The sequence below is a fragment of the Chionomys nivalis genome, chromosome 9, assembly GCF_950005125.1.
Source record: "Chionomys nivalis chromosome 9, mChiNiv1.1, whole genome shotgun sequence".
In the NCBI taxonomy this organism is placed as follows: Eukaryota; Metazoa; Chordata; class Mammalia; order Rodentia; family Cricetidae; genus Chionomys; species Chionomys nivalis.
Genome location: NC_080094.1, coordinates 6,321,689 through 6,384,974, shown reverse-complemented (window position 1 = coordinate 6,384,974; position 63,286 = coordinate 6,321,689). Strand labels below are relative to the sequence as shown.

The 63,286-nt window shown below is 49.0% G+C and overlaps 4 protein-coding genes across 4 annotated transcripts; 2 read left to right on the top strand and 2 right to left on the bottom strand.

The window, feature by feature from the left end:
* The first annotated feature begins 3,411 nt into the window (after positions 1 to 3,411).
* On the top strand, positions 3,412 to 35,656 carry Rtf2 (replication termination factor 2). The gene is made up of 9 exons (XM_057781777.1): positions 3,412 to 3,551; positions 7,598 to 7,692; positions 11,442 to 11,535; positions 12,697 to 12,836; positions 13,277 to 13,355; positions 28,866 to 28,979; positions 31,379 to 31,433; positions 31,534 to 31,629; positions 33,717 to 35,656. Exons 1-9 carry the CDS (start codon positions 3,483 to 3,485, stop codon positions 33,881 to 33,883), a joined length of 909 nt encoding a protein of 302 aa, XP_057637760.1. The 5' UTR covers positions 3,412 to 3,482; the 3' UTR covers positions 33,884 to 35,656.
* LOC130881927 (uncharacterized protein KIAA1143 homolog) lies at positions 10,009 to 10,659 on the bottom strand. The gene has a single exon (XM_057781778.1). It carries the CDS (start codon positions 10,637 to 10,639, stop codon positions 10,172 to 10,174), a length of 468 nt encoding a protein of 155 aa, XP_057637761.1. The 5' UTR covers positions 10,640 to 10,659; the 3' UTR covers positions 10,009 to 10,171.
* LOC130881924 (beta-1,3-galactosyl-O-glycosyl-glycoprotein beta-1,6-N-acetylglucosaminyltransferase 7-like) lies at positions 18,034 to 21,948 on the bottom strand. Its single transcript, XM_057781776.1, has 3 exons — positions 20,874 to 21,948; positions 19,955 to 20,050; positions 18,034 to 18,257 (listed from the first exon to the last, which is right to left on the bottom strand). Exons 1-3 carry the CDS (start codon positions 21,841 to 21,843, stop codon positions 18,034 to 18,036), a joined length of 1,290 nt encoding a protein of 429 aa, XP_057637759.1. The 5' UTR covers positions 21,844 to 21,948.
* A 1,899-nt stretch (positions 35,657 to 37,555) lies between the features above and the next one.
* Positions 37,556 to 39,152, top strand: Fam209a (family with sequence similarity 209 member A). The gene is made up of 2 exons (XM_057782074.1): positions 37,556 to 37,804; positions 38,889 to 39,152. Exons 1-2 carry the CDS (start codon positions 37,556 to 37,558, stop codon positions 39,150 to 39,152), a joined length of 513 nt encoding a protein of 170 aa, XP_057638057.1.
* The last annotated feature ends 24,134 nt before the right edge of the window (positions 39,153 to 63,286 follow it).

Below are 63,286 nucleotides of genomic sequence, written 5' to 3'. Positions count from 1 at the left end.
TTTTAAATTTCTGAGTTGTGTTCAAACCAAGAACTGTTGTCGAGGGATGTGGGTCAGTTGGTAGAGTGTGTGCTTAGCATGCAGGAAGGGGGCCCTGAGTGCCAGCCCCAGAACCTCATAGACAGTGCTGACACATTCCTGTTATCCCAACACTCGGGTGGGGAGGGGCAAGGGCAGGGTTTCAAGGTCATCTCCAACTACTATGGACTTTGAGGCCGGTCTGGGCTATGAGATCCTAGCCAGTAGGCAAGCAAAGAAAATCCTTGTCCACAGAGCAAGCACGTTGTGTACAGACTCATGAGAACTACTGCTCACAGCTGTGAGTGCGTCTTTCCCTTTGAGCACAGACAACGGTCATCATGGGAGCGAGCCTCCCCAGGCTGACTTCAGAGGATGGCCCAGGAGCTTTAGAACCAGACGCACTTGGTTGGCTTTTGGCAACGTCTTGACAACCAAGTGTTTCTAATACCCAACGTTCTGCAGCATTTCCTCCACAAAAAAGGAAAGGAAACAGTGGGTGGTGGTGAGAGCAACTTGGCCTCAAGTAAGTTCGGTTCGCCAAGAGGATGGAAGTGGTGAGGGCCCACCTGAGAGATTGTCCAGTGTGACAAGCACTGGGGAGTTGTGTATTCGCTTTGGTGTAAATACGTTCTTTTTCTGAGACAAGGTCTTGTTGCGGAGCCCAGACTAGCTTCAACACCACCATCTTCCCAAATGCTAGGATTGCAGGCATGGACCATTCCCCAAACAGGTAATATGTAGAAAACACAATCTTGGGCCAGTGGCTGAGATGGATCAGTGGATAAGGCGCTTCCTGCCAAGCCTGGGCTCAATTCACAGGATCTGTATGATGGGAGGATAGACCCATCTCCTGTAAATTGTTCTCTGGCCTACACACATGAGCTGTAGCCCACACACATACATGCTGGCAAAACATTCATACACATAAAGTAAAAAGAAATTTTAAAAACTTTTGAAAATTCTAATATATCATTTTTTTTTTTAGGCAGGACAGAAAGGAAAAAAACTTTTTTGTTGTTTTTGTTTGGAGACAGGGTTTCTCTGTGTAGCTTTGGTTGTCCTAGAACTTGCTCTGTAGACCAGGCTAATGTCAAACTCAGAGATCCGCCTGCCTCTGCCTCCTGCAGGGCTGGGATTAAAGGAGTGTGCCACCACAGCCTGGCTAGAAAGGAAAATATAAAGAAACACAGGGTCAATTCGCATTTTCCACAGACTGAGAGAAACACAACATAACTGACTAAATCATGACTGCTTGCAGACAGATCTCTGTGAGTTCAAGACCAACCAGGGCTACACAGCCCCTGTCTCAAGAAGAAAAGGGGGAGAAGGAAGAGAGGAGAGAGGTGGAGAAGGGAAAGGAAGAAAAGGAAGTAGGAGGAGGGAGGGAAGGAAGAAAAAAGGAGATTGCCTACAGAAACTACATTCCTTTTAAAAGAGATATGTTAAATAAATATATTAAGCCAGGCATAGTTGCACGTGTCTTAAATCCCAGGACTTAGGGGGCAGAGGCAGGCATCTCCATGAGTTCCAGGCCAGCCAAGGGCACATAGGGAGACCTTGTCTCAAACAAACAAACAAACAACAAAAATACCAGGAGTGTTAAAAACAATAAAAATACTGAGGACATTCCGAATTGGGTAGAGTGCCCACCTAACATGCACAGCACCTGGGGCACCATGCCAACGCTGCACAAACTGGCTGTGGTGGAGCACACCTATAATCCCAGCACCGAAGAGGTGGAGGCTGGAGGGTCACAAGTTCAAGGTCAACTTGGCACATAGGGAGTTCCACCTCTCTTCCAACCACCAGCACTACTCTGCTTCCTCAAGGTCAGGATGCTTGTGAGTCTTGGGTCTCTCTGTATTAGTACGCTATTCCTATCCTGAACCTGGACAATGCACCCCACGACGGGAAACTGAGTGAACCCGCTCATTATTTTGTACCTAATCTGTAGACTTTGCTTGATCTCAGAACTTTGCTGCAAGCTGCATCCTTTGCGTTATGTAACCTCAGAAGCCACAAAATCAGATGTGTAGCTATGGTTAGACACCTAAGTGTGACTCCCCCACCTTGAAAAGTCCATACCCAAGTCCTGGGTGTTTGGTATTGTCCCTTTCTATTGTATGTGTGTGTGTGTATACATACATATACATATGTATTTATGACATGTTAGAAAAACAGTCTACCACTGAGATATATCCACAGTCCTTAAATTTTTTTTTGAGACAAGGTCTCACTCTGTAGCCTAGTCTGGTCCTAGTACATGCCATGGAGGCTCAGGCTAGCCTTGAATTCAACTCACAAGATTGAAGGCACAGACATAAGGCATCGTTTTGGGCCTATAGCCACCTAGGATGCCAGGAACAGGAGAGCCCCAGCTGACAGACCACTCCCCTAATGAGGGCGAAAGCACAGAAGAAACGGTTCTTCTGAGACTACCTGTTCACCTCAAGCAGTGGGAATTCGGACTGGCCAACAGAAATCAAGGGGACCACACTTGCCCAGGACGGTTTATACGTGCCTTTCGCCCCTGTTGTTCCTCTAGGCCTACAGCTCATGCCAGCACCCCGCATACAGGCTGGGTTGTCGCTGAACCCCTGATTTGTCCTCTTCCCAATATGGCCAACCTGAATTATCCCTTCCTCTGCCTTTACCGTCACTAATCTCTTTCACGGGCACAATGGGATGGGTGGCTAAGCTTAGCTTGTTGGTGACGCTGGAGCCCCAGACTTTGCCCTTAAAAACCTGGATACAGGATGCAGATATGAATCAGTGGCTAAGAGGGCTTGCTCTTCTGTGAGTGGACGCTGGATTGGTTCCCGACACCCCAGCAGCTCACAACCATCCGGAACTCCAGTCCAGAGAGATCCAGCACTTTTTCTGGCCTCCACGGGCACCTGTACTAGCGTGGTTCACAAGCACACATGCAGACCCACATAGGTCTTTGAAAAAAAAAAAAAGTCTGGACTTAAAATACATGAAAGCTAACTGAAGTGACAGATTCCGCCCATCTCCTCCTTAATCTTACAGCAAAGCTCGCTCTGGTCTGCAAAATGCCCAGGGTCCAGGGGCGCAGGCCTCAGAGCCAACACTGAAGGTGTTGTTTGCTGCTCCCGCCTCACCTAGCGCCTCCCAGCTGCCGGGACCCAAAAAAAGCCCCGGGAGCCGCTGGGAAGACGAAAGGCCCGCCCACGGCCGGAAGTGGGCGCATTCCCGAGGACGCGCCGGCGTACGGCCCTGAAGCCACGCCCACCTCCGGGCAACGTTCTCATAGCAACCGCTGCTGCGCAAGGAACTCCTGGATCGTGGAGTGGATGCGTGCAGTGGCCCCGCCCCCGTTGCGGCGCGACGACTTTATACATCATCGAGGAGCGCCGGAAGTGTCTACGCTTTCGGCAGAGACCCCGGAAGCAGCGATCTCTGGTTTTGTTTTTGGCTGAGGCTCTGACTCCGGCCTTAGGATGGGTTGCGATGGAGGAACAATCCCCAAGAGGCACGAGCTGGTGAAGGGGCCGAAGAAGGTCGAGAAGGTAAGCGGGGACCGCGGGCGGCGGGGCTCGGGATAAAGTGTCCACTGGCGCCTAAGGAGGGTTTGCTGTTTGCAGTCACTGGACAGTACGATTAGACGGAGGAATCCTCCCAACAGACTCGGTGTTGATGATAAGTAAACATTAACGTTCAAAAGGACAGAAGCTGGAGGGCGAGTGAGTGGCCCAGCCGGTTAACGGCGATCGCATTGACAGTTGCTCATGTGTTTTTGTTTTGTTTTCGAGTGAGGTTCGCACTAGGTGACCCTGGCTGTCTGGAACTCCTGCCTCTGCCAGTTGAGTGCTGGAATTAAAGGCGTGGGCTACCATGCCTGGCACTTCGTGTATTTTAAAAAAATATCTTTACTTTTAGTTATGTTTGTGTGTGGACACGTGAGTGCGGTACCCAAGGAGGCCAGAAGAAGGAATCAGACCTCTTAGGGCTGGAGTTAACAAGTTTTTGTGAGCCATTATACTGGGCTGTTAGCAACCAAACTCGGGTCCTTTGAAAGAACAGTACAAAGGCTTGACCACTGAGCTTGTCTCCCCAGCCTGAGCATCGTGTGTATTAAAGAAGTCTTCCCAGGCCGGGCGATGGTGGCTCACGCCTTAATCCCAGCAGTTGGGAGGCAGAGGCAGGCGGATATATGTGAGTTCGAGGCCAGACTGGTCTACAAAGTGAGTTCCAGGACAGGCACCAAAGCTACACAGAGAAATCCTGTCTTCAAAAACAAAAGTCTTCCCGGACCATTCCCTTATTTTGTAAGGTCAAACCCTGTAACCCTGTATTAAACTGTTTCAGCACTGAGCTCATCGAATTGGTGATTGACCCCGGTTGATCCCCACCCAAACTCGCAGTTTCCGGCGCAATGAATATTTTTGAATAAATGAATGAACAGTCTTTAAACCTTACAAGACATTGAACAAACTGTATAGTTCTACTCTAATGGCAAGGAAACTGAGTCCAGGAAAGTGAATTAATGCTACCAAAATCATACAGCCTGTAGTTGTGAACCATTATTCTCATCCAGTTAGGTGCGCTTCAAAGCTGGGGCTGGTGGTGACTGTGTAATATAAGGCATGAAAGGCCTTTGATAACAGTTTCCAGCACAGGGAGAGTCATGTTTAGTAATCCAGCATTCAAAGAACTTTGGATTGGAGGTGAATCCCATCCAGTATTGTATTTGAGACACTGCATTTGTGGGTATTGACTATATGTGTGTGTGTGTGTAATGTATATGTATATATCTCCTATGTGAACTGGGGCTTTGCATGTCTTAGCTCTGTTGCCTCTATAATGTTTCCTTACATAATAGACATTCACTGAATGTGTTAAAAGTGAGGCTGGAGTGCCCTCGGACCATGCCACCATGTCACATTCAAGTGTGCATTAGGTGTTCATCCGTCTTTTGTTGTCTCGTGCCCAAGACTGATAAGGAGTAGTGTAATAAAAGTTTGCCAAAAAATAAAAATAATAATAATCTCAGAGGGTAAAGAAAGGAAAGAATGATCAGGAAGGGTGGTTTTTATTAACCCCATTCATACAAGTACTTACTAAATGCTTGTTGTGTATGCTGCTGGTCCTGAGGGCAAAGCTTAGAATAGAGTGATCTGTCCCTTCTAGAACTTCTATTTCAAATGCCGATTATGAAGTAATAATATAGATGGTGGGGATCTGCCCCTGCCTTGACACACAGCTTCTATGTCCCATGGAAATATCACTTGTTTTAAGTGAGATGTGTGATGACTTTTTTTTTTCTTTTAAATTTGAAATAAGATCTTGCTATGTAGTCCTGGCTGGTCTGGAACTCTCTATGTAGATCAGACTGGCCTCACTAATAGAAATCCACCTACCTCTGCCACAAATGCTAGGGTTAAAGGTGTGTATCATCACACCCAGTCCTGATGACTTGAACTCCTAGCTAGGAACTAGTCACCAGAATGACAAAATCCTGCTTAGAAGCTTTATGCTTATTTTTCTCTTTTGATATTTGTTTATTATTTTACCTGTATATACATGAGTTTACATGCACCACGTATGTACAGAGACCCAAGGAGGCCAGAAGAGGGAATTAGAGTCCCCTGAAACTAGAACTCTTAGCTGCCTAACATGGTTATTGGGAACCAAAACTGGGTCTTCTGCAAGAGCAGTAATGCTCTTAAACATTGAGTCATCTCTCCAGCTCTGTAACTTGGCACTTTTATACCCCTCCGTATTTCAGGAGGAAACGTTGTATGCTAACTTACTGTAAGATACATTAGCTGGAGCTAGGTCAGAGGGAGAGCCCCTCTTGGTATGTGCAAAGTGGATCTGTTTTTTATAATGCCTGCGCACACTGTTTAATGATGTGATATAAACCTGCTTTGTGTGTGTCAGGTGTTGGTGGATCTTTATTTAACAGAACATTAATTTAAAACCTTTTTAAAATTTGTGTTACATGCCGCATATGTGGAGGTCAGAGAGCAACTTTTGGAAGCTGGTTCTCTTGTTCCACTGTGGGTTCCAGGGATCACATTGAACTTGGGTTTTTTTGTCATTGTTGTTTGTTTGTTTGTTTTGGGTTTTTTCACCTCTGAGACATCTCACCTGCCCTAATTTTTAAAAACTTTTCAAAGTCCAAACTTCATATATCTTTTTTATTTATTATTTTTATTATTAACTTATGTGTATGTTAGGCAAATGTCTTGCCACCATCTGCATTCTCTACCTGACGGCCATATGCATGTTTTCTTTTTGTAATTTTGTGGGGGTTTGGTTTGGAGGTTTTGTTGTTGTTGTTTTTATTTTCTCGAGACAGGGTCTCTCTGTGTAGCCTTGGATGTTCTGGAACTTGCTCTGTAGACCAGGCCAGCCTCAAATTTAAAGATCTGCCTGCCTTTGCCTTCCCAGTGCTGGGATTAAAGGTGTGCACCATCACTGCCCAGCTCTCTTTTTATGATTTTTAAAAATACATTTACTTGTTTGTTTGGTTGGGGCTATGGGACATAAATAACACATGCGAAGGACAGAGGACAAGTTCTCTCCTTTACCATATGGGTCCCAGGGACAATCTCAATCTCTCTCTCTCTCTCTCTCTCTCTCTCTCTCTGTGTGTGTGTGTGTGTGTGTGTGTGTGTGTGTGTGGCTCTGCTGTTTTCTTTTCGGAGCAGCATCTTGTTGGGTTATCCAGACTGGCCTCACACTTTATCCTTTTGCCTCAGTCTCTCAAGTGCTGGGATTATCGTCTCTACTGCTCCTGGGTGTGTGTCATTGTTCTTGATTTAAAGATTAGAACCATCACTGTATATGTCTTAGTCACTTTCCTTTGCTGTGATAAACACCATGACCAAGGCAGCTTATAAAGTTTATTTTGACTTCTACTTCCTGAGGGAGAGTCCATGGCAGCCAGTGGCAGAGCAGGAAGCTGGTCACATTTTCATCCACACACAGGAAGCAGAAAGAGTGAACAAGGACGGGGGCAAGGTTATAAACCCTGCAAACCCACCCTTCAGGACTGTACTTCCTCCAGCAAGGGTACACCTCCAAGGTTTCATAACTCCTCAAACAGCACCACCCAGTGGGGACCAAGTGTTCATGTATATGAGCCCATGTGATATGGGATTCCACTGTGCATATGTTTTATTGCATTGGTTAATAAAGAAGCTACTTTGTCCTATGGCAGGGCAGAGTAGAACTAGGCAGGAAAACTAAAGTGAATGAATGCAGGGAGAAAAGGTGGAGTCAGGAAGGCACCACATAGCTGCCCAAGGAGAAAGACAATGGAACTTTACTCTGGTAAGCCACAGTCTCTTGGTGATACATAGATTAATAGAAATGGGTTAATTTAAGATGTAAGAGTTAGTTAATAAGAAACCTGAGCTAACAGGCCAAGCAGTGTTGTAATTAATATAGTTTCTGTGTGATTATTCAGGTATAGGTGACCGGGAAACCAACGTGCAGTCTCTGGTTACACCTGTGAGGGACATTTCTCATTCAAACCACCACCGTGTGTCATTAGATACATTTTACATGCGAAAGGACTGGAAAGACTGTGTGCTTTCTTTCCTAGGTTGACAAAGATGCTGAGCTGGTGGCCCAGTGGAACTACTGTACTCTAAGTCAGGAAATCCTGAGGCGCCCAATCGTTGCCTGTGAACTTGGCAGGTATGGATTCTTTACTTAGTCAAGATGAATTGACTCTGTTGATTTTGATGAGAATGTTGAGGCACTTGATTGATGGGCTAGGAACTCTCCTAAGCAGATATGTGGGGAAGATGGCCTGCGTCTGGACATAGCTCTGCACCTTCCTCCTCAACGTGGTTTACACTCAGGAGCCATAGTAACTGCTTAGATATAAACCTGAAGCAGCCATGACAGCCGTAGAGAGAAGCAGGGAGTCGGAGAACTGGAGAGGGCATGACCTGCCTAAAGGGGGTGGGGATGGGGCTGCTACTCACTCTAGCCGTTTCTTATAACTGAAGAATGTGGGCCTGGTGGTCGTAAATCTTCGGATATTTATTTTTGAAGAACAGAGAAAGTAAGGACTTTCACACTGATTCTTCCAAGTCTTGAAGTCCTTGTTTTTTTTTCTTTCTTTTTTTTTATTTATTGATTTATTGATTTCTTAAAGATTTCTGCCTCTTCCCCGCCACCGCCTCCCATTTCCCTCCCCCTCCCCCATCAAGTATCCCTCCCTCGTCAGCCCAAAGAACAATCAGGGTTCCCTGTCCTGTGGGAAGTCCAAGGACCACCCACCTCCATCCAGGTCTAGTAAGGTGAGCATCCAAACTGCCTAGGCTCCCATAAAGCCAGTACGTGCAGTGGGATCAAAAACCCATTGCCATTGTTCTTGAGTTCTCAGTAGTCCTCATTGTCCGCTATGTTCAGCGAGTCCGGTTTTATCCCATGCTCTTTCAGACCTGGGCCAGCTGGCCTTGGTGAGTTCCCGATAGAACATCCCCATTGTCTCAGTGTGTGGGTGCACCCCTCGCGGTCCTGAGTTCCTTACTCGTGCTCTCTCTCCTTCTGCTCCTGATTTGGACCTTGAGATTTTAGTCCGGTGCTCCGATGTGGGTCTCTGTCTCTGTCTCCTTTCATCGCCTGATGAAGGTTAATATTCAGGAGGATGCTTATATGTTTTTCTTTGGGTTCACCTTCTTATTTAGCTTCTCTAGGATCACGAATTATAGGCTCAATGTCCTTTATTTATGGCTAGAAACCAAATATGAATGAGTACATCCCATGTTCCTCTTTTTGGGTCTGGCTTACCTCACTCAGGATAGTGTTTTCTATTTCCATCCATTTGTATGAAAAATTCAAGAAGTCATTGTTTTTTACTGCTGAGTAGTACTCTGATATGTATATATTCCATACTTTCTTCATCCATTCTTCCATTGAAGGGCATCTAAGTTGTTTCCAGGTTCTGGCTATTACAAACAATGCTGCTATGAACATAGTTGAGCATATACTTTTGTTGTATGATAGGGCATCTCTTGGGTATATTCCCAAGAGTGGTATTGCTGGGTCCAGGGGTAGGTTGATCCCGAATTTCCTGAGAAACCGCCATACTGCTTTCCAAAGTGGTTGCACAAGTTTGCATTCCCACCAGCAATGGATGAGTGTACCCCTTTCTCCACAACCTCTCCAGCAGAGGCTATCATTGGTGTTTTTTATTTTAGCCATTTTGACAGGTGTAAGATGGTATCTTAATGTTGTCTTGATTTGCATTTCCCTGATCGCTAAGGAAGTTGAGCATGATCTTAAGTGTCTTTTGGCCATTTGAACCTCTTCTGTTGAGAATTCTCTGTTCAGCTCAGTGCCCCATTTTATAATTGGGTTGATTAGCCTTTTACGGTCTAGTTTCTTGAGTTCTTTATATATTTTGGAGAGCAGACCTTTGTCAGTTGTGGGGTTGGTGAAGATCTTCTCCCAGTCAGTGGGTTGCCTTTTTGTCTTAGTGACAGTGTCCTTTGCTTTACAGAAGCTTCTCAGTCTCAGGAGGTCCCATTTGTTCAATGATGCCCTTAGTGTCTGTGCTGCTGGGGTTATACGTAGGAAGTGGTCTCCTGTGCCCATGTGTTGTAGAGTACTTCCCACTTTCTCTTCTATCAGGTTCAGTGTGTTCGGACTGATATTGAGGTCTTTAATCCATTTGGACTTGAGTTTTGTGCATGGTGATAAATATGGATCTATTTTTATTCTTCTACAGATTGACATCCAGTTTTGCCAGCACAATTTGTTGAAGATACTCTCTTTTTTTCTGTTGTATACTTTTAGCTCCTTTATCGAAAATCAGGTGTTCATAGGTTTGCAGGCTAAAGTCAGGGTCTTCTATTCGATTCCATTGGTCGACTTCCCTGTTTTTTTTTTTTTTTTTTTTTTACGACAACTTCAGTTTTATTTAAAAATATAATTTACATATATACATACCCACAGGTGGGAGATAATAAAATGTTAACAGTAGTGAATGTCTAAAGGGGCATTACTGGATGGGTTTTATTTCAAGTTTGTCTTCTGCGTTTTTGAGGCTTTCTGCAATGAACCTGAAGTACTTGGGGAAGATGTCACTTTAAGATATAGGAAAATTAATGTTTTAAAAAATACCTCATTGCTTTCAAAGGAAACCAAGTCCACATGTTTATACTTACTCATTTTCATCTTCATTGTCAAAAGAAAGGAGACTACTATTTCTTATTTGCTTTTGTGAGTTCTTTCTAACTGGACCCTGCCTATCTACGTCATCTTCATTTGTTTTCTTTTTCTTGGAGCTTGCTGTTAAACCTGAACACTTTTCATCTGAGGAACGCTTAACTGGTTTTCGATACATGATTCTCCCATCAGCTGGAGGTGAATCTTCATCTGCTTTGGCAGCCTTTATTTCTGCTTTAATTTTCATGACTTCTTCAGCTGTTAGGTCTCCCTTCTTTAAAACCACTACTTGAGGCTGCTCATCTTCTTTGTCACTGCGGTCCCCATCATCATCTGGGAGCTGAGGCTGGATTTTCTTGGTCTCGATGGTGGGCCCCTCCTGGTAGCCGACTCGCTCCTTGAAGCGGGACAGGAAGGCGGGCTCGGCGGGCCGCACGTACGACACCAGGTTGCGCTTGCTCATGGCAGCCCTGACGGGAAGCGCCCACCCGACTTCCCTGTTTTTATGCCAATACCAAGCTGTTTTCAATACTGTAGCTCTGTAATAGAGTTTGAAGTCAGGGATGGTAATGCCTCCAGAAGATCCTTTATTGTATAAGATTGTTTTGGCTATCCTGGGTTTTTTGTTTTTCCATATAAAGTTGATTATTGACTTCTCCAGATCTGTGAAGAATTTTGATGGGATTTTGATGGGGATTGCATTGAATCTATAGATTGCTTTTGGTAGAATTGCCATTTTTACTATGTTGATCCTCCGAATCCAAGAGCAAGGAGATCCTTCCATTTTCTGGTGTCCTCTTCAATTTCTTTCTTGAAGTCCTTGTTTAGGTGTAGTTGAGCCTGGCAGTCTGCCTCCTTAACTTAAAGTTCCTGCTTGGTGTGCTCTGCTCTGCGGCAGTTGAAGCGGGGTTACACCTGCTCAGTGTGCTCTGTATCATTTGAAGCGGGGTTGCTCTGTGTGCTCTGCAGCAGTTGAAGCGGGGTTACACCTGCTCTGTGTGCTCTGTAGCAGTTGAAAGCGGGGTTACACCTAATCAGTGTGCTCTACGGCAGTTGAAGCGGGGTTACACCTAATCAGTGTGCTCTGCGGCAGTTGAAGCGGGGTTACACCTGCTCAGTGTGCTCTGCAGCAGTTGAAGCCGGATTACACCTGCCGTTAGCAGCACAGGATGTTGTTAGCAATGTGGGTGACTTTAGTCATGTTGAGTTCTCCGTTTGGTTATCTGAAATCACTGCTGTTGTATAAATGATCCTTACTCTTTTAGACTGTATAACAAAGATGCTGTCATCGAGTTCCTGTTGGACAAATCTGCTGAAAAGGCTCTGGGGAAGGCAGCATCACACATTCGAAGCATCAAGGTAGGACAAGGAACATGGGTGAGCTCCAAGGGCCTCGGTGAGTGAAGTCACTATTATAGGATTTGTGTATGATAGAGATGGCTCAGTGCGGGGAAGCACTTGCCGCCTGCCTGATGGTGCAAACCTAGAACCCGAGTTCTGTCCCTGGGACCCACATGGTGGAAAGAGAGAAACAACCCAATAGGTTAGTCTCTGACCTCCCCGGGTGTGCTGTAATGGGTGTGTGTAAGCACCTGTGTACACACACACACTAAAGTAAATACATGAATAAGCACATAAAATTCTTTTTTAAAAACTGGATTTGGGACCTGGGAAGATTGACTAATTGGCAAAAAGCTTGATAGGCAAGCATGAGGACTTGAGTTCAAATCTCCAGCACTCAGATAAAAAGCGAATTTGGTGACGTGTGCCTGTGATCTTGACGCTAGGAGGTTCTTAGGCTCACTGGAAAGTTGGTCTGGCTGTGTTGTTGAGCTCCAGGCCCACTTAGACTTTCTGAGAAAATGAGCTGGAGAGATAGAGGAAGACGCCTGAGCCGAGTGCAGTGGCTCATGCCAGTAGGATATGCTGAAGAGGTGGAGGCAGGAGGATCACCAGGAAGACAGCTGACAGTGACCAGGCCAGAGACTCACACACACATGCACATGAGCACATGCATGTGTATACACCACACACATAACAAATAAGCATGCTTAATCCCAGCACTCGGGAGGCAGAGGCAGGCGGATCTCTGTGAGTTCGAGACCAGCCTGGTCTACAAGAGCTAGTTCCAGGACAGGCTCCAAAGCCACAGAGAAACCCTGTCTCGAAAAACCAAAAAAAAAAACCAAAAAAAAAAAACAAATAAGCATGGAAAGTTACATACCTAATGCAGCTTACAGTTCTTTTCTTTCTGGTGCTGCCAAAATGATGGGCATTCCTTAGAAGTCACTTCTCCCAGGCCAGGATGGCCATACAGCTGACCCGCAGAGCCCTGTGGGTCAAGTGCACACTCCTCCTCCCGGGCCAGGGTGGCCATGTTGCCGACCTGCAGAGTCCTGTGGGTTAAGTGCACACTCCTCCTCCCGGGTCAGGGTGGCCATACAGCTGACCCACAGAGCCCTGTGGGTCAGGTACAGTGACTGAGTTCATCTCATCAGCGTTATTCATGGTTCTCCACAGAATGTGACAGAACTCAGGCTTTCTGACAACCCTGCCTGGGAAGGGGATAAAGGAAACACCAAGGGTGACAAACATGATGACCTCCAGCGAGCACGGTTCATCTGCCCTGTGGTGGGCTTGGAGATGAATGGCCGGCACAGGTGAGTAGTGACGGGGTGGGTGAAATGACCCTAGTCTTGTTGGGATTTCTCTGTGCTCTCCTAGGGCTGGAGTAGGGCCTTGTGAAAAATAGTGCCCAGTCACGGTGGGCTCCTTCCCCAGCAGCCATCTGTGCACTCTGCCCACCCTGCTCAGTTCATTCAGAACTGTGACCCTGCTCAGCTCCATGGCCCTGTTCTATGCAGTGGTTTTGCTCAGCTCCGTGGCCTTGCTCAGCTCCGTGGCCTTGCTCAGCTCCGTGGCCCTGTTCTATGCTGTGGCCTTGCTCAGCTCCATGGCCCTGCTCTGTGCTGTGGCCTTGCTCGGCTCCATGTTCTGTGTTATTTTCTGTGTTGTGGCCCTGCTCTGTGCCCTGGTCGGATACTGCATGTCCACTGGCCTTAGTGCTGGCTCAAGCTGCTCTTCCTTGGTCTCTTTCCAGGTTTTGCTTCCTTCGATGCTGCGGCTGTGTGTTTTCTGAACGTGCATTGAAAGAGATAAAAGCTGAAGTTTGCCACACGGTGAGTTCCCACCATACTCCATTTGTTCTTCTTAGCGGCTGAGGGAGTGGCTTCAGCGTGTCTCCCGCTGTCATTTCAGTCCTGAGATCTTTGTCAAAGCATCTAACATGTCTGAGTCTCCTCATCTTCATCGGCTCTTCACTGTTGCAGGTCCAGACTCGCATACACTTCACACCCTGGCCACTCTTCTGAGCCCAGTTCTTCTCCAGACTGCCAGCCTGGAGGGCCATGTTCCATCTCTGCCCCATGTGCTCTGCAGATCCTTCTTGCCGGTCCTCATCACTGAGTACTGTGTTACCCCTTGGTCTTATCATCACAGAATTGTGCATATGTGTGTCAGACTCCCAGCTGGACTGTGTGCTTTTGAGGGCAGGAGACAAGATGTGCTGTCCCTTGATCTCCAGGCCGTGTCACCAGTACGTGAGCACATAAGGAGTGTTCCTCCAGATCGTCCTTGCCCGTCCAAAGGAAAGTGTGATGGCATGGCACTTGCAGGTGGTACTACCCCAAGCCTTGCCTTCTTTGGGTTCCTCTGGTGTTTATCTGCGTGACATTTAGTGTAATGTAGATAGAAGCCACACATGACTCTATTCATTGAGTGTAGTGTGCTTAGGCCTGTCACGGATTGCACCCTCTGTTGGTGGCTTTTCGTGAGCAATTGTCATGACAATTCCTGTCCTAGCCCTTTACTGGTGGGTCCTGAGAAAAAGACCCACCAAAGTCCTGCTCCCGGGGATCCCTCTTCTGTCGGGAGACCCTCACGGAAGGCTCCAAGTCAGGGGAGAGTATTGACCTTAGCAGTGGGCAGTGGAGACGTCCTGAAGCTTTGAATTCAGCTAAAGGGCACAACAGCACTAGCAAAGCTTGGGCAGGGCACGCTCCACAAAAGAGCCCAAGTGGTTCCTCTTCTGCAGCATTCCTGAAGTGTGGTTATATTCCAGTGTGGTTATGCTCCAGTGTGGTTATATTCCAGTGTGGTTATGCTCCAGTGTGGTTATGCTCCAGTGTGGTTATGCTCCAGTGTGGTTATGCTCCAGTGTGGTTATATTCCAGTGTGGTTATGCTCCAGTGTGGTTATATTCCAGTGTGGTTATGCTCCAGTGTGGTTATGCTCCAGTGTGGTTATATTCCAGTGTGGTTATGCTCCAGTGTGGTTATATTCCAGTGTGGTTATGCTCCAGTGTGGTTATGCTCCAGTGTGGTTATAGTCCAGTGTGGTTATGCTCCAGTGTGGTTATGCTCCAGTGTGGTTATGCTCCAGTGTGGTTATGTTCCAGTGTGGTTATGCTCCAGTGTGGTTATGCTCCAGTGTGGTTATGCTCCAGTGTGGTTATATTCCAGTGTGGTTATGCTCCAGTGTGGTTATGCTCCAGTGTGGTTATGCTCCAGTGTGGTTATGCTCCAGTGTGGTTATATTCCAGTGTGGTTATGCTCCAGTGTGCTTATATTCCAGTGTGGTTATGCTCCAGTGTGGTTATGCTCCAGTGTGGTTATATTCCAGTGTGGTTGTGCTCCAGTGTGGTTATGCTCCAGTGTGGTTATGCTCCAGTGTGGTTATGCTCCAGTGTGGTTATATTCCAGTGTGGTTATGCTCCAGTGTGGTTATATTCCAGTGTGGTTATGCTCCAGTGTGGTTATGCTCCAGTGTGGTTATATTCCAGTGTGGTTGTGCTCCAGTGTGGTTATGCTCCAGTGTGGTTATATTCCAGTGTGGTTATATTCCAGTGTGGTTATGCTCCAGTGTGGTTATATTCCAGTGTGGTTGTGCTCCAGTGTGGTTATGCTCCAGTGTGGTTATGCTCCAGTGTGGTTATGCTCCAGTGTGGTTATGCTCCAGTGTGGTTATGCTCCAGTGTGGTTATATTCCAGTGTGGTTGTGCTCCAGTGTGGTTATGCTCCAGTGTGGCAAGAAAACTTGTCCTTTATAAGGACATCCTTGTGACATCAGCATTGATTACTTCCTGGAGCTATGTGATCCAGGCACCCACCTACCAGGACTGCCACCCAGGAACTTTGAGGACACATCCCTGTGGTGTGTCAGTGTTGAGAGCCCGGCATGGAGCAGTTTGGCCTGGGAGAACAGCATCTGTCTGGGCCTCAGACTTCAGATTTGAAGTGAAGGGATCATAAGGACTCAGAGTCTTTCCTTTCAAATCCAAACATTCGAAACAAGAACATTTTAAGTAAGGCAATAAATAGAGTCAGGTGTTATCAGGGATCAAACTCCAAGTGTGAGGTTTCTCAAGTTTGGTAAAGAGGACATTGGGAGAAGGTTTGGCTCACTGTGGAAACCATCCTTGGGTGCCTGGTGCCCAGCAGAGAATCCTGGCTAGACAGTTAGTTCCTTCGCATTCCATGACTTGATGGGAAGGAGAGAGAGCCTCTCTTGGGAAGTTTTGTTTTTTGTTGTTGTTGTTTTTGTTTTGGTGTTTTTGAGATGGGGTTTCTCTGTGTAACTTTGGAACCTGTCCTGGAACTCGCTCTGTAGACCAGGCTGACCTCAAACTTGCATAGATCCGCAGGCCTCTGCCTCCTGAGTGCTGGGATTAAAGGCACGACCACCACCAGTGCGGGCCCTTTCTGCAGAAATCTGCCCTGTGCGGAGATGACACAGCATCTGCAGTGACAGGGTCGTGATGAGGGAGAGGAGATGAAGCCACAGGTCAAGACCAAAAGATTGTCAGGTTTTAGGCGCTGTCTGAAATCTCTAAGTCACTAACCTAAGAGCAAAGATAAAGGGCCTCTGTGGCAGGAGGGCAGCTTGATCCTGCTGTTGGCCTGGGATTGCCCTGAGATTTGTCCTTTTTTCTCCACAACTGGCTGTGACTCTCACACACACACACGGTACACACACGGTACACACAGTAATAGTAAAACAATTCAAACAGGCAGAGGCTCCAACTCACTTGGGTCACTCTGTGTACCATGGTGTGCGCTTTGCCATCAGAGAAGAGCACCCAGAGAGGTGAAGGTGCTGTGGTTTGGTTTCTCCAATAATCAGGTGACTGGCCAAAATACCAGGTGAGATCCTCTGTGTCTTGTAATAAGAAACATTTTCAAGAGGTCAAGGGTATCTTAACATTTTCAGTGCACAACAGGGAAAAATGTTCGCTTTAACAGACTGCTTCAGTCTTATTTTGCTCAAGTTGACCTAGGGTCTGCATTAAGATCTCTTCACTCTGCTCGGCTTTCCAGGCCACATGACTGGATGTGACCTCATCTCTGTGTGGGAGAGCCTCAGGTGACAGAGGTCTTTATAGTGTGTGGTAGTTTCCTTTCTAGGACTCCTACTTTAATTTAAAAAAGAAAAGAAAAGAAAAGCATTTCCAGGCTGGAGAGAAGCCTCTGGTTGTTCTTGCAGAGGTCCTGAGTTCAATTCCCTGCACCGCATGGTGTCTGGCAACCGTTTGTAACTCCTGTTCCAGGGGAGCCAACATGGACTGCTAACTGCCATGGGCATGTGGTACACACGCATACCCTCAGGCAGCACATCCATACATGGACAGAAGTTGAATGTTGATGGAATTCGGTTTGAGGGGCAATTGTATGGGGTGGGGTAATGAGGGAGGGAGCTCTGCAATTAAGTCAGGTTTATTAAACAGGTACAAAATACAGAGTACGCTCACAATACAGGAGGCTGCAAACCTGCTGCTGATGCAGCTGCTAATCCTCCCATTCCCAAGGGCAACTGGGGAGGTCTGGGGAAGGCTACCAAGCTGCAACTGCCAGCTCCAGCACGCCCTCCACAGTCTTAAGAGCCCCTCTGACCCTTCCCCCTGGGGTTTTATCGTGTCACTATCTCCAGAGAAGACCACACCCATTGGCCCAAGCCTTTCTGTACAATTGGCTGTCAGACCAAATTCCCACAACAGTTGAACATGTCAGTCTTTATGTCACCGAGGACATTGTTAGGGAAAGAGTACATATAAAAGTGTCCCGTAACAGTGGTAACAGTGGCAGTAGAAGAGCCAGGGACTTAGGAAGGAAGGACCTGCATCTGTGACTCAGGATGGCTAAGGCCATTCGTGCCTTCAGCTGGTATGCCCAGGGTATTGACTTTTGCCACATGAATTAACTGACTTGAAAAACTAATTAAAAGTCAAAAGTGGCTCCTCCATCTCCTTCCACACTTCTGTGCAGCAGCCCCTGTGGTGGTGGCATTGGCCAGTGTCATTGCGGGCCTTCCATCCATCCATCGTGGCAGGTAGATGGCCGGCCAAGACTACACAGACTTCAGGCAGCCCTCTTAAGCTGTGTTTCCCTCTGTAGGATAATTCATTTTACCCAGAGAAGGAGTCCCCTAGATGTTTTTCTGGAATTTTCTAGAATAAAGTTGCACTATTCTTAGCAAACAGGGATAGCTCCAGAGAAGCATGGTTTTCTTCTGGGTGGTGCATTGTTCTGTATTCGTGCCTCTTACACAGCATCTCCAGGCCCTCAGAACAAGACCTCCTGAACTGGACTCATCAGGTGGAGAAATGTGGTCTTTAGCAGCTGCTCACTGGAGCACTCAGCCTTCCGGTGCTGATCTGTCCTCCCAGCCACAGCCTCGGTTATTTTCCTCGTGTGTTCTCTTCCTGGCCACGAGTAGGGAAGTCTGGCCAGGAGCATGTTTCTGCATTTGTTTTTAACGGATTCACATGCAGGAATGGAAACAGCGACACTGACAAAAGTGTCCCTAGTGGTGGGGTTGACTGTTGAAGTGGCTTTCCTGGGGAAACTGCCAGTGTGACTCTGCGGGGACTTCAGCCTGCCGCAGGGCTTTGAGTCTGTGCCACCTCTCTAGGCATGCCACCACCAGTGGGTCTGTGGACACCTCAAACTTGGCAAACAAAGCTGGGGATTGGATGAGCCAAGGCAGGTCTCCCAGGCCGTAGACACAGGTGTCTTGGGCATCATGACCTACGGATAGAAACAGAAATTTAACTGCCCATTCCCCACCAGTTCAATGGGGTACAGGTAAGTGGTGCACATTTCCTCAGGTGTCAGCTGGGAGGGCTCCTGTGCACAGAGTTCAGAATAAGTAGCATCTCCTAACTGTGGTGTCCTTCTCTGAGGTTGGATTTTGAATTTATAATGAAGGGGATTTCACCTTTGGGCTAGTATTTGGAGAACGTTCTAAATGTCAAGAGCCATGATGGTGCTGCTGCACCGGCTGAAGGCTCCTGCCTGTAAACCACACTTGGGAGGCTGAGGCATGAGGATTGCCATGAGTTTGAGACAGACTTAGTACCAGGCCAGTCTGGGCCTGATGAGCCCTGGATCTAATTCCTATTTTACTTACTCTTGGACCAAGCTTCACTCAGAAGAACCAATAGAGAGAGTTGATGACTCTCTCTCCCAGACCTTTCTGATGAACTGCCCACAGCCAAGGAGACGCCTGAAAGATCATGGAATCAGAATCTGACAGCTGTGCAGAATGCAGCCACTTCTATAATCGCAGCACTTGGGGGGCTGAGGCAGGAGGATCATAGATTTAAGGCCAGTATTAGCTACATAGCAAAACCCTGTCTCAAAAGAAAGATTAACAAGGGTCTGGTGGTGTAGCTCAGTAAGGTGTGTGTGTGTGTGTGTGAGAGAGAGAGAGAGAGAGAGAGATGCTGTTGTAACTCCCTGTAGCTCCCTATTGAATTACAATGTCTACCTTTTTAAAAAAGAAAAGCAGCAGCCTTCTAACCAGGCATGTGCCTTTAATCCCAGGAGGTAGAGACAGGCAGATCTCTGAACTCCGGGCTAGCCTGGTCTATATAGTGAATCTTTCTCCCCACCCCCCAGAAAAACAACCCTCTGAGCTAAACCTTGCCCAGCCCCTGACCTGGCACAGTCAAGACAACTGTGTTTACTCACCCTTTAGCTACTTTAGCATCAGAGTTGACATCCACCCACCCCCATAACTTATTTATTTTATGTCAGTCTTTTAGATAGTTGGACTTACACTGCATGTCTGATTTACTGTCCTAATCCAGGGTCCACACTCAAGGGCAGTGTCAAGTGGGACGATGTCCTTGTGTGGTAGCTGGTACTGTGGTTAGGAAGCTGCTTGTGGACAAATGGCAGCCCCCAAAAGGAGTGCTGTGCCATGCTACAGCTCTCTCTGTAGTCAGCCTGTGTGGCCTGCAACTTGTACCCCAACATGAGTGTACCCCCACACTTTTGAACTCTGCAGAGCACTGACCCTCTGTTCCCTCATTAGCATAGTGCAGTGAAATGATGATTCCCCCAAAGCTGTCCGGACTCCTCCAAAGTGAGCTGGGGTGACCGAGGACTGGACCTTATCCTCCTAGAGCGCCACGGCTTCCTATGCGCTGTTTGTCCAGACTGGTTTGCTGTCAGCCAGGGCCCTGCAGACATTTCATAACTGGGCCCACAACTGCCCCTTTCCCTCTGTGACTCAAACCTCTGGGATGCCAGAGAGGTGGAGAATTTGTGGTTCCTGAGAGAGAATCCACCAGAGCAAACCAGAAAGGCATCTCGGCAGCAAGAACTCCCTGAGAGCTGCTTGGGTGCCCTGTGCACTGCATGAACCAGACATGGTGGCTGGCGCACATCTTTAATGCCAGCACTCTGCACACAGAGGCAGGCTGCTGTTGATTCTTTACCTGTACACCCCTTGTGACCGTCTCCTTCCTCCATTCTCCATTTAGTGGCTTGGATGTTTCCTTCCCAGCCAGCATCTGATGTGGCACCTGGAGCATCTGAGGGGTGGGGGGACAAAATCAGGATACACTGTGGTGTACAGTTCCGGCTGCTGGGACGCAAGCTTTGATAGAGTCTCTTGAAAGGGTCCTGAGGACCATGCTGTGGCCCTGGGCTGCATTTCCCTCTAACAGCCTTGGTAGGTGATGTGAGAACAGGACTTGCAGTGGGTATGGGAAACCACAGAACGGTCCAAGACCATTTCTGCAGGGTCCCTGTTTGCAAGAGTATTATCTATCGATGGACATAGGCAGCCATGCTTGAAGCAGCACTCTTCGAAGGAACCAGCCGGCCTTCCTCTAGGATGACTTAATAAACCCACTTAAGGGATGGCACCAGAGTTCCCTCAGAAGTGGTGGGGTTGCCACAGACATTATTTTTTTTACATTTGAGCTTTATGTTTTGTCTTGTCTTTTTCTTTTTCTAATCAAGAACTCATTCTGTAGCCCAGGGTATATTCCCAGAACTGTAACTGACAGATGTGAGCCCTTAGCACAATGCCAGGCTATAGTAACTATCCAGTATCTTTACCAAGTAGATGAAAAAAAAAATGCAGATTTTTTTCCAAACATTATGCCCAGGATTTCCAAAAGGTTCTATTGGAGGAGACACAGAATGAGCCTAAGATGTTCATGTTGGGTGTGAACATAACAAAACTGTCTCTCTACCTCCACACCCCTAGAACCAGAGGCCACCCATGTTCTCCAGGTGGAAGGCCTTGTGAGATGCAGGCCCTGTACAAAGCCACAGCAGGACAGCAGGAAAAAACCCACCCCTGACAGCTACTTCCCAGAGCTGCACCACACTGCAGAGTGATCCTACCTTTCAGTTGGCTCAGAGTCGCCCAGTAGTGCATCTCTGGGCTCTGGACGTCTTTGGACCACTGCAGCATGCGTTTTGCACGGGGGTCGGTCAGGATGAACCCTACAAACTTTCTCGTAAATGCGAAGTAAGCACTTCCAGAGTAAACCGTCAGGTTATGGGGTGGTTTTTGTTTGAGCCTTGTCTTTGGAGATGTGTGGGCATTTTCTTTGGGGTGAGGCTCAGGGGGGCTCTGGACTGGCTTTGGGTTGGTATTTGGAAGTGGGATCACCCTGGGAGTGATGTTTTTACCCTTCCACTTGGTTCTGATGTAGCTTATGATTTCTTTGTTGGTTTTGATTGGGAATTCCTGTCCATAGAGATTCATGACATAGTGCCAGTCGAATGTGGAGTGGACAAGGTCTCTCATGCAGTTAATCTCTGCCTGCAGCCTCTTAGGGCCGTCATGAGCCACCTGCTGTGTCTTTGATGAAATGAAGACGTTTTCAAAGCAGTTCACAAAGGATTGCATGGCACTCTTGACCTTCTTTGGGGCCTTTTCATCAATGTGGACACAGTAGACATTCTGAGGTGCATAAATTGCTCTGAGAAGCCGCACAAACATGGCCAACTCCTTATGAACACTTATAATATATGCCAAAGAGAAGTTCCTTTCTTCTGCAGACAGGGGTCTCGTTATGAAATGCAGCCCCCAGGCCATCCTGGAACAATTTCCTGGTGTGCGCAAATGAGCGAGTATTTCAGAATTGTGAGGGGGTTTGCAGAATTGTGCAATTTGGGGGGCTGCCTTTTTCCCTTCAAATAAAGCTGAGCACAGTTCATCTGGATAGAAGCCACATTCCACCACAGCCAAGTGGGTGGGCTCCTCCTCAGCCTTCTCGGAACCTGGGCTCCCAAAGTAAAGGAAGATGAAGGTGCAGATCACTCCACATGCTACAAGTCCAGCCTTTGTGGTTCGGAACTGGCTCATGCTTTGAGCTCAGTGCCTTCTCACCAACATAGTTTGAAATGGGTCCTCCCAATGTCCTAAAAGAGCAACAGAGAGCATTTAGAGAGTCAGATAACCTCCCCCCAACTCTCCTGTGTGTTCTTAAGAATATCACTGGGGTGTGGATGCAGCTCAGCTTGGAGAGTGTCTGCCTGGCATGCCTGAGGCCCTGGGCTCCTCACCAGCCCTGCGTGAACCAGGTGTGGTGTTGCCCAGCTGTTACCTCTGCCCTGGGAGGTGGGACGGGAAGAGCAGAAGTTCAAGGTCATCCGTGGCTACACAGAAGTTCAGATGTGATCAGTGGATGGCGAGATCGGTAGATGGGCAGATGGGAAAATGCCATCTGAACAGATACTGGTTTATTGGGTTCTTTCTGTCTTTTGGGGAGGGGAGGTTATTGTGTTGTACAAGCTGACCTTGAACTCATGGATTTGAGCAGTCTTCCTGTCTCAGGCTCCCAAGTTGCCGACCTGCAGGTGCATGCAGCACTCCTGAGTGTAATCTGATCGTCTTTTTCTGGGTGTACACTCTGAAACTATCACCACATCAGGGCAACTTTCACCCCTAAGTGTCCTTATGCCCCCCGGAAAGCCATCTGTCTTTCTACCCCATGTTTCAGCAGCCATTTTTGTCTTTCTGTGTCCCTGGATTCTGTAATGTGATGTAGGTGGGATCATACAGAAGATTCGTGGCTTTTCTGAGTTAGGATAACGATTCTGAGAATCAGCCTCCTATTGGAGTTTCCATTAGTTCCTTTGCACTGCTGAGTGTGGTTGTGCACAACTTATTTGTTCAGCTGTTGATGGACTCTTACGTCATTTTCAACTTTTCATTATTACAAAGATGCCGTAAGCATTGTGCATTAGTCTTTGTATAAACAGATGTCTTTGTCTCAAATGAACGTGGGCTAGTGAAACGGCTGTCTCGTGTGTTGGGCATATAGCTGAATAGTGAAACGGCTGTCTTAATGTGTTGGGCATGTAGCTTCACTCTGGGCTTTTGCAGGTGAGTACAGCAGCAGGTAGGAGAGTTTAGTTCGCTACACTACATGTTGGCGGCACTCCATTTCCATGGTAACCATCCTAATTGGCTTGCAAGGGGCAATTCCCTGTGGTTTCACTGTGCGTCCCTGATGATTGTCAGTGCTGAGCACACTTGCGAGTTATTCTCCTGTATTTATGCCTTTCTCTGTTACATTGAGTCTGATTCTTTCCATAGAGGATTTGAACGACAAATTGAAACAGCGTTTGTGGTTGCAAAGTTAAGCCTGTTGAAATGAGCTGAGGAATTCTTTCTAGGGATTAAAATCAAGGCAGATAATAATGTCTCCTGATGCCAGCGTGGTGACCTGTCCAGAACCGCAGTAGATGTGTGGGCAGCTGCAGCTGCAGCAGGCCTTGCTGAGAGCGCATGCTGGAGAACTGCTGCATCCCATGTTTGTCCTTCTGCATTCAGAGAGCAGAACTGTGCAGGCGAGACGTCAGGCTGTGCTGTCAGGAGGTCTTGCTGTTTGTGAGTCATGGCGAATGGACCTGCACAGCTCTTTTCCTTGGATGTGACTTGGGGACAGGCAGAGCAGCCTTGAGAGCTCTGTCTGTTGTGGGTGGTTTAAATAGCACATTGATTTTCATTGTGGTTTCTTACCACCTAACACGCTTTAAAATACAAAATAGCCGCTGCCGTGGGCACTGGGTCTCAGATAACAGTCAACATCTGTCAGTTGCCACAAGTATCAAACCTTAGGGTCTCCTTAGCAAGAGTTTATAAAGCATGCAAGGCACTATGGTGCCTCATCATTTCATGTCTGGTCCCCAGAATTAACAGACCCCCACCCCCAGCGTAGAAATCCACCAGGACAGAGGTCCTTGCTGAGGGAGATGCCAGGCAAGCCTCTCACAACACTTATGCATCTTTGTTTTGTCATTTTAGGCTTTTACTTATTTTTCTGTTTGGTTTGGTTTTTTGAGACACGATTTCTCTATGTAACAGACAGCCCTGACTGTCCTGGAACTCACTGTGTACACCAGACTGGCCTTGAATTCACAGAGGTCTTGCTGGGATTAAGGGTACGTGTCACCATACCCAGCTAAAGATTGGGAATTTTGAACAAGGTACATGGTACACCATGGTTTGATGTACCCCTCCTGGTATGGTAGATTTGCCAGGGAGAAGGCTCAGGGACTGCTTGGTTCTCTGCTGCCTGCATTGCATGGATAGGTGTGCCCCCATAAGCCTTAGCTGTAGTCAAGCCCCAGAGACTGTTCTTCAGCCATTTATATAATTAGTGGAGACAGCAGCATACTCCCTGGCCTCTTAGAGGTGAACGAGAGCAAGCTAAGTTTTTCTTACTACCTTTTCCCTTGTCCTCAGCCAGCCAACACTAGGGCTGACTGTGTTACTGCTCAGATGCCACTGTTTCAGCACAAGCCTGTTCACTGTTACTATTTAGTCCATTACACATTCATATGATCCATTCAGAGGGTTTCCGCAAGCTTTACTGTCAAAGCCCAGCTCATTGTCTCATGTCTCACAGTGAGGGCCTGGTGTTCCACCTTAAGGTTGAGGAGGCACTGGGGAGCCGGACTAGCTGAGTGTCCCTTCTCCTTCTCCACGGACTGGTGGTTGCCATGCCAGGCTGGTATTGGTTGGTCCCGGACCCAGTGTGACAGAGTTCCCTCAGAGCTACTTTCTGAGCATAGTGACTCAAGTCCCTGCAGCCACAGCAGGGCAGGTTCTCTTCTGTTGTCTTTATTGTCCCTGGGCTCAGGACAGTGTCCCCAGCACCCTGAACGTCAGTTTAAGCCACTAGCCATATTGTGTTCATTGGACTGATTTGGACCCACAGACTGTCCAACTGTCCAATAAGATGGGTGTCTAGTTCACAGTGTGCTTACGCCTGAGCCCTGTGTACGGGTTCAGCTGTGTCTGCAGAGGTGCTCCCGGGTGTCTGCTCAGAACAGGCACAGCTACCAGTTCACTTCCAGTACTGCCACCGATAAAAAACAGGCTTTAGCCATGGCCTCGGGCTGACTTAACTGTCAGGGTTAATACGCGGTGGCTTTTTGCACCTGTGAAGTGTCATCTCTCACTTGCTGTGGAAACAGTTCACCCTGCTTCTCTTTGACTTACAGCCGGAAACCATAGGACTGTTTTTGAGGGGAAGTGATGCCTGCCTGTCATCCATCGCTGATCCTGTGCTTCCAGTCCTAGGCAGCTAAAAAGCCCGCTTCCTTTAGAACTTAAGCCTGCTTGCCCTGCTGCCCACCGCCCCCTCCCCACACCGTCAGTGACACACTCACCAGGTGCAGTTCCTGTTCCTGGAGGGAACCTGGGCAGGTGATGGCCCAGCCACCTCTCCTCTGGCTGCGGCTCCTGCTACTCAGAGTTGCCTGGCAGGCCGGGTTGCCTTTGCATCCCTCGGGACATATACTCTTGTTGATTCTGACACGTTGGTATAAAAGATAGCTACTGTATCTGATCCCTGAGAATTATCCAGGATTGTATACCTGCCAGGAAATAAAGAGCAGCAATACAAGCTGCAGACGGAGCTGCAGCCCAGGTGAGGAGAGTACAACCTCCGTGCTCTGAAAGCAGCGGCCCTCAAGCAGCGGCCCTCTCCCTCAGCATCCCACGTCACACTGGGGAGATCATTCAACCCTCAGACTCGGAAAGCGGCTGGCTGAGCTGATGTAAGATTGGGGGCTTGGTCCTAAAATGCTCTTCAAGGCCAGGCATGGTGGCACACATTTTAATCCCAGCATTCTGCACTTGGGAGACTGAGGCAGGAGGATCTCTGAGTTCCCAGTTAACCTAGGCTACATACGAACTCCCCAGGCCAGCCAAGGTGACATAGTGAGACCCTATCTCAAAACTAGAAGCAAACAACAAAACAGTCTCTTTAAAACAGGAGGCTAATTTTTCTGATACTTATCTGATTTAGGTTTACTCTGGATAGATCTATTTTTTTTCATGTTCATTAATTAACTTATTATTGCGCACGCACGCGCACGTGTGTGTGTCTGTGTGTGTGTGTGTGTGTGCGTGCGTGCGTGCGTGCGTGCACATAGGCCCTAAGTTTGAGTGGGGGGGTCGGGACAGCTTGCAGAGGTCAGTTCTCCTTCCATTACGTGGGTTCTGGGGATTATGCTCTCAGGTCATGAGGTTCGGCAGCCAGTGTCCTTACCTGCTGAGCCATCTTGCTGGCCTGACATAAGTGGAGGGGCTTGGGTCGTCAATTCCTTGCGTACCTGGGGCTGTGGCTCAGTGATAGAGTGTTCATCTAACTTCCATCGGGTGTAGGCTTCTACCCAGCCACGGAACAGCACCGAAGATTTGACCCCACCTATGTTTCTAGATTCTGAAGCTGGATGGCAGGGTGCGTGGGTGGGTGGTGTCCTCACCTGCTGGTGGGGCAGCCTGAGGCACAAGTGTGTTTTGTGGCACAGCTGTCGTAGCTGCTATAGAAAGAGGTCTTGGTGGGGAAGCTAACAGAGTCTCTATGAACTTCAGGCCTACTACCCCTGAGGAGGGGACAGGTACCGCCTGTGTCTGTGTGTGGGGCTCGGATCCCTGGGTCTTTAGCAGGAGCAGTGAGCACCCTTAACCTCTGAGCCATTTCTCCAGCCTCAAATTCCTAACAGTTGGTGACTTAATTATCAAAATCTATCAATGTTGGGTATGTGTATGTACAGTGTCAGGCCACAGCCATGATTCTAGGCAAAGAATGTTGCTGCCATCACCATGGAAGAAAGAGCAGGGGTGCAGGGATGGGCAAAGAAGGTCACCCTGAGTTCCCAGGAGGATAGCCACAAATTTGAGGCCAAGCCTGGTCTACACAGAGAGTCCAAGGGTAGCCAGAGCTCCTTAGTGAGACCCTGGTTAAAGAGAGAAACGCTGAACAGGTTTTAAGGCTCAGCTCTTTTCCAGTTCTGGGCTCTTTTTCTCTACACCTCCTGAACCCGGAGTGGTCAGGAGAGCACTGCCCTGACCCCTGGTGATGACAGTCACTCCTGGTGGATCCTGGGTCTGCTGCTCAGGATACTAAGCCACCTGTGTCGATTAGGTTGTCACCTTGACACAAGTCTGGAGGAGGACACCTCATTTGAGAAGATGCCACTGTAAAACTGGCCTGTAGGCAAGCCTGTGTAGCATTGTCTTGATTGGCGATTACTTTGGAAGGGCCCAGTTCACTGGGGGTCGTGCCCCCCACACACAGGTGGTCCTGGGTGTCAGAAATAGTCTGAGCAGCAGTGAGCAGGTTCCTCCTCCACCACCTCTGCTTCAGTTCCTGCCTGCAGGGGTCCCGCCCTAACTTCCCTCAGGATGGAGTACAAGTTGCACTGGCCGTGCTGTTTACCACAGAGATAGAACCCCTAAGGCAGGCGTGGCAGTCTTATTCTTTTGACTACAAACTGCATTCTCACGAAATTCGAGTTCAGTCTTTTTTTATTTGACAAGTTTCTGTGTTGAGCTTTTCCATTGTGGAAAAACATTGGCAGCCTCTCCAGTGGTGTTCAAAACAAAACAAAACAAAAAACAAAGCAGGGAAGTCGGGTGCCCTTGGAAAGAAACTTGAGCTGAAATCCCAGCAGGGAGGTAGGGTCCTGCCTCCTGCACTCTGCTGCCCTCAGGAGGGCTATTTACGCCAGAGTGTGCCTCCACACCCCTTGGGCCTTCCTTCCCACCTCACTCAGTTCAGAAAAATCCCTTTCCACTCCCTCTCCAAGGAAAAGGCCTCCTCCCCCACGAAGGGATTTTCTATCCAAGTGTCCCCTGGCCCAGGACTTCCCAAGGGACAACTTGCCCAGAGACTGTTCCTCCCCACCTCGCTACTGTCCTGGTGGCTGAGAACCACAGTCCTCCACTTCAGTGGTTGCTTCCCCTCCCTCAGGTCATTCCTCTGAAGGGCACCAAACTCAGGCTCTGTGAGTCCTCATGGAAGCTCTATAAAGGGAGCTGTCCTGACCTGAAAGGTGGATTTGTAGTGAGCCACTCCTCACCTCTGTGGGTGCAGGAGACTGATGTCACATACTCACCTGTCCTGTGTGCTGGGAGGTGCCCGAGACCTTGGGTCGTGTTCAAGGAGTGGGCCCTGTTTATTAGCTTTTTAACAGAGGATGGCAATGACACTTCCTCCCAGATGTGATAGCCAGACTTTCTCCATACTGTAGCTGTCCTGAGGAACAGAGCAGCCAACTGAGGGTCTCTGATATGGGGTTAGACCTCCACCCCAGAGGAGGACTGAGTGACAGAGAGATGGAGCCTAATCAAGGGGACCTGGAGACTGGAGCAAAAGCCTCAGTTCAGGTGGGAGAGCTTTGCTCTCTGTCGCTGTTCCTCTTCCCGCCGTGTGCTAGGCACTGTGCTCAGGGCCTAGGACCCCACTCTCAGGGCCTATACTGGTGTGGTGGCAGGTGGCTTCTCTGAGGAGGTGACTTGCTTGGTTTCAGTTCTTGAGCATGGACACTAACAAGTATCTGTTCCGTCTCCAGGACACCGTTAGATACTTGGACACAGTTCTGCCCTGATGTGTCTAGAGTCAACCCTTATACTTAGAAGTTTCTGGAAAGAGTATCGGAAGTAAGCAGATACTTATGCTCTCAGCTAGGGCCTGTTGTCATGGTGTACTGTTGGTACAGAGCAGCACGGTAGGAGAAGGATGAGTGGGCTCACACAGAGTGACCACTGTCCCAGCAACACAGCACAGCAACTTCAGGTGGTCCTACACTCAGGGTCTTCTCTCAGGCCTGTTACAGAGCCCAGCACCGACCAGTGTGGGCAGTACTGACACCATGAACCACCCTATCAATTACCTCTGTCGGAACCCTCCAGAGTGGGGCACCCACCGAGCTATGTTGTTCTGGGCCAAGACAGAACAGCTCATCTGAGACGCAGGCAGAGATGCAACAGGAACCTAGCAAGGGCTGGAGGCCAGCGCTGAGCGAAGAGCAGGCCTCTTGATATCTTCCCTCCCGTGGAAACTGACCTTGCTTTCTGCCCTCCAGTGTGGGGCTGCCTTCCAGGAGGATGACATCATTGTGCTCAATGGCACCAAGGAGGACGTGGAGTTGCTGAAGAAGAGGATGGAGGAGAGGCGGATGCGGGCCAAGCTGGAGAAGGTAACGAGAGGACTTCACTTCTGCTCCAGGGTCCACTGCAAGCTATTCTGCTGCCTTAGCAGATGCTGGGGCTCGGGGGGGGGGGCGGGGGATTATATAGCTGAGTTTTGTCAGCCTAGGAGGTCAGGCCTCTAGAAACAGATTCAGGGCTTGGCTACATTAGCCTTCATCTGCTCAGGGCATGATGGTGTAGGGAGATTTTAAATGACACCTGTCCGTCGAGCACTTGCACAGAGTGTGACATTAGTGAACCCTCAGGACAAGGCCGTACTGATTTAAAGGAACACACATGGACAGCAGGTGCGTCTCAGTAGTAGAGTCTGAAGCCCTAGGTTCTGTCCCTAGTACAAAGAAAGAAATGGGAGGACTCATACTCTGTTTTCATAATCGTAAAGGCAAGAGTAGAAGTCAGCAGAGTAGAAGTCAGCATCTTCCCAGCAAATCTGCCTGCAGTGTAGCCCAGCAGGCTTGGTGGAGGAGGTGCTGGATTTTTTTGTTTGTTTGTTTAAGTTGGCATGCAAAGCAGTTGAATTCATTGGGGCTGTAGGGTTTTTTTGTTGGTTTAAACACAGAGAGGGGTGTTGTGTGCAGCTAGAGAGCTGCAGGGAGCCCTGGTGACTGTCCTGTCAGGGCTTCCTGCCAAGTCCTGCAGAGCCCAGTGGGACTAGATCCCCTCTGCAGCCTCCTCAGCAGAGCCTCTGCGAATGCGCTTAGATACTGCTACCAAGATACAAAATATTTCCCAAATATTCTTACCTGCAGACAGGGCTCAGCGTTTCTGCATGCCTCCGGCTTTGAAACAGCTCAGCCGAAATGGAGGGCTAAGAACTGGGCATCTGCCTCTGGTTCTGTTTCGTGTGCTTGGGGTGTGTAGACACTTAGTGTGTGCACACACTCGGAAGCAGGAGCCCAGTGTCAGCTGTCTCCCTCTGTCACTCTGCTCTGTGACCTTGATAGCATCTCTCACTAAGCCAGAAGACCACCATTTCACCTTGGCTGGCTGACTAGCAGATTCTCAGGATCCCAATCTCTACTGGCCAGTGCTGATTTACAGGCCGTGTGCAGTCATGCCCGGCTTTCTGCGTGGTGCTTCTGCACTGAGACATCAGCCCTCACACGGTTGCTTGTGTGCATTTCATGTGTGAAACAGTTTCTTATGGCTTTATTTTTCAAATGCTTTGAATCGTATTGTGTATATATCAGACATTGAAGGCCACCGCCAAGAAAGATCTTTGGTTCAGCGTATGTAAGAAATGAGGACCTTCCAAAATAATTATTTTGTTTTACTTTTTATTTTAGAGACAGCGTCTCGTGATGCCCAGGCTGGCCTTGGCCTTGCTGGTCTTAAACATGTGATTTTCTTATCTCCTCCTCCCCAGTGGCTGAGACAGCAGGTGTACTGCCTGGCTTGGCTGTGTCTCTTCGGAGCCCTTTTTGGGTTTTTATGGAAATGACATTTTAAAGAAAATTATGAACAGTCCTAGTCATTTGTGCAATTGAGTGTCATTGCACAATGGTCAGCCTTTTGAGGATTGGCTAATAACTATCGTACTAATCCATCATCTAAAAATCTAACGAGAGTAATCTAGTTTAAATCAGCTAACATTCCTCTGTGTGAGCTCCCAAGCCTCATAGCTAAACAAACATCACAGTTTGACAGCTTTGAAACTGCGTTCCCAGAGTAAATAGGATTCTGTATGTGTTCATGCATGTAGAGTTTATGTTGCTGTTTAACTGCCCTTTTGCGTATGATGGGCCCTGGAAATATTGTCCTTTTGTGCGTGTGGTGTAGTGTTGAGGATCAAACTCAGGACCTCATGAGCACCGGGTGGGTGCCATGCCAGTGAGCACCACCCCCAACGTCTGACGTTGACTCCTCATTGAAATTGTTTTCATTTAAAAGTTTGAGACAATAGAGCTGGAACCGATCAGGAGCTCATCCTGAGAGAGATGTGTCAGGCCATCAGAGAGAACCCTGGGCCTAGGCAGGCCCGCTACCTCTGTGGTCCACTCCATCTGAGCATACCCTCTGTCTTAGACACTGTTCTATCGCTGTGCTAAAACACCATCCAAAGGCAACTTACAGAAAGAAGGGTTTATTGTGGCTCACAGTTCCAGAGGGAGAGTCCGCCCTGGTGGGAGGCTTGGCCACTTGCCCCAGGCATGCCAGCAAAGCAGGAAGCTGAGCCTTCTTTCACACTCAGAAGCAGAGTGAACTGGAAGTGGGGTGAAGCTGTATACCCTCAAAGCTCACCCCTACTCATATACCCCCACTTCTGAAGGTTCCATAAACTCCCAAACACATCACCTATCGAGGAACAAGTGTTCAGAACCTGAGCCTCTGGGGGGTGTCCTTATTGAAACCACCACAGCCTTCAGTAGCTTCTCTCTTCTTACAGAGAACAAAGAAACCGAAGACAGCTGAGTGTGTCTCCAAGGCAGGTGTTGCAGACGGTAAGACGCAAAGAGATTGGGATGTGGGCCGTGTCCCATGTCACCAGGGCCTGGTTCTGCTTTGACTCAAGGTTTGTTTTGCTGACTTTGTCTTTTATAGACTCCGCAGGACCATCCAAAGTGAGGGCTGGCAAGCCTGAAGAGGCCGACCCCGATCATAGAGAGAAGAAAAGCAACTTGGCTTCCAGGGACACAGGTGGGTCTTACTGAGCCAGCAAAGACCTGAGAAAGTTGGGAAGCCAGAGCCAAGGGATGAGAAAACTTGGGCTTTTCCCAGTAATTCATAGGTGGTTTCCTGTGTCCTCTGAATTAAAATGTAGCCTCACGTTCCAGCCTGGAGCCCTGCTGGCCCAAAAGATTCTGGACACAAATCCTGCCTTTTTCTTACTGCTGAGCAAGGTTATGGTGCCCCAGCAGGCAGCCACATAGAGACACACTGTGTGGAGGGCTCCGAGCGCTCAGAACCTTCCTAGGCTCCCTCATCCCTGTGTTCCATCATAGAGATGTCCTTTCTCTCCACCTGCCTCCTGGCCAAGTGCAGAAGCTGCTCCAAAACTCAGTGTCTTTACAACAGGCTGGTGGCAGAGGCAGGGTCAGCACAGGGCCAGACCAGCCAGGTTATGTGGTAAGTTCCAGGCCAACCAGGGCTATGCACTTAGTCTGTCTCTTTCTCTGTGTGTGTGTGTGTCTCTCTGTCTCTGTCTGTCTGTCTTCTCTCTCTCTCTCTCTCTCTCTCTCTCTCTCTCTTCTGGTTGTTCAAGACAGGGTTTTTCTGTGTATTCCTGGCTGTCCTGGAACTCCCTCTGTAGACCAGGCTGGCCTCAAACTCAGATCTGCCTGCCTCTGTCTTCCAAGTGCTGGGATTAAGGGTGTGGTCCACCACCGCCCAGCTAGACTATCTCAAAAAGAAAAAAGCAAGGGCTGGAAAGCTGTTTCAGCAGTTAAGAGCCAGTACTGTTCTTGTAGAGGACCTGAATTCTGTTCCCAGCACCCATATCTGACAGCTAACAACTACTTGTCACTCCATCTCCAGATCTGACACCCTCTTCTGGTCTCCACAGGCACATGTATGTATATGGCATAGATTCACACGTACACATACACAAACACATAAAGTGAAAAAGGGAAATCAAAAAAGGAAAATGAATATTTATGCTGTGTCTGGTGGCACAGGCCTGTGGTTCTAGCTACTCAGGAGCTGAGGCAGGAAGATAAAAGGTTTGAGGCCAGCTACAATTCTATATCAAAATAAAACACAGAAAGGGAGCTGGGGCTGTAGCTCAGTGGTGGAGAACCTGTTTAGGATGGATGCTGAGCTCAATGGTGGAGAACCTGTTTAGGATGGATGCTGAGCTCAGTGGTGGAGAACCTGTTTAGGATGGATGCTGAGCTCAGTGGTGGAGAACCTGTTTCACATGGATGCTGAACTCAGTGGTGGAGAACCTGTTTAGGATGGATGCTGAGCTCAGTGGTGGAGAACCTGTTTGGGATGGATGCTGAGCTCAGTGGTGGAGAACCTGTTTAGGATGGATGCTGAGCTCAGTGGTGGAGAACCTGTTTAGGATGGATGCTGAGCTCAGTGGTGGAGAACCTGTTTCACATGGATGCTGAGCTCAGTGGTGGAGAACCTGTTTCACATGGATGCTGAGCTCAGTGGTGGAGAACCTGTTTGGAATGGATGCTGAGCTCAGTGATGGAGAACCTGTTTCACATGGATGCTGAGCTCAGTGGTGAAGAACCTGTTTAGGATGGATGAGGTCCTGGGTTCATTGCCCAGCACTGCAAAGAAAACTGAGATCACAGTTATTTTACAAGAAGAAAAGTGCAGGGTTGTCAGGTAAAAGGCAGTGAGATGTCACACAAACGGTGGCCAGCGGGACCCATCCTGGCCTTCCATCAGGACAGGCCACTGACACTCCTGGTCCCCTCTGTGTTTGTGCAGTACCTACCTGAGAGGACTCAGCCTGAGTGCTAAGGAGCTGGGGATGGCTTGGTGCCAGCACACAGTGTTAGCAAGGCCTTGAGGGGTTAGGGCTCTGTCGAGCTTGCAAGAGAGACTATTGAGAGTCTGTGCTTTAAGCCAGACATGTTAGCGTGGGACTGCTTGGGAGGCAGTCAGGAGAATGACCCCAAGTTCAAGGCCAACCTGGTCTACAGAGTGAGTTCCAGGACAGCCAGGGCTATACAGAGAAACCGTGTCTCATAAAATAAAAACAAAACAAAAAAGTTGATGTTGGAGTGATCTTTAGTTCCAGCCTTAAAGATTTTGTCTTTGTTTTCTAGCAACTAACGGAAAAGCTGGGAAAGCCCCATGCGGGGCCCTGAAGAGGTCCATCGCGAACAGTGACGAATCCGAAACCTACAAGTCCATCTTCACAAGCCACAGCTCTGCCAAGCGCTCCAAGGAGGAGTCTGCCCACTGGGTCACCCACACATCCTACTGCTTCTAAAGCAGGACCACAGCCCCTCCCCGCAGGGCTCCTCCCCTGTGGCCCGTGCCACGCTGCCTGATGTTATAAAGCTGTCCTCTCCAATCTTTGACCTGTGTGGTCACTCGCCACGAGGTGTGTGGGTCCCAGGGAGGGCGAGGAGCCTTGCAGTGTAACCACAGCCTCCTTACAGGCTGTACCTCTTGCTTAGCCTGGCGACTCTGCTTATTACATTGAAGTCGGCTCGTTTTCTAGAATTGTAATTGGTCAAGGAAGTAATGACACTGAGTTTAGCTTAGGACAGACTTCCAGCTGTCAGTCCTTGCTCCTGGTGGCTTCTGATAGGAGGACATCAAAGAAGAATCCAGACAGCTGACTGAGTAGTACATAATAAAGCCCTTTCCTCTCGTCTCCTTTCTCCTCTCTCTTCCTCTTCTGTCTTGGTAAGAAAATGACAGCCATCAGAGTGACAGGGGCAGACAGGAATGACACCTTTTCTACCTTCACAGTTGTAGCTGGAGCCTCTATGAGGCTGCTCACAGGAGCATGACAGAGCTGCTCCTGCGCTGGGCAGATGGCTCACTCAGTAGATAAGCACTTGCCACGCACACTTGGGAACTAAAGTTTGGATCCCCAGAACCTTAAGCAGGTGAGCACCATGGCCTGTGGTCCCAGCCCTTGTATGGCAGAGATGGGCCCACAGGCAAGGTGCCCACAGGCTCAGGGTTCGGGGGAGAGCCTGTCTCGGTAACCAGAATGCAATGCAGCTAAAATGCCCAGTGTCAGCCTTGGGTTCCCCCTGTATGCTGTATGGCTGCAGGCGTGCAAACTACAGAAACACCAAAGCCCCTACTCCCAAACCAAGCGTGCTGGCATTCTAATGGAAACCCTCAGGCTGGGGCAGGAAGGTCACTGAGATGTCAAAGCTGGCCTAGGTTACTTAGCAAGATCTTGCCTTAGGAAACAACCCAAAGACTAGCACCTACCTGCCCTCTGGCCCGGAAGACACTTGAGGTTTATTCTGGGACAGTGTTAGGAGGGTGTAAATGTGGGCAAACAGGATAGGCTGTGAAATGGATGTTGTCAAAGAGAACCTGGGAGGTGTGACCTTCATACTTAGAAACTAAACTAAAGATTGTAGAAATACTTGGGAGGTTTTGGATTTTGTTTTTGAGAGAGGGCCTCACCTTAGATCTGAGCTGACTGACCTCACACTGAAGGTCTTCCTGGCTCAGCCTCCCAAGTGCTGGATTATAGCATATATCTAACGTGAGGTTTTCACTGAGAATTAGCCTGGCCTGAGCATGTGGCTCATGAGGTAGAGCGTCTGCTGGGCACACGCAAAGCCCTGGCTTCCATCCCCAGCACCTCATAATCTAGGCGTGACAGGCACCTGTCGTCCCAGCATTTGGAAGGTGCAGGCAGGTGGATGAGAAGTTCGAGGCTATCCCTAGCAAGTTTTATGGCAAGCCTGGAATACATGATACCATGTCTTAAAAAAGAATGAATTTTTATTGTGTGCTTTTCCCAAACAAAGCTGAATTAGCTGTTTCATTTCTCTGAATTATTTGTAGTACAGTGAAAAACTATCTTAGAGGGTTTTTTCCTGTTAAATTCTCATAACAGGGCTGGAGAGATGGCTCGGAGATTAAGAGCACTGGCCACTCTCCCAGTGGTCCCAAGTTCAATTCCCAGCAACCACATGATAGCTCATAACCATCTATGAGATCTGGTGCCCTTTTCTGGACTTGCAGACATACATGCAGGCAGAACACTGTATGCATAATTAATAAATCTTTTTTTTAAAAAATTCTCATAACATTCTCATTATTTGGCTAGGGTTTTTTGTTTTTATGAAAAGTGGGCTTTTGATAAAAAAGGAAGCAGTGTCATTGAACTAACTTTTTTCTCTTATTTTCTCTTATTGTATCTTTACAAAGAAAACAGCCCCTTATGCCGCGTTTTATTAATTACAGCCTTTAAGTTGTTTGATGACTTTTGAAAACCACTTTCACATTTCTCAGCCTTGAAACTTTGGGGTCTCCAGGCCTCTAGCCTCAGAACTTTCCACTCTGCCTGGGCTCTGTGGCTCCTCCCCCCAGAGGGGACCCTTGAAGTCCTATCCCAGCCTGTGTGGTTAGGACAGGCATGGCCTCCCTAAGGGCAACATGAGCAGCTTGTTGAGCTTCCCTGTGAGAAGCCCTGCCTCGCCAGACTGAAGAGCCAGCCCCTCCCTGGGACCCTGAAGCTGAGCTCCACCCTCAGCTCCACCCACCACCCCGAGTTCAGGACCTTTGCTGCCTGTCTGGCCTTCCCCTGGTCCTGTGAACACAATGAGGGAAAGGGAATTCTGGGATTCCTCCCCTCAGGTACACGTCAAGGTTTCCAGATAGCTGAAATCCAGCATGCCAGCCATGGTGAGAGCTGTGTCGCATGGAGCCCATATGGTGCAAATCAAGCCTGTCTTCCCATACGGTATCACCAAACAGCTACCAAATGCCAGAGCTGACTTCAAAAGCAGGCCCTGTAGACGTGAATACCTCACCCCTGCAAAACCTTCACCATAGTAGTTTTCCAGATCTTGCTCAGGGCCTGACAAGGCGGAGCCTCCAAACAGGCAGCACTGAACTGTAAGCACCAGGGCCATCTACTCCTGGAGACTCTTGTCGCTATAAGGATAGGAGCTCAGGGAGCATGCAGCCTAGTTCCTAACCCAGCAATAGGGCCTACATCTCTCCAAACCTGAACTGGTAGGAACCCCACAGAAGCCAAAGCTGGGCCCTAGGGGAATGTCCCTGTGGCTCACTTAGCCACTGGCCCCTTGACAGATGAGTCTATAGAACCTGTGTAATGGTTGGAGACAGCGAGTGAGCAGAAAGTCACCGTGTGTGTGTGCGTGTGCGTGTGTGTGTGTGTGTGTGCACATGTACATACGCTCACAGGCGCATATGTGAGTACATGGAGACCAGAGGTCAGCCTTGGCTACTGTCCCTCAGATGTGGTCCACTTGGATCATCTCTCACTGGCCCAGAACTCCGCAAGCACTTAGACTGGGTGGCCAGCAAGCCCAGGCTTGACCTGTCCCTGCCTCCCCAGCCCTGCAATGGTAAGTGCACCATGGCACCCAGCTTTCTTATCTGGGTACTAAACTGGGCCCTTATGGTGACGTAGCAAACACTTCACTGCTGAGCCATCTCCCAGCCCCTTGGATGACAGTCATAACGCTGATGAGTCAGGCCAAAGGAAATCCCCATTCCCATAATGCCCATGGTGCAGGCCAAAGGAGAAATCCATGACCCCTAACCAGCAGTTGCAGCTAGTTAGCCTTGTTTCTTACTGGACCCAACTCCGTGGGGCACATTGTATCCTCTGCTCACCACAATATCTGGATCAAATAAATGTAACCAAAAATAGATGATGGTCTCTCCTAACAGTGTGCCAAGCTCAGGGGGAAAAAAAAAGCATTCTGGCAAGAAGACAGCTTCCTTGTCTTCTAGAAGTTTCTCCTCCCTGGAAGTCCCGCCAGGCAGGTTACTTGCCATGAACTTCAGTCTTCTCAAGCTGAAGGCATCACAATGGCCGGGTTGGTCAGCTCTGTGACATCACCAGGGCCCAACACTAGGTGCCCAGTATCTCTGGCACCACGGCAGACAGACCCACCATGAGCTGTTTTCCGCCCAGCCTCTGCTCACCATGCGGACGCTGAAATGGTTCCTGTTTCTGCCTCTGTGCATCTCTTGCACCTGCGCCTTCATATTTTCTTCGCTGAGGGAGAAAGCCAAAGAAAGCCCAGGGAAGGTGCCTTGTGGAGGACATTTCCGGGTTAGACAGAATCTTCCAGAGCACTCCCAAAGCTGGCTTGGGAGCAAATGGCTCTGGCTTTTTTTCGTCATTATGGTATATGTGGTGCTGAAATTTCGAGGAGACAGCGAGAAGGATAAGGTAAAGGGGTGCTGTGGTCACGCCACAGCCATGGGTCTCAGGAACGCAGGTTCTGTCCCTTGGGGACAGCTAGGTGAATCTGCTTCCTCGGTGACGATAGTAGTCGCCACATCAACAGAGGATGGGACAGTTTGAGATGACCCCCTACACGGCTCACAGGGTTTCTGTGAAGTTTTGTTTGTTCTAGCTGCGAGAGCTCATGGTGTGTGTTGCGTCAGCCCTGCTTACAGAGCCCGACTCACAGACACACCCCCTGTGTGTTTCATTCACACTGCTTTTGACGCATCACAAATTTCTGACCCAAAGGAAATTTTATTTCAAGTGAAGGAAGTTCAAGGCCTGTTCTAGGATAGAGTAGTGACCCATGTTTCCCACAGTATTTCAGCAGCTCTTCAGGGATCAGAGGGACCGGTTCAGCCCTAGATGAGGCCAACATCTCAAGACACTGGCCAGAGGCTGGGAGATGGCTCAGCCTGAAAAGAGCTTGCCCTGCAACCTTGAGGACCCGAGTTCAATCCACAGCACCCACATGAAAGTCAGGCATGGGGGTACACACCTGTAACCCTAGAGCTGGGGGGAGGCAGGAACAGAAGGACCCTGTTAGACAGCAAGCCTAGCAGAATTCTGGAGTTCCCAATTCAGTGAGAGACCTTGTCTCAAGAAATAAAGAAGTGGTAGAGGAAGACAGCCACCTTCCACACGCCACATGAACCCGTTTACATGTATGCCCATATGCGTGTCTACTATATACAACGCATGACATTCTGGCTAGAGCAGAGGCTGACTATCAAGGGGCAGCTGGAAATAATTTTCAGCTCTGCAGGCCATATCATCTCAGTGGCAACCATAGTCTCTGCCATTTGAGCCTGACAACAACCACAGCTGGTGTGCAAATAACTGAACTTGGTTGTGTGCCAATAAAACTTTATTTACACAAACAAGTGGCAGGCCAATTTGGTCAGAGTTTGCAAACATCCAGACTAGGTTTGCCGTTGTGTTCCCTCTGAGGAGAGCCTAACTTCTGGAACGGTGTAGGAGCCATTGGGGCCACTGGGATCATTCACCCTCACTTCTCTCTCGACAGGAACAGAATCCTACTGGCCCTCGAAGCTGTCAATTTCGCTCTCCACCGAAGAAAAATCAAAGTATTTCCCCCAGCAAAGATTTCACTTTCAATACTTTAACCCAGCTCGAGATAGAACTGGTGAAATTTGTGTCCAAGGTGCGGAATCTTAAAGTCTCCATGGCAGCCAGCAGTAGCTCCAGGCTGCATAGCCCAGAGATATCCATGGACCCACGCGATAACGTCACGATATACGAGATATGGGGAGAGGAGGACTCTGAGTGAGTGAATGGAACTTTTATCAAAGTGTGAGAGAAGATAAGCCAAGTGTTGGCACCATATCCAAATAATAAAGACTATTCTGAACAAAGAGCCCCCACGTGAGATCCTTCTGCCCCCCCCCCCCACCATTTTGGTTTGGGGTTTGTTTTCTTGTATGATGACTCACTGATTTTTCGAGACAGGGTTTACTCTATGAAACAGTTCTGGCTGTCTCGGAACCCACTCTGTAGACCAGGCTGACCTCAAACTCACAGAGATCTGCCTGCCTCTGCCTCCCAAGGGCTGGAATTAAAGGCGTGTGCCACCTCTGCCTGGCTTTCCTTTTTGTTAGGATGGCAAGTCCCAGTAGCCTTGGGAGCCATTACTGTTTCCCTTTCCTTCAGTCCCTGCGCAAAGGCCTCCTAATAATGTAGGTCTCTGGGCCTGGGGTCGGCCAGGCTCTGGCGCAGGTGCCAGACATCCTGTTCCCGTGCACACTTGGTTTCTCTGTACTTTCTGCAAATACCTGGTTCCACATGATTCATTCCAATAGGGAGTCTAACTTTAATTATGGGTTTTTAATGATGGTGATTCAGTCAGGAGAGAGTTCTCGAATCATCTGCTGTCCTGACAGAATCATCTTTTTATTCAATTCCATCCCACAGACCTGAGGTGTTGCAAGCTTCTTCTTCTAGTAAACTGGCGATGGTTCACGTGATAGCTGGATTTGTAGAGAAACAGCTGGGTGTAACAGCCTATGTCTTCAGTTCCAACGCTGGGTTAGGGGCCAGCACTTGAACAAGGGTCTCAAGTTCGAACTCAGCGGGGTAGGTTTAGGGCTGTAAGGAGATGCCATCTGTGACTTTGGGTTTGTGACACAAACAAGGTTTGTCAAATTAGTCTTTTTTAAATGTACTTCTATGGACATATTTGTACCTGCATGTCCGTGTGTATACCATAGGCATGCAGGAGCCTTCAGAGGGCAGAAGAGAGCACCAGATCCCCGGGACTGGCAGGTGGTTGTGAGCCTCCTTCTGAATGCCCAGCTGAGCCAGCTTTTGCTTACTGTAGCCTACGGGATGGGAAGACGGGAGGCGCTGGTGCCATGTGCACACTTATTTTCCCAGCAGTGAGGAATCCAGGCAGGCAAAGGAATGGTAATCTTGAGAGGGCTAATGGTTTTAATGTCCCATTCCGGGCAGACTTTAGATGTCCTCCCGCCAATTGCCACAGCCGCCACACCTGCCAAGGTACACAGCTCCTCGGCCAAACCTGGCTGGCCGTCTGGTTTTGTGTGGCTTTGGAAGCTCTTCATTGCCTTTATAGTTTTAAGTGGTTGGGAAAAAAATCAGAGCAAATAATCCCTTGTGACATGAAAATGACATGTCAGTGTCCAAGCCTTCCACAGAGCCCAGCCACACCGGCTAACTGAAATGCCATTGGTGGCTGCTTCAGTGCCACCAGGGTAGACAGAATGACCGCAGCAGAATGGAGCCCTTGTGGGAGCTGACTGATCCGACAGAGGAGAGAGCTTGCTCTAACCTATGCCCCGAGGGTGATGGCAACACATCTCATCTACAGCCCTCCCCAAGAGTGTTTCATGAAAGATACCCTGGTGGCCCTTGGGAAGGAAACAAATGTGGAGAGACATGTCAAGTGGCAGGCGGCGGACAGCCCCTAGGATCCGAGGGGTCCCCAATTCACAGAAAGAAAACAGGGCTCTCACCACTCAACCGGGGATGGATCCACCAGTCAGGACCTGGAAGAAGGAGCAGAGCCTTGAGTGACATGCTGATGCTGGGACCTGCTGCAGACTTGGGGACCTTTCATAGGGAACCTCTGACTTGTGTGTAGCCGCCGCCCCAAGGGACTGTCGTTGGAAACCATAACATAACAATAGAAAACAAGTTCGGTCTCTGGGTGTATGCAACAGGCTGCTTCTGATACATTGCATGGCACATTTAACCCCGCCTTTCTCCCAGTCCTCGAGCCATAGAAATGGGGCCATAGAAATAAATACTTGAGGACCAAGTATGAAAAACTGTTCCTTGAAGCCAAGGTCACAAACCGCTCAGACAAGTCCTCGACCCACTGCAGTTTGCTCATTGTTCTGAAATATTACAGATCTTGGAGCTGGGCTGCTGCTTGAGCGTTGGCCTGGCATGTGTGAATGTTGGGTTTGATCCCCAGGGCTCTGTTACGGACAGGTGCCACAGAGACAGGCAGGTTCTGTGCGGAAGCACATTCTCATTCCTTGGCAGAGATGCTCAAGGGCACCGGCTGAGTCACATGACTGGACTAGCCTTTGGTCTGGTATATTTGTTTTGCTGTTTTTGAAACAAGGGCTCTCTCTGTAGGCCAGGCTGGCCTTGAACTCACCGTGATCTCCCTACCTGCCCCCCAAGTGATGGGCCTAAAGATGTGCACCACCACACGTGGCCAGTATAATTTTTTTAAAACCTTTGAGCTCATGGTGAGTGTTTTAGAAGCAGTTTCTGTAGCACGAATAATAAAACCCAGAGTCAGATACCGGGGTTCAACCTGAAAGCCAGAAAAGCAAAGCAGCCAGCCACTAACTAGAGAAGTCTTCCCTCTGCCAAGGCTGGGTGACCGCAGACTAAGCAACCTAAGCCTCTCTCTCCTCCCATTTTATATTCCCTCTAGTGCTAGGATTAAAGGTGTGTGACTCCCTAGTACTGGGATTAAAGGTGTGAGCCACCACCACCTTGACTTATTTCTGCACTCATTTTGTGTAGCCCAGGGTGACCTTGAGCTCACAGATCCATCTGCCTCTGTCTCCCAAATCCTGGGGTTAAAGGTGTGTGCCACCACTGCCTGGCTTCTAGTGGCTTAGTTATGCTCTCTGATTTTCAGGCAAGCTTTATTTATTAAAACATAAATAAAATACCAGTATAAATTTCACATTATGCTGTAGTATTTTCTCAGGGAAGCAGACAACAAAACAGCGAACGAAGCCGGGTGGTGGAGATGCACACTTTTAATCCTAGCATTTGGAAGGCAGAAGCAAGTGAATCTCTGTGAGTTCAAGGCCAGCCTAGTCTACAAAGTGAGTTCCAGGACAGCCAGGACTGTTACACAGAGAAACAAACCCTGACTCAAAAAAACAAAAACCAAAATAACAACAACAACAAAAAAACCAATAAACAACTACAATATTCAAATTACAATATGCAAATTGTTTTAGTGTGGGAGGTTTTCCATTTTGATTTAACGGTCTCAGTTTTCTCTCACGGGCCGCAGGTATCATCGCGGCCCACGTCTCCTCCTGAGAGGCCCTGAGGGACTGTGGTCTCCTAGCTCTGAGACCAGTCTTCTCCTGACTGTGCTCAGCCAAGCTCGTTTCTGCTGCAGGACTTTTGTACCATCCCCTCATTCCCAGGCTTTTCTGCAGCTGACCTGGCTGCCATTCCGGGCTCCACTCAGCTGCCAGTCTCAGTGAGCTCTCCTGGAGTGTGGGAAAGGAGCCCCTCTGCCTCTCTGCACACCAGCCTGCTCTGTAGATGCTTCCTCAGGACCCTTTCTTGTTTGCCCGTTCCCTCTACAGGCAAGCGTGGCGATGCTCTGACTCATACGGGGATTGTGTCTCAGGTCCTCGTCTTCCCCTTAGCACCCAGTTCCAGAAACTCACGGGACTCCCAAAGTGACCAGGGATCGTCCGTGGGTGGGTTGGGATGGTTGGGACTCCCAAAGTGACCAGGGATCGTCTGTGGATGGGTTGGGATGGTTGGGACTCCCAAAGTGACAGGGATCGTCTGTGGGTGGGTTGGGATGACTCAGCAGGAGTGTGGAGACTGAGGGTAGAACTCTATGACTTTCTCTCAGGAAAAGGGGAGCTCTGGGTTGGGGGAGATGGCCAACCGTCATGCTAGAGAGAAGCCACCATAAAACCTATGGGTGTGTTCGCTGTGCAGCGGCTCCCTCTGGCTGTGTCTCCCTTCCATCTTGGACCCCACTTCTACCTGCCTCTGCTGACTATGTACTTAGTCAAGTGAGGGTCATGTGGGCTGTTACCAAGGCTCCAGGTGTCAAAGGTTTAGAGAAAGTGCCCCTGAGGAGGTGCCTCTCTTTTCTTGGTCCAATTTCTCCTCTCTTTCTCTCTCTCTCTCTCTCTCTCTCTCTCTCTCTCTCTCTCTCTCTCTCTCTCTCTCTCTCTCTCTCTCTCTCTCTCTCCTCTCTCTCTCCATGGCTTCCCAGGCACAGCCCTGAGGGCAGCCAGTCCCTGCGGTTTATTTTCCATTCTGTGTCTTTTAGCTCTGATCGGTGTGTCTTTTTCATGCCTTGGTCCTCCATTGGATGCCCGTGTCTTTCTCTTCTCAGTTTTCCTAAGAACACATCTCATTTTTCCAACCAGCTTTGGGACCGCTTGTGTGTGTGCAGGTGGCGTCTGAATGTCCCACCATGCCGGTCTATGGGGAATCCTAGGGAATTTCTAATTTGTAATCACAAGCACCTTGTACACGGCTGGAGCGGTTGAGGATGCGATCGATGCTCAGGCCGCCTTTTGCAGGTGCATCGCTGAGGGGAGAGGGAACGCATTTCCATATCACCTCTAGAGAGGAGGTTCTCAGCCTCCCTATGCTGCCACCCTTTAATACAGTTCCCTCTAGAGAGGAGGTTCTCAGCCGCCCTACACTGCCACCCTTTAATACAGTTCCTCGTGTTGTGGTGACTCTCAACCATAAAATTATTTCTGTTGCTACTTCAGATCTGTAATTTTGCTACATTTATGAATATAATGTAAATATTTTGGAGAGAGAGGTTTGCCAGTGGGAGGGGACGTGACCCACAAATTGAGAACCAGAAACGCTGCTCTAAAGGGGGTGTACTCACCTGTGTTCTCACCAGGAGCATGGGAACAGTTGTCTGATCAAGTAGGCAGTGTGTGTCTAAGGCACACAGCAAAGTCCATTATTTCAGAGCCAGAGCATGTGACTTGCAGTTACTTCTATAGCCACTAGGTGGCAGACAAAGCCCACTGAAACTAAGCCATTTTCAACGCCTGTACTGGGGCTTTTACAGGGAGGGAGGCCTTACAACTGCAATCACGTGATATGTAAACTGAAGCTCACGGTCAGTATTTCAAGTGCATAGAAATCTTGACTTTATTTTGTTATGTTCTGAGACGACGGGACTGAAACTCACTTTGTAGCCCAGATTGCCCCTGGACCTGTGACCCTCCTGCTTCAGCCTCTTGAATGGTAGGTTTATAGGTGTGGGTCACCACACCTGGCTTCCACATTTGTTGGAGGTGAAGGGTTTCAAGCTAATTGGCTGTGTAGCTGAGGAAAGCCTTGAACTCTTGACCATCCCGCCTCCAGCTACCAAGTGCTGGAGTTATGGGCATCTCGCCAGCCAGGCTTTGATAGCTTCATTCACAGCCCACGGTCATTGGCTCATTCCCTCAGCAAATATGTCTCTGTTCTAGGGACTGTGGGGGACACAAGGGTGAGGTAAAACAGTGCAGGAACCTTGCCTCCTGCTCCTGGGGGAGAGAGACCGTGAGCAAATACATAAGGACTGGAGCATCACGAGGTCCTGGGTGCCACTCACTGGGGCCAATCTGAGTGGATAGCGCTTGCCTGGCAGTGCTCAGACCCTGAGATCAGTTTAGAAACACACACGTGTGCGCATGCGCGCGCGCGCACACACACACATGTATGCATGCATGTAACCGAATTCTCGACTGACTGTGGTTCTGTGGTAGAATGCTTGAGGCCAGGAAGTTAGAAGGGACCATTAGAGAGGGGTAAGGGCACTTAAAGGAGGGAGATGGACACACAACTAGAGGAGGACATACAACTAGAGAAGGATATGCAACTAGAGAAGGAAGGACATACAACTAGAGAAGGACACACAACTAGAGAAGGACACACAACTAGAGAAGGAAGGGTAGTTAGCAGCAGATACCTTCAATACCAGCACTGAGGAGGTGCAGGCAGGCAGACTCATGAGAACAAAAATGGTTGTTTGAGACAGGGTTTCTCTGTGTAGCCCTGGCTGGCCTGGAACTAACTGTGTAGACCAAGCTGGCCTCAAATGTCGAGATCCGCCTGCCTCTGCTTTCCAAGTGATGTAGCTGAAGGTGTGCCCCACCAAGTCAGGTTTGCTGTTAGTTTATTACTGAGACAGTCTTTCTTTGTAACCCTGGCTGGCCTGGAACTCACAGAGATTGCCCTGCCTCTGCCTCCCAAGGGCTGGGGTTAAAGGGCTGCACCACCATGCTGGCCTATTTTTATTATTTGTGTGTGTGTGTGTGTGTCTGTCTGTCTGTTTCTCTGGGTTTCTGTGTGTGTCTTTGTGTGTGTATGTCTGCGTATGGGTGCCTACACTCCTGAAGAGACCAGAAGCAGTGGCTGGATCCCCTGAACCTAGATTTATGTGTGGTTGGTTGTGAGGGCTGCCTGACGTAGGAACAGCGCTTCCGGTCCTGTTTTTATTTTATAGACAGACCTGATGGTGGATCCTCTCCCCTCCTAGAAGGGCGACCCCTGTCTGCCCTGTCCGTGGGAACCATGTGTCTTGCTCTGGAAGACACTGCATTCATAGGTTTGCACCCTCCCACCTGCCCCTGTAACCCCTGCCCCCAGCTGGTCCCTGTTTTCCCGACTTCCCTGTCCGACCCACGCAAGGCGTGTTACCTGAGATACCATCTGTCTTAAGAAAGACCTTATGTGGATTCTGAGGAAAAAGAGAAGCTCTGGCTTAGCAGCCCCTCCTCCACCGGCTCTCCCAGGCACTGGCTGCTTCCTGTCTGTTGGACTGTCTTCCTGACATTTCACACCTGGACTCTCACAGGACGTGGCCCTTTATTATGTCTATAGCATGTTAGTGTGGAGGAAAGCTCCATCCCTTCCAGGGATAGGTAATATTCCACTGTACAGATAAACTACATTTTAGTTATCTGTGTTCACTGGTGGTCACGTGGGTCTTTTGGCCAGCTTGCAAATCATGACCATGTAAAGCCAGCCTCCAGAACCCAGCATCACAGGCATCTTACCCTGCTGGGCTGTTGCACTCATTCTTTACTGAATCACCCTGCTTCCTCCGCAGAGGCCATACAATGACTCTGAGCTTCTTCTCGGGTCTAAGCTGCCCTCCCCTCCTCTCAGTACAGTAGACACCAAAGCCCTGCCTCACCCTCCCAGCCACCGTCCGGCATAGGCTGCCCAGAGCCCCCGCTCCACCAACTCAGGCCTCTGAGAATCCTCCAGCGTGACTGTGTCCATCAGAGAGGCAGACCCACAGCTCAACTGTCCTCTGAGTCTGCAGGGGGAGTGAGGTACCGGGACCAGGACTGGCAGAGGCTGCATGGGAGGGTAGCTGAAGGAGAAGCCAGTGTCCCTCTGTCAGGGGCCCCGCTCATTCCACTGAGCCCCAGTGTGCAGCAGTGCAAGGCTTGAGTGTGAGGAAGTCGAACCCAGATGCTTAGCTCCTTTATTTTCATCTTACTTTATTTTTACGTTTTGGAGAGCATTTGCCAAGTAGAGTCATCCCCCATTTTTGATGAGAATGGTCGCCCCCCTCCTCCTACATCTCAAACCCAGGATGCTCACATTTCTTAAATCATTTGTATAAAACGATTCATTGTTTTACATAGAATCCACAGATAGTCTCCATGCACTTTTATTGAAACAGGGTCTCCTGTAGCCCAGGCTAGCCTTGAACTTACTATGTAGTTGAGGATAAGCTTGAGCTTTTGAACCTCCTGCCTCCACCTCCCAAGTCCTAGGATTACGGGGTTGTGCAGCCACATCTGGCTTACAGAGTACCAAGGGTGGGAGTCAGAGCTAAGCGCATGCTAGATGAGCACCCTTCCTCTCACCTGAGCCACATTCCCGGCCCCGGAAGGTTCTAGGGTGTTCTCTGCTTTCTCTTAGGGTCTGGCCATCCTTGGTGCCCTCTGGAAGATGGACACCAAGCGTCTCTACTTTGTTGGCCATGTGGGGTTCTCCTCAACAGCACACTCTCCTTGCAGAGTTGGTCTGTCTGTGTCTGTCCTTATAAGAATGGCAGCCGTGTTGGATTGTGAGTCTGCCCGCCCTCAGGGTGACACAGGGGAACTGAACTCGGGGACCCGTGCATGCCGGAACCGTGCTTTACCCCTGAACTACAACCCCAGCCTCTTGTTTGAGTCTAGAATGACCCTCCTAGGCTCCCGTTTCGAGTTTGGAATGCTCCATTTCCGGGTATTTTGAAGGATATGGACTTTTAGGAGGTGAGGCCTGACTGAAGAAAGCAGGCTCTAAGGGCAAGCCTTTGAAGGTTAGGGCCACTCTGGTTTCCATGGCTCCCCCTGCTTCCTGCCTCGTGGACCATGAGGAACTCTCAGCACTAGCGCTGTCTTTCTGAAACCCGGCACCCAAGTGCACTTTCCCCCCTAAGACGTTTCTGTCATATGGTTTTTCAGAACGACATGCAAAGTTAGTATTGGGGGCACAAAGGAGCAAGAGAGATGGTTTAGCGGTTAAGAACCCTGATTGACCTTGCAGAAGATCCTGGGTTTAATTCCCAGCACCCACGTTGGGGGCTCATAAGCATCTGCTACCCCAATTCGGGGGGACTGATAAGGAGTGGGACAGACACCAAGCACTGTCTTAAGGGAACAGAGAGCAAGAGCTTGGCAGGGCAGCAGGACTGGTCCCCTCTGAGCAGCAGCACAGCTTGGTCACCTCCCTAGGCCCTCAGGGGATGCACACTCACAGACGTCTGCAGGTGGGGACTGCCATCTGATGTTGCCGAATACTTAGCCAAAGTCCCAGATGGAGCAAGCCACAGGCTCAAGACTCAAGGTCTCCCAGGCCCAAAACTAGGTACCTCCCACAACCCCTTTCCCTGGTGCCGGCTCATTTTCACAGGGGAACCATCTTTGGAATTGACTGTCCCTGTGAACCACCTTCAGGGACAGTCCTTCCTTCATTGTGGTGACACTGGCAGAGCCTAGTCCTCCTGTGGCTTGTCATCCACCTGGAACCAGTAAGAGTTCCTCACACTTAGCCTCCAACCTGCCGGAAATAGTAAATATTTTAGGCTTTGCCACTCATATGTTTCCATCAGTCTGCTGTGTGGCTTACGTGTTGTTTGTTACTGTTCTTCAGACCATCTGGGCTGCAAAGCCCAAGTTTGCTGCCTGGCTCTTCCCGGCGGCAGTCTGCCAACGCTGCCAGCCACCAAACACGTTTGTTCTTCCCAGTGTTGAGGACTGAACCCAAGGCCTTGAGCGCGCCAGGCAAGCGCCCCACCAGTGAGCCTCAGGCATGGCTCAGGAACGTCTTTCAAATCTGTAAATAACCCCGCCCCCAACACGCACACTTTAAGGGCTGCATGTTGCTTCCCTTCCATGGCAGCTTCCCGGGTAACTCCAGGCCCTGTGTGACCGGCTGCCAAGCCCAGCCGTTGATGTCTAGCTGGCATGGAAACAGGCATTGCAATCTGTCCATCAGTTCTTCAATGGACGTGCACCCTCTTAGCCCGCACATTAAAGTGAAGGGTGGTCTCCCGTTCCCAGTGACTGGGTCCTCTGCTTACAAGGCTTGTAGCCCTGAGCAGCTGTGCACCAAGAACTCCGTGAAACCACCCCTCCCTCGTAATTATAGTTTCCAGAGGTTGACTGGGGGTAAAGAATTCCTGTCCCTGCCTGAGGCCATTATAGATCCAGCTGGGCTGGGGGAGGTGAGGGGGGCGCAGGTGGCAAGATCCAGGAAGCAGCTCCAACCCGGAGTGGGGGAGCAGTTTTTCTGGTTCTGGGCTCTGTCAGATGCTTCAGTTTGACTTTCTTAGGTAGCAGCTCTGTAGGGATTTGCAGGTGGCAGGGGCTCCCTTGGGGCCCAGGCAGAGCCTGTCTTTGGAAAGTATGGCCTCTCTTTCTCTACTAGAGAGGAATTAGAAGCTTTGCAGCTGTCACCTTGGACTTCTGCCAAGTTGTCCTAAAGCTACTATCACCAGTGCCTTCCCCCGACCCGGAAGGACCTCTCATACCTACGATGGGAGTTTCCAGAGTGAGGCACCCCGAAGGCAAACATCGCCTCCCGCTTGCTTTCAAATGCATGGGCCGCAACTGGAGAATGAAGATATGATTATTATTTTCAATATTTGAGACGGTGCGGTGTGTGATATTGTTGGGGACCACCAACCAAATCTGCTGGAAGTACACCTACTGTGGAATACAGGCAGGATTGTCGTGGTACTACAACTATCCCTAGACAGAATCCCCAGAGAGCTTCTTAGCTGGGACAGGAGGCAATAGAAACTGTGAGGAACCAGTCATAAATTGAACAAGGGGAGAAGCTGGACAAGCTAGGTACGGGAATACAGCTGCCTGGAGTCCCCACCATGCAGAGAACTGAAGCAAGAGGATCATGGAATCCCAGGAGCTGGTCCTTACCTCAGCCGTGCATGGTGTCACATGCTTCTAATCCCAGTACTTGGGAGGTTGAGACAGGAGGATTGCTCCAAGTTCTAAGCTAGTCTGGGCTATGTAGTAAGACCCTGTCTAAACACAAAATCAGGCTGGGGGTGTAGCTCAGGCAAGGGTGCTTAACCTTGCCCCTGGTCAGCTGCAAACTTCTCAGAGCATAACTGTCGGCTTGGAATGCCTTCCAGTGGGGTCAGCAAAAGCTGCCCCCTCTTCTGACTGTGAGCAAAGCTGGTTTTCACACTCACTGCACACGTGGTTACCAGGACAGATCAGAGTGGCCTGGGCTAGGGTGTAAACTCAATTGGGAGGATGCCTGCCTAGCGTGCAGAAGGCCCTGGGTTTGATCGCCACCACTGCACAAACCAGAGGTGGTGGGGCTCGCCTGTAATGCCAGAGCTGGGGAAGTAGAGGCAGAAGGTCAGGAGTTCGAGGCCTGTAGCAGCTTGAGGCTAGCCTGGACTACTTGAGACCCTATTTTGATAAACAAGCAAGAATATAAATAAATAAATGATAAATGAATGAATAGATAGATAGATAGATGATAGATAATAGATAGATAGACGATAGATAGATAGATAATAGATAGATGATAGATAGATAGATAGATGATAGATAGATAGATAGATGATAGATAGATAGATGATAGATAGATAGATAGATAGATAGATAGATAGATGATAGATAGATAGATAGATAGATGATAGATAGATAGATAGATAGATAGATAGATGATAGATAGATAGATAGATAGATAGATAGATAGATAGATAGATAGATAGATAGATGATAGATAGATTGGTTTGGGTCTATCCATTCTGTATGTAATAGGACAGCCATGGCATCCTCTCCAGAAGGTTAAATAAAAGAAATCAAAACAATGTCTGCCTCCTCTGTGGAGAGTCAGGGCACATGTACTTAGGGTTTTGGATGAGATCCAAAGAGTAAATAGAAATGGTGCAGGTGGGGGGCTTTGTTCTTTCATTCTTTGTTTTGTTTTGAGACAGGGCCTTATTATGCATCCATGGTTGCCCTGAAACCCTCTACGTAGACTAGGCTGGTCCCGAACTCATGGAAACCCACCTGTCTTTGCTTCCCAAGTCCTGGCAGCTTACTCTTGGATTTCAGGACAGTATGTAGGCTCTGCAGAGATGCTCCTGTTGATGCTCCTGATGATGCTCTTGTCCTTAACTCTGCACTCCAAGCAACTGCAGAGCCCTTCACCCCCTCTGCCTCCATCACCAGCGCGGATCAACGGTCCTTCCACCTTGGTCCCTCCCAGCTCACTTCCTCCTCTTCCCCAGTCAGGCCTGATGTCTCTGGTCCTTGTCACCTCCCCTCAGGCCTCCCTGAACTTGTCCCTGATCTGCCTGTTTTCATTTTTACAGTGCATACTGAGTTTTCTGATCCGTGGAACCTCTAGCTCTGTCAGACAGAGTCATGTCAGGCAGAGTTCCTCCTGGAGCACCCACGGAGCATCGCAGCTTAGCCAGCCACAGAGAGGGACCAAGCCATTGAATTGCAGCCACCAGCTGCCACCCAGCCATTCATCAGATTTACTCAGAAGTGCAAACCTGTGATTGTGTGGACACTTCCACACTGCTGTAGATGAGAAGGTCAAGTCACACCCTTTGAAGTCAGAGACTGTCTATGTCTGGTGGAAGGGAGCTTGGCTGGAGCGACGGATGGTGTGAGCAACTGCAGTACAGTGTGAACGAGGTGTGGACGTGTGTGTGTGCGTGCGTGTGGAGTGTGCAAGCTGCGTGTGCATTTGCACCCATCCTCTCCCTGTGTCTCTATCTTGATTCTACTGGATCAGGTAGGTTGTGCGCTTCCAGTCCCCGCCCCACAGGGCGGTCCTAAAATGAAAAGCAAACTTCTGTGACTTCCCGTTCTTCCGACACTGTGCAGTGAGGCCCCCAGGACAGCATCAACAGGAAAAAAAAATATGTATTTATTTTTATTCCATCCTATTTTGTATTGTCTTAGTGTGTCTTATTTATCTATAGACATGGTTTCATGTAGCCCAGCCTGGTCTCTAACTCAATATACAGATGAGGATGACCTTGAATTTCTGTTCTTTCTGCCCCCATCTCCTGAGTTCTAGAATTACAGGTGTATACCACTACACTCGGTTTAACATCTGTGTTTTATTTTTATTTTATGTGCTTGTTTTGCCCACATACATGACTGTATACCATATGCATGCAGTGCCTGAGGAGGCCAGATTCCCTGGAACTAGAGTTGATCATTGTAGCTGCCAGATGATGCAGGGATTCGAACCTAGGTCTTCTGGAAGAGCAGTCACTGCTCTTAACTGACGATTGATTCCAAGGTGCTATTATAAAAGTACCGTGGGACTCTGCCTTCCTCCCCTTGGGGTCCTGGTCTTAGAACCCGGGTCATGTAGGAAGGGGGTCAAATGGTCGGTGCAGAGGCGATTGCTCTTCGTTTTCACACAGAGAAGGTAGTGCGGCCACTGGGCTGTCCTGTAGGTATACAAGCCTTTGTGGAATTCATATTCTTTCTACAGAGTTCCGGGGGCAGTTAGGAAACCGGCTTGGTAACGTGGGCCTAACTCACTCACTGTGAGCTGGTCTGGTAAGTCGCTCAGGTCCCCTTTGCCTTTCTCTGATCTTTGGAACAACAGCCATCACCACGTTCTCACCTGCTTGTGAGTTCATCTCCTGGGAAGCTTTGAGGATGCTCTGTGTTTAGTCACGCTTGTGTGAATTCACACACAGAGCTCCGTCCCCGTTTCGGTGCTGTCGGTCACTCCCGCGTGTGGACGGAAATCAGAGAACAACCGCAGGAGTCTATCATGAGGTTCTCTGCAGCTCCTGATCCTCCTGCCTCAGATACTGGGGAGGTTACTTCACCCTTTTAACGCAGGAGCCTGTGGAAACAGCTTCCCCGTTGCAGAACACACTAGGGACGAATCTGGGTGTTAAACTGGGAGAGGGAGGATGCTGCTGGCTGGTGAGTACGTGTCAGGAGTCCCACTAATAACTCACATGCACAGGACGCTGTCTGTTGAGAGGTCCTTCACTGCCTGGCCCAGGCGTTTACGGCGCTGAGCTGGGGAAACACTGTCCTAATGGGAAAAGTTACATGTGTGGATATACGTGAGTACCTTTACTCGGTATTTCTTTTTTTTTAAAAAAAATATTTATTTATTTATTTATTTATTTATTTATTATGTATACAATATTCTTTCTGCGTGTATGCCTGAAGTCCAGAAGAGGGCACCAGACCTCATTACAGATGGTTGTGAGCCACCATGTGGTTGCTGGGAATTGAACTCAGGACCTTTGGAAGAGCAGGCAATGCTCTTAACCGCTGAGCCATCTCTCCAGCCCCAACTCGGTATTTCTTTTGATGGTGCTGAGCATCAAACCCCCAAGCAAGAGGCTGATCTCTGTGTTGTGAGATATTTGATTACACTGTGTAAAGATATGTCATTGTGATTGACTTAATAAAAAGCCCAATGACCAGTAGCTAGGCAGGATTTTCAGGGCAGAGAGGACGCTGGGAAGAGGAAGGGCGGAGTCATGAGGAGACACCAGGGACACAGAGCAAGCAGAATGGGCTTTACAAAGTAAAGATAACCGAGTCACATAAAAGATCATAGACGAAACATTATGAGTTAGTTTAAGTTAGAACTAGTTAGAAACAAGTCTAGGCTTTCAGCTGAGCTTTCACAATTAATAAGTCCCTGTGTTGTGATTTGGGAACTGGCAGGTGGGACAGAGAAAGATACGCCTATACCTCTGCCTGGTTCTGGCTGGGGCTGTGTTGAGTAACAGAAACACAGAGGGGCAGAGTGAACACACCAACCAGTGCCGGTCTCTCTTTCTCATCTTATAAAGTCACCAAAGGCCAGGCCGTGGTGGCACATGCCTTTAATCCCAGCAAACAGGAGGCAGAGGCAGGTGGATCTCTGTGATTTTGAGGCCAGCCTGGTTACAGAACAAGTTCTAGGATAGCCAAGGCTACACAGAGAAGCCCTGTCTTGAAAAACAAAAAATAAAATAAAATAAAATAAATCCACTAAAGCTACCCTGGGACCTCAACCTCACTTCATGGAACCCCAATTGCCTTCCAAAGTTGCACCTGGAGATCTCATTAACATATAATTTGGGGACCAAGTCTGCAGCACACAGACTTTTGAGGGATACAGTCAAGCCTTGTTCTGGTGTGAGGTGTTGACAGAGATGAGGCAGGTAGGGAAATCACTTGCCAATAATTATAAGAACACTTGGAATGTTCTCTGTGAACTTTAGGAGTGCGAGCTAATTCAACTGCAGCAACAACCCCAGGAAGTTTTCTGGTTCTGTTCATGGCTTGGTTGTTCTTTGAGACAGACCTCAAACTCAGAGAATGACCTTAGGTGTCTGACCCTGCTGCCTCCACCTGCAGAGTGCAGAATTACAGGCATGTGCCACCATGTTTGGTTCATATGGTGAGGGAGATTGAACCCACAGCCTCGCGCATGCTAGACAAGGATTCTTATATGTAATGTAAACAAATCCTGTCGTAGGCCCATTTCCCAGACTGGGGAAATATCGGTGCGCAGTGTTCAGTTGGAATCCCTGCTCCCCCTTGCCCAAGCTGGAAAACCCTGTCTGCCCCCAACACTGGCAGCATTCTGAGAAAACTCTGAACAAGGGAATGGCACCCAAGTGCCTGCCCAGGGACCTAGCTTTTGACCATACTTGCGCACAGTCTCAGCTTCTGACTGCCTCATCATCATCCATGGCCTAAGGTTCATAAAATCCCCTGCGTTAGCCTGGGTTCTTGACCTCTCTGACCCCTTCTCTGGGACCCATGGATTTGTGGGAGAGCTATGTTCAATAAACTTGCGTTTATCTGTTTCTAATCTGTTCTGATCCGGCCTTTTGCATAGGCAGAAACATCACGCAGGGCTTCTCACTGGAAGTGGCAGGAAGTACTCGTGGGGAAGTCAGGTTCTCACTGCTGGATGACTTTGGGTGTGAGCACCCAGTGTGTCTCGGGGACCCTGTGGTTAACTTCTCCCAGTGGCGATGTCACCAGCAGCTGTCGCTGCTTGGTGCCCAGCAGAACTCGGCTAAAACTGGATGGATGAATATGGCACGCTGGAAGCTGCTCCAGCAACCAACACGACATCGAGAATTCTTCTGGTGTTCTCTTCCTCCTCCCTCCTTTAAATGCCCAAGTGAGTGGCTGCCATTTCTTAAGTAGCTAAGTAAACAAATCAGGTAGCAAGCTCAAGGGCGGCAGAGCTCAGGATTAATGGAGTATTAGGTTCTTTGTTTCCCATCCTCGGTGGAGACCAAACCTGAAGGGTTGCTAAAGAATTTCTTGGAAAGCACAGTTTCTTCAGGCCTTCTCCGGCCACTGTTGGGTGGAGCTCCCAGGAAGCACCTTCACGAGGAAGTAGGCTAAGTCACCAACCTTTGAGCCGGTGGGCATGGGCTTGGCAGGGAGATGCGGCTCTATGCAACCCATCTCTTGGTAGTTGTTGCAGGTCCCAGAGGCGAGCCATGTCATGGTGTTTCTGACCCCCCAGGTCAGGTGACCACTCCAGCCTTGCCCTCGGGGTGGCCCTTCTCCTGGTTTATGGGAAAGCACACTCCGTGTCATGTGAGCTGCTGGGTCTATGCTAGAACCCATGTCCCCCGTTTTTTGGCCCTCTCCAGGACCCTGGTCATCTGTTGCTCTGACTCCTCGGCCAGTATCATGGTTCTAAAGACCAAACTGTCCAACGTTCAGATGCTCCTCATCCTGCGCCCCATTTCTTTGCTTCCCTTTAGACACAAACCCCTCTATACCCCGGCTCTATTTCTTCTTCCCAAGGCTGGCTTCTGTCCATCTCCCTTGTGCTGGGTAGGTTTAAAAGTCAATTTGACCCAGTCTAGAATCACCTGGGAACAGAGTCTCAGTGAGGGGTTGTCTAGATCAGTTGGCCTGTGGGTGTTTGGGGTCCCAGTGGCCTTAACTGATGTAGGAAAGTCCAGTCCACTGTGGGTGATGTCATTCCCTGGTTTGGGGTTCTGGATTGGATAGAAGAGGAGAAGTGAGAACTGAGCGGTGGGCGTGCATTCAACCTCTCCTCCTTGACTGTGGATATGACCTGCTTCCTGTGACTTCACTGATGTGACGATCGGAACCTGGAACCCTGGGCTAAAATAAGCCCTTCGTCCCCCGGTCGTTTCTATCAGAGGGTTTTCGTGCAGAAATGGAAAGGGAAATAGAACAGAACATAGAATAGAACGTGCATGCATGTGTGTGCATGCATGTGTGTGTCTGTGTGTTTGTGTGTGTGTCTGTGTGTGTGTACAACTGTGGAGGTCAAAGGGCAGTTTTTTTGTTTTTTGTTCTTTTGAGACAGGGTTTCTCTGTGATTTTGGAGCCTGTCCACCTCACAGATCCTTGCATCTGTCTTCCTCCTCGCTTTGTACCCTGGGCCAGGCCATCCTCACACCCCACAGAGAGCCTGTGACTGTCTCCCCGACACCCACCAGAACTGGCTTCTCACAATGAAGCCACAGAAATCTTGTTAGAATGGTCAGGTGTGTCCCTTGTTCAAACCCGTTTCACACTACTGAGGAAGGCTTACTCCTCAGGCCGGTTTATACACCCTCCCTTCTTCCCTCTGGGTCTCTCCGGACTCCAGGCTCACTCCCTTCAACTCAGTCCTGCCCAGGACTGGCCTCAGACCCTTACCACCTGGAATGCAGTGGCTCTGCTCTCCACTTCTGGCTATTCCCATCTAGTCTTCTGTCCCTGGCCTGTCACTTCCTCCAGACTCGCCTGACACATCTCAAATCAAAACCAAGTCAGGGGAAGGACTGAGTCATCCAACCCTAATCCCCCGGGAAGGGTCTGGAAAGCTGGGTTTGCATAACAATATCCAGCCTTCCCTCGGCCCTTTTTTGTTTCTGATGATTAGAGAGGAGACAGAGAGGACACACACGTAAATATAGTTACCTGATGATGCCAAAGTGGTCAGAAAATTGGGGAAGAGGGGTCAGAGATTAATCAGTGAACACTTTATTCATACATAAAACTATCTCAAATGGAGTTTAATGGACACTGGGTTTGTCTTTCTTCTCAGTGGGTGGTCAGCTTTTTCAATGACAGAATTGTAAAAATCTGATTTGCCTTTTATGTATTACCTGCCAGTTCCTGGGGTCTGAAGTTCATCCAGGCCTAGTCTTGTTTATTAGTGTGATCGTTTCTGGTATTTGAGACGGCTTGAGGACACAGGTAACATTGGCTTCGTGTCTTTTTAAATTATTTATTATTTATTTTATATGTATGAGTGTTTTGTCTGGATGCATATCTGTGCACTATGTATGTGAAATGCCGGAAGAGGCCTGGAAAGGGTCATCAGATTCTCTGGAACTGGAGTTACAGGTAGTTGAAGTCGCCATGTTGGTGCTGGGAATTGAACCAGGGTCCTGTGGAAGAGCAGCCAGCACTCTGACCACTGAGCTTTTCTTCCGGCCTCTGTAAGGCTGACTTTATATCACAGTTAACTGCACTTCGAGTGTTTAGCAGACTATGGGGAGGAGGTGGGAATGATGGGTGAAGGAATGAAATTGTTCCCAGCCAGACTGAGGCTTGGGTTGTCAACCTCCAGGGCTTCCTCCCCACGCCCTATCTCTTTCTCCTCTCTTCTCTTTCTTTCTTAAGGCTTTGCTCATCCTGAACATTGGTCTTGCACTGAGCTCTACCGGACCCGTCTTCCTCATTGGTCACTCATTTCAGCACCATGTACAAGACCAGACAAGTCTCTGTTATTCTTTCGGTCCCTGCCCTAGCCACGCCCACTCCTTTTTTACCTCTGACCTCCACTGCCCTCTCTCTCTCTCTCTCTCTCTCTCTCTCTCTCTCTCTCTCTCTCTCTCTCTCTCTCCTTCTGTTCTCTCCTGGTGTACACACGGGGCTTTGCCTCCCTCCTCCTCCTCCTCCTCCTCCTCCTCCTCCTCCTCCTCCTCCTCTCTCTCTCTCTCTCTCTCTCTCTCTCTCTCTCTCTCTCTCTCTCTCCTCTCTCTCTCCCTCTCTCCCTTTCTCCCTCTCTCCCTCAATAAATGTTTTATGGCTACCTTTTGTGTCTATGGGTCTGCTCACATGCGCCTGCTGCATTGGGAATTCCACCGCGTGGCTCCCCGCTACTGGGAACTCTGCCGGCGCTCGGATGCCGGACTCCTGAGCCGGACTCCTGAGCCGGCACCCGGCACCCGGCACCCACCCGCCCCGCTGGCATCCGCTGGAGCTCGCTGCTGCTCCGTGAGCTAAGATTGCTGAGCCACAGGGATCATTGTGTGGGGTGGGGGTGGAGCACATACACACACACACACACACACACAACACAGGAAGAAAGGAACTGGAGGAGGAGTTAGCAGAGCCCAGACTTTATAGTCCTGACGGGCTTCAATGTATCAATTGCCTCACCCTGCTTCTTTTTTGTTTGGTTGTTGTTTTTATTTTTCGAAACAGGGTTTCTCTGTGCAGCTCTGGCTGTCCTGGAACTCCCTGTAGACCAGGCTGGCCTTGAGCTCACAGAGATCCCCCTGCCTCTGCCTCCAGTGTGCTGGGATCCAAGACATGCGCCACCACTGGCAGCCAGCCGCCTTGTTTGATTGCGTTAAGATCATTGCAAAGGTCTACAAAACCAGATCCAGGTTTGAAGATAGGAGGTATGGTGTGGTCCCAGGCAAGGGCTACCTGCTCCTATGCTCACACTCAGGACAAAGGCAGGATAATCATCCCATGCTCAAGGCCAACCTAGACTATGTAACGAATGTGCCAAAGGAAAGAGCCAGACAAGGTGGCACACACCTTTAACCCTAAAATGGGGAGGCAGAGGCAGCAGATCTTTGTGAGCTAGAGGTCAGCTTGTTTATGTAATGAGACCCTATGTCAGAAAGAAAGAAAAAAAGAAAAAGAAGGAAGGAAGGAGAGAGAGAGAAGAAAGGAGGGAGGAAGGGAAAGAAGGAAGGAAGGAAGAAAGGAAGAAAGAAAGGAAGAAGCTGAAAGAGAAAAAAGGGAAAGGAAGAAGGGAGGGGAGCGGTGATGTGGGCAGGAATGCTTGTGACTCCCACACTTTAATGGAAATGCCTTACAAGCAAACTCCTAGCGTTAGTTTGCCATCTTGTGGTAAAACTCTGGTATTGCAGCCTTCCTATCCTTAAGGCTCCAGGAACCTTGAAGGATAAAGGCCTGTCATCAATTCCTAGTTCTCACAAACTCAAGCCACAGCTCCCAGCAGTATAGCTGAAGACATTTCTCAGAGTAAAGGCCCAAGGAGAAAAGAATTGGAAGGCATTACTGTGTCTCGATAACCTGTGTGTGTGTGATCATTATATGTATACGTGTGCATATATGTACATATTTAGAGAAAGTATATTTGTGTGTGTGTCTGTGTATGTGTATATCTGTCTGTGTACAGGTAAGTGTGTGTGGTTTGTGGGAATTATTTTTCAGAGGAGAAGCCTAGAACATCTTTCTTCAATGTCCTCTCAGAACAACAGCAACAAAAAACAGATATCCAAGGATTTTCATCTAGGCCAAGGAGGGATTTGAGATATCTCTAGGTAAGGCTGTTTTATTTACTTGGCTTCACTACATAGCCCTGACTGGCCCCAAGCATACAGTGATCCTCCTGCCTCTACTATACACAGCCACCCCTGGTTTTCTTTGCATTTGCAGGGTGGGGTGGTGGGGTGGTGGTGGAACCTGTGACCTCACACTCCCAGCCTCGGCCTTCCTTCAAAGTGGAAGAAGCAAGAAAAATGCAACAGGCAAGATTTTTTAATTGACTTTTATTTTATTTATTTAATTAACTGGCATTAATAGCAATGGATTTCTTTACAGAAAATGCTGCCGGTGTCGTGATACCATCAGTGCTCAGGGCTGAGCTAACCATCCTGTGTCCTTCCAGTCCATACATGTGCACGCAGAAACAGAGATGGTTCTGGGGTCTGAGTTTGGAACGCAGAGCCTGGGGCTCTAAGCTCCAGGTGGGGACTGGCCAGGCAAGGGAGTAAGGCCGCAGGGTGCTTCAGAGCGGGGCTCAGGAACAAAACCATTGAGGCCAGAAGTCATTCCTCCCCTCACAGCAGGCTCCTTCCTGTTGCTGGTATGGTCCTCAGTGGAGCCTGTGCTCCGAGGCATGCTCTAGGTGTGTAGAATGTCAGGCATCTGGCGAAGATCTTGCCCAATGCTCCCTGGCTTTGCAGAAGAGGAAACTGGAAGGCTGAGGGAAGAGGGCCCTCGCCTCGGGACACCGCGCTGCTATCTGGAGCCTTGCGCAGCAGCTGTAAACTGTATGTCTGAGGTCGCGGCCCTTCATCCACATCTGACAAAGTGCTCATTCTCATGAAGAAGCCTCAAAAATATGTACTTTATAGCTATGCTATCTCACCTTTCCAGAGGCCTTGCTAATAGCCCTATCTACAGATAGGAAACCAGCCCAGAAAGATAGCGTGATGCGGGGGGTGTCCAACTTATCACCTAGGACAGCTTCGTGATCCAACACAAAATCAGAGAACATGGTGAGATTTTATTTTATTGTACTGTGATTCTGCCTAGTTCTCAAGTGTGAACTTTATAGATGACAGATGTAGATGACAACATGGTGTCAGAACGCCATCTAAAATAAATGTAGGTGTGTTCTCACAACCCTTGGGCCGTGATTGGACACCCCTGTAAGGTTAAGAAGAGAAGGGAGCTGACCATCGCCACTAGACCCAGACAAGAGGCTCATCACCACTGATGAGTGTGCTCCCCACACAGGCTCTGAGTTCTTCTGGAGGCTTGTGAGGAGAAAGTGTTGGGCTGGGCACATGACTCAATTGTTGCTAGTGGAGTGCTTGCCTCCCATGCAGGGAGTCCTGGATTCGGTCCTAGGACAGTTTAAACCGGGTGTGGTGACACATGGCTGTAACCCCAGCACTTGGGAGGTGGAGGCAGGCAGATCAGGAGTTCAATGCCATTCACAGGAACTCACAGAGTTTGAGGCCATCCTGGAATCCGTGGGGCCCTGTCTTGAGAAAGTGGGAGTGGAGACAGTAAGTGTTCTGGGGAGAGCAAGTGGGAGGCTAGCTTCAGGGTCTCTACAGTTTTGGGTATGGACCAGGCAGAGAGGCAGGAGGATCTCTGTGAATTTTTGGCCAGCTTGGTCTACATAACAAGCTTCATGACAGCCAGGACTACATAGAGAGACCCTGTCCCAAAGATTAATAAATAAAATAAAGACTTTAGGTATTTTCTGTGGCCTGGGTCACACTAGTACACTCACTCATTGCTATTCCCCCCCCCCCTCTCTCTCTCTCTCTCTCTCGCTCTCTCTCTCTCTCTCTCTCATGTGTGTGTGTCCATGTCCCATCCAGCTCCTTCCATGGGTACCAGGATCACAGGCACACACCATTCTACCCAACTCCTTCCATGGGTGCTGGGATCCAAATGCAGTCCTCACACTTGTGTGAAAAACCCTTCACCCACATAGCAGTTCCACTCCTTATGTTTCAAAACATGAAGAGAGCCGGGCGGTGGTGGCGCACGCCTTTAATCCCAGCACTCGGGAGGCAGAGGCAGGTGGATCTCTGTAAGTTCGAGACCAGCCTGGTCTACAAGAGCTAGTTCCAGGACAGGCTCCAAAACCACAGAGAAACCTTGTCTCGAAAAACCAAAAAAAAAAAAAAAAAAAAAACATGAAGAGAAAGGCACAAAATGGCAATGCTGGGTGAGGGTGAGGCTCAGTGGCAGAGGCTTGCCAAGTATACACACAAACACACACACACACACACACACACATCCCGCAGGCGTTTCCTGCTCTCCTGAAGGCACCTCAGCAGCTTTGGACCACACCCTGCTTCAGGAGCCAGAGGACCAGAGAACCTGCCTGCTCTGTACAGTGCCTCAGGGTTGGGAAGGATGGACCCATGCTACCTACTTGACAGTGCACCCAGGGAAGAGAAGTTGGGACATCCCTCACTGGAAATACCCCAGCTTCCCCTCAGAAAGCAAAATCCCCGCCCCTGGAGACCTGGGACAGCCTGATGAGAGAAGAGGATGGGGTGGAGGAGCAGGCATCACCCAGAGGAGAAGGTGGGCCTGATTCTCCTCCCCACAAGCCACTCAAAGCAACACTTTGCAGCCGCCTCCAGAGTGGGGCTCAGTGGTAGTGTTTGTCCCACATGCTGAACTCCTGACCTTCATCTTCTGCAAGGCAAACAAAGCAAACAAAATAAAGCTACACTCCAACATCCCCAGCTAATGTCCCAGGCCATATGCGGGCTATAGACACGACGGACACTACTTTAATTATTTTCCTATCCCTTCATAAGTAGTTGGGACTCAGCCGGGGTTGGGGTGACAGGAATCTTTCCATTCATGGGCTTGGCAGGAATGAAGGAGCTATGAAGGGGAAGGGGGCTAGGTGCTTTCTTTTGGGTCTCAAAACTCCTTGGGGGAAGGGCTATCTCCTCATCACCAACAGTAAATCCTGTCTGTCTTGGACTTTTTATCAGCCTCACAAGTTCAGGTGACTGATGTGGGACTCCCCTCTGTATGCTGTGAATACCATTGGTTAATGAATAAAGCTGCTTTGGGTCTATTGTAGTACAGAGCAGAGCAAGGCCAAAATTCCAAGCAGATAGAGGAGAGAGTAGGCGGAGTCAAGAGAAGCCATGTAGCCACATGCAGGAGACAGATGCCTGACGCTGGATGGAATCTTACCAGTAGGTCACAATCACGTGGTGATACACAGATGAAAAGAAATGGGTTAACTTAAGATATAAGAGCTAGTCAATAAGAAGTGTGAGCTAAAAGTCCAAGCAATGTTGTAATACAGTTTCTGTGTAATTATTTTGGGTCTGGGCAGCCAAGAAACAAACAAGCAGCCTCTGCCTACAGGTGATAATCTCTGTCTGTTTTATGCATTAGAGCCTCTAGCTTGTGATACCCTTAAACTCTATATCAAGCTGCACATACTAAAAACATTTTCCTTTTTGTTGTTGCTAATTTTTGCTTTACTTTTTTTTTTTTTCCAAGACAGGGTTTCTCTGTAGCTTTGGAGCTTGTCCTAGAACTCACTCTGTAGACCAGGCTGGCCTTGAACACACAGAGCTCCACCAGCCTCTGCCTCCCAAGTGCTGGGATTAAAGGTGTGTGCCACCACCGCTCAGCAGCTTTTTCTTTCTTTTTTTTTTTTTTTTTTTGGTTTTTTCAAGACAGGGTTTCTCTGTGGTTTTGGAGCCTGTCCTGGAACTAGCTCTTGTAGACCAGGCTAGTCTCGAACTCACAGAGATCCACCTGCCTCTGCCTCCCAAGTGCTGGGATTAAAGACGTGCGCCACCACCGCCCGGCTAGCTTTTTCTTGTTTTATTTTTAAAATATGTATTTTTTCTATCTCCCTAGAGACTGTTTAATATAACCCAGGCTGGCCTCAGACTCACTATGCAGTTGAGTAGCAGAGGATGATTTTGAACTCCTGCTTCCCCTCCCTCCAAATGCCCCCACCCTCCAAATGTCTGGATTACAAGAGTGCACACCACCATGTTCAGCTCGTCTTCCTTGCTATTGGATGAAGGAGACCCGAGCATGGAGGGGAACAAGACAATGAAGACAGTGTAACTCTTCAGAGCGGGGTGGTTTTATGGGACTGCGTGCTGCTCACCATGGTGATACTGAATTAATTACAGATGTGAAGGCATGCCTACACACACAGCACACG

Excerpts from the sequence above, each read along its gene's own strand:
- LOC130881924 (XM_057781776.1), bottom strand. The coding sequence starts at position 21,843 with ATGAGCCAGTTCCGAACCACAAAGGCTGGACTTGTAGCATGTGGAGTG. Across the intron at positions 20,051-20,873 it reads GACTCTGAGCCAACTGAAAG|ATGCTCCAGGTGCCACATCA; the intron begins GTAGGATCACTC and ends CCCACCCCTCAG. Across the intron at positions 18,258-19,954 it reads CGGTCACAAGGGGTGTACAG|GTCATGATGCCCAAGACACC; the intron begins GTAAAGAATCAA and ends TTCTATCCGTAG.
- LOC130881927 (XM_057781778.1), bottom strand. The coding sequence starts at position 10,639 with ATGAGCAAGCGCAACCTGGTGTCGTACGTGCGGCCCGCCGAGCCCGCC.
- Rtf2 (XM_057781777.1), top strand. The coding sequence starts at position 3,483 with ATGGGTTGCGATGGAGGAACAATCCCCAAGAGGCACGAGCTGGTGAAG. Across the intron at positions 3,552-7,597 it reads GGCCGAAGAAGGTCGAGAAG|GTTGACAAAGATGCTGAGCT; the intron begins GTAAGCGGGGAC and ends TTTCTTTCCTAG. Across the intron at positions 7,693-11,441 it reads GTTGCCTGTGAACTTGGCAG|ACTGTATAACAAAGATGCTG; the intron begins GTATGGATTCTT and ends TTACTCTTTTAG.
- Fam209a (XM_057782074.1), top strand. The coding sequence starts at position 37,556 with ATGCGGACGCTGAAATGGTTCCTGTTTCTGCCTCTGTGCATCTCTTGC. Across the intron at positions 37,805-38,888 it reads GAGACAGCGAGAAGGATAAG|GAACAGAATCCTACTGGCCC; the intron begins GTAAAGGGGTGC and ends CTCTCTCGACAG.